General features: G+C 41.7%; 1 pseudogene; it reads right to left on the bottom strand.

The window, feature by feature from the left end:
• Positions 1-34,828: 34,828 nt before the first annotated feature.
• Positions 34,829-34,948, bottom strand: LOC145399578 (5S ribosomal RNA; annotated as a pseudogene).
• Positions 34,949-72,089: the final 37,141 nt, after the last annotated feature.

The raw sequence follows: 72,089 nt of genomic DNA, 5'->3' as shown, positions 1-72,089 counted from the left end.
TGCCCGCTTGTGTGGACGGGACTTATGTATATTTGTAAAGTAAACGGCCTAAACTCTTTAATGCCCGTTAACTGTGTGGTTATTATGCAACTTATGAATTCTCTATTTACTTGTGTAAGGCCTTGGCAATAATAGACTTCGTTAAGAACTGGACAGTTTCCAGGCAGGTACTATTTTGCTTTGGCTGTTTGTGTGATGACTTCTGTAGTTGTCCTAAGTTGTCACCATGGATTCCTCTTGTGCAGTAGTATCTAAAGACCATGGACGGTTCTTTAGTGGGTTATTTGAAGCAACCCATGTTATTTTACCGTGCATGTGCCGATTCTTACTTGCCAGTTTACCGGTTGTAAGTAGGTTATAATAAGTAACCACATCTTTAAGACGTGTTATTGTATTTATGGTTCATAGTTTGAGGTTTGTGACTAGGCTATATTCATCCCACCATCACTAATACTAAGCAAAACTACCGGTTCACATGAAATTGGGAATCACGACTACGATTTTGTTAAATTACTTTTCATGGTTTATGTAGTTTATTAGTAAGCATATCTGTTTCATGTATAGTGGTTTGTAGTATTTTTAGTTATATTTGGTATTAATAGACTTATGTACCTTTATTCTGCGGGATTATGGAGACTTCGGTAGTTATGTACACTTCATTACTATACAAAACATTTGTTTACAATAAATATTTCGAATTGTCTTAGATCAGGTTCGTTAGTAGTTTGTTTCTTTTCTTGCCTGACCTTCACGGCAAGAATCTGTCACGCAGGCTGCTGCTGCTGCTCTATTCGTTAATCCTTCCTCAGTTATCACTGCTCCATCTCTGTCTAGTTGCGGTTGTCGAGTAGTTCCTTGCTAATCCAGAGGCAACCCATTAGCCTACTCGTCAGCGCCGTTACTCCTATCCACACCTGAAAAAGATAAAGATTAGATATCTATTGGTCCCTTGCGGCCCAAATTTGTTTCCTCATGTCAGTAACTGACGAAAAAAAAAAAAAGAAGCAGGAAAATGATTATGGATTAAGTGTAAATACTCAAAAACAGTTTCATACTAAAACTTTTGCTTACGAGCAAGGGTTCTCCGTGTTCCACACATAACCAATCACCCCATCAACTTCAAGACATTACAAAATTACTAAAAACATACAAAAAATGTTAATTACCAAAAGAAAATACTTTACAATTGACAAACCTTAACACATAAATTATAACCAAAATACATTACCGCAGAAGTAAAGAAAGTTCTTATCGCTCTGAATGGTGAATGGTTAATGCGAAGCTGATTTTTTTTTTTTTTTTTTTTTTTTTTCCCCGGCCTATCAACCATCGGGGCCGAAGCCCCTGGTTATTAAGGCCATGGATATATATATATGTATATACATTTAAATATATATACATATATATACAAACATATATATATACATACACACACACACACACACACACACACACACACACACACACACACACACACACACACTTCCATGCATACATACAGACACATTTTCATGCAAACGTACATATATATATAATATTTTTAATCTTATTTATTTATTTTTTTGTATTTTTATTTGTTTAATTTTTTCTTGGTTTTATATGTTTTATACCTTATAATATAAAGACAAACTAATCTAAAGACCCTAAAACTAATCACCTAACAGACAAATCGCTAACCTATACTAAATCCTACAGAGACAAATAGCTAGACCTACACTAATGGTAAAAATACCTCGACTAACAGAACACCATCGACTGCAAATATGTAATGACTTTCTACATGACATACCTGCACTCATCACCTGGTGACTGTCAGTCGAGGCACAACCTAATATAGGGGACATCAATATATGAAAGGGAACCAGACGAGTCAGGAACATTTCCATATACGTCAGCTGTCGTCCCTAATTAGGACAACTTAAGCAAGATAATATAATGTATTTACATAATTTGTACAAAAAGTGAAGAACCTCGCCCAGCAGACCACCATCGACTACAAGTGCCCAATACCTTCCTATATTGCACACTTGCACTCATCAGCTGGTGACTGTCAGGCGAGGAACTTGGCTTAATGTAGGGGACATCTATTTTAGAAATAGATCGGTGGGAGGAGGAACTATTTAAAATATGTCAACTGTCAACCCTAATTAATATTACAATATATACGTATTTACTGTTCATAAAAACCATAACCACGCAGTAAAAAAGTCACATCACTCTGATCAGTCCGGTCTCTCTCAAGAAAGCCATCAATTTATCAGTCATAACAATGTCCCCATCACCCAGGATGGTGGAAAGGGTGAAGGGGACGTCTACTGCGCCGCAGTAATTTATAAGTGAAGCACGTTCACGAATAAATCGCCGACAGCGCAGGATGATATGACTAATAGATAACACCGCATTACAGATGTCACAGTGCGGTGGGAAGCGTCTTTCCATATATGGTTTTATGTGGGTTACAATGGTGGCATTCAGCCGTAGCCGTGCCAACACTTTTTCTTCTAGGCGACTGGGACGGTTGGCAGTGTCCCAGTCGCCCAGGTACGGCTTACAAGTTGGAATATTTAGTCTGGTCCACTGACCTTGCCACAGAAGATTTATTGATTTCTTTCCGAGAGAGAGACTCGACCGTAGATCACGAGGAACGTCCCAAGTCTCCTCGAGCTCTACAGCCGACTTTGCAAGTAAGTCAGCCTGCTCATTGCCGTAGATACGACAATGACCAGGCACCCAGATCAGCGTGAATGACTTGTTGCATGAATGCAACTTATTAACGATGCGGCCCTGGATCTCGTGAGAGTCCGTAGTGCAAGATGCAATTGCCCGAAGGGCTGATTTTGAATCTGAAAATATGACAAATGAGTCGTGTCTAGAATTGAGAGCATAGTCTATGGCTTTGTCAATAGCAAAAAGTTCTGAAGTAAACACAGATGTATGAGTCGGCAACCGATACCTGAGGGCACATTCAGTCGACCACACACTTGCACCCACACATTCACTCGTCTTGGAGCCGTCGGTGTACAATTGATGGGACCCCAAGTGACGAACAATGATGTTACGAAACAAGTGGTGGACCTCCGCCTCCGGCGCCTTGGCCTTTGGTGCTGGGAGCCATGTGACATCGACTGTAAAGCCGGGTGGCTCCCAAGGCGCTATATTTTTAAGCACCAACTTGTCACAGTCACTGGGGTCCACATCAAGCTCCTGAGTCAGTAAGTGGAGGCGAGTGGCAAGTGGCCGACGCACCCCGCAGAAGGTGGTGGTATTGACGCAGGGGGGTACAGGCCACATTGCCGATATTACTTTTTCTTAATGTCCTTATGCCGTAGGACAACGCCAGGTGGTCACGGCGAATACGGAGGGGAGGCACATTCGCCTCCACTTCCATACGAGCTACACGGGTACACCGGACAGCTCCAAGACACATTCGCAAACATTTATTCTGTAACACATCCAATCCTTTCAGAGTGGCATCGGATGCCGAGCCATACACCTGTGCGCCATAGTCTAGCTTCGATCGAATAAGGGACTTATACACCATTAATAAAGATTTTCTGTCGGCACCCCAGGTAGTACCCGCTAGGTACTTGAGGACATTTAACGGTTTATCACAACGAGCAAGCAAAGTATTAACGTGAAGTTTAAAATTCATTCTACGATCAAAATGTATTCCTAAAAATTTTACAGAATTTTGAAAAGGTACCGCCTGATTATCCAAAGTTAAGCACAAATTAGGTACGTTACGATTAGTGAAAACTATAGCGGCACACTTACGGACGGAAAACTTAAATCCCCACTGCAAGGCCCATTGGTGGACGGAGTCAAGGGCTGCTTGAATCCGCCCAGCCGAAAATTGTGCATTACGGGAAGAGTGCCATATTCCACAATCGTCAGCGTAGAGTGAGTATTTAAGATTCCTCGGGATGGGAGCTGATGACAGAATATCATTGATCATAATACTAAATAAGGTAGGACTAAGCACACTTCCCTGCGGCACCCCGTTTTCCTGGATAAATATATCCGATGTTACGTTACGGGGCAATTTGACAGAGAAAGTTCTGTCCCTTAAGAAATTTGAAATAAAAACAGGCAAATTTCCTCTTAAACCATAAGCATAGAGCTTCATTAGTATACCGTGTCGCCATGTCATGTCATAGGCTTTATGGATGTCCAAGAACACCCCTATCATGAATTCTTTATTGGCAAATGCCTCTGCAATACAATGCTCCAAATTCATTAAATGATCTAGTGAACTTCTGTATTTACGGAAGCCACATTGTTGATCATTTAACAAATTCTTCGACTCTAAAACAAAAAGAAGCCTATTGTTAACCATACGTTCCATGACCTTACATAGACAAGAAGTCAACACAATAGGACGAAATGAAGTGGGATTCATAAGACGACCAGCCTCTTTGGGTATCGGTATGACGTGCGCAAAGTGCCATGAGTTTGGGAACGTTCGAGACGCCCAAATCTCATTGTACAATGCTAACATCTTAATCAGGTTGTCCTGATTAAGATGCTGGATCATACCGTACGTGATGGTGTCTGGTCCAGGGCTGGTGTCTTTACAGGATTTAAGGGCAAGGAGCAGTTCATCTAGCGTAAACTCTTGGTTGTACGGGGAGTTTACGTCTTCTGTGGCAAAGTCTAATATCTGTAGCTCAGCCGTGCGTTTATGATGTTGGAAACGCGGGTCATAATTGGCTGAGCTACTTACATGAGAAAAACTCCTGGCGAGGATGTTAGCAACGTCCACGGGCTCGTCATAGATGTTATTATTTACTTGCAAGGTGGTAATGGGGAAATATGGGCCTTTATTATTCAATATTCTTATAGTGGACCAGACTTTACGTAATGGTGTTGTACGAGTCACCGTGGACACAAAGGACCGCCAGGAGTCACGTTTGGCCCTTCTTATTATTCTCCTTGCCTCAGCCCGTGCCTGTTTGTATGCAATAAAATTTTTCTCAGTGGGCTGACTATCAAAAATCCTGTATCTCCTATTGCGTTTTCTTAATGCTTGTCGGCAATCCGGCGTCCACCAATATGCTTCGCATGAACTGTAGAAGTCTTGGGAATAGCAGCCTCAGCTGCGTGTAATATGGAAGTAGTTATATTTTCGACCTTGACATCTATGGTCTCCCCAGATATATCTAAATTGGCGATCCTTGAGAAGGATCCCCAATCTGCTTTCTTATAGTTAAATTTTGGAGGTGGAGGGTCCGAAATGATGTCGCGTGTATAAGAAAGACAGATGGGTAAATGATCACTTCCCAAGGAGTCGTCGTAAGGGTCCCATGAGAGATCTGGATGTATACCAGGGGAGGCCAAAGATAAGTCAATGGCCGAAAAGTTACCAGTACGATCATCTACACGAGTCGCTCTACCATCGTTCAGAAGACAGAGGTTGGACTGTAGTATTAGGTCGGCTACTTGCTCCCCACGACCATCGATCCTCAAGCTACCCCATTGATAGTGATGGGCGTTAAAATCGCCCAACACTAACTTATTTCCAGGCAGATGTTCCACTAGTGAATATAAAGCATCACCATCAATGAGGCCATGTGGAGGACAGTACAGAGAGCAAATAGACAGATACGTGTTATTAAATTTTACTCTGCACGCGACAGCTTCCAGAGTAGAATTTAGAATCACTTCCGTTTGTGGGTGTGATTTGTGTGTGTATATGGCAACTCCGTGACCTTCATATCTTCTATACGAGTGGTAGTGTTTGAACTGTGGAGGATCAGGATGATCCTCCAGGCGCGTCTCCTGTAAACAAACAACGTCTGGCCTGTGTATTGACAGCAAGATTGCTATATCTTGTAACTTATTCCCAATACCTCTACAATTCCACTGTAATACAGTGAAAGCGACGGTTTAAGATTTTCGTTGGGGGCCAGTGTGCTTTGTCTTTTTCTGTCGCCCGCCGGCAGGCGAGCGACTACCGGGGGACCTATCCCGGTGCTTGTTAATGGAAACCTCCATATTGTCATCAATAACTAGGTTCCCAGCCTCCCCCGAGGAAGAGCTAACCTTTCTCTCCCTCGCTGGAGTAGGAACCGGAAGGACATGAGGACGTGACTGTTTCGTGAGGGTGGTCATGTTACTTTTACTAGACTTGTCAGGCTTCGTTTTAGGCCGTACTGATGGAGAGGCAGCAGCAGCCTGAGAATAAGTTGATGCCTTAGGGATATCAGTGAGAGAGTTGGAACGGACAGGAGGTCGAGATGGAGATATACTGTGAGTGGCAGGAGGGAGAAAGACAAGGTCAGTCTGTGTCTCAACGGTGCACATCACGGGACGGGACACAACCGCCGATGCATAGGAGACATTAGGCTTGGGAGTTGCATGCAACTCCTTCACCTTCTTCCTAGCATCGTAAAAGGATATGCCCTCAGTCGCTTTCACTGTGCAGACCTCTTTCTCCTCCTTCCACTTGGGACAAGCCCTAGAGGAAGTGGAGTGAGCATCTTTACAGTGAAAACAGCACTCAGTCTCGGATGTACAGTTGTCAGCAGAGTGACCTACAGCCGCACACTTGCCACACACGATGTTGGAAGCCCGACAAGCCTTTTCATGATGTCCATAGAGCTGACATTTTGAACAACGAAGGGGATTCGGGATGTACGGTCTTACATTTACAATTTCATATCCTACTTTGACATTTGTTGGTAGCAAAACTTTGCCAAAAGTGAGGATAACAGTGGCTGTCTTCGTCCTAACGCCATCCTGATAACGAGTGATGAATCTGGCATCAATTACATCCTGCTGAGCAAGTTCCTGTATGATTTCTTCCTCACTCATCACCATGAGATCCCTGCAAGTGATAACACCCTTGCAGGAATTCATGGATGTTGGGATCTTGGCCTCGATATCATGACAGTGAAACTTACGCAGCTTTAGCAAGTCTTTAACCTGAGCTGAGTTGAATGTCTTTACTAGGAGGTCTCCATTTCCAAGTTTTTTAACTTGTTCCACCTCTCCCGTACAGTGGTCAATCACCTTCTTGACAATGAAGGGATTGAGTCTGGACAGGGGAGTAGAACCTAGAGCATGAAGCGTTACGAAGGTCGCGTTATTTACAGGGATGTCAAGCGGGGAACGAGTCTGGCGTCCGTCAGTCTGGGGCCGGTCAGTCACGGTAGTGGTGTCGTCAGGACTACCTCCCCCCCTGAAGGGGGGGGGAGGCAGTAGGGGGGTCCATCATAGCTACCACTTCCCCCGTGAAGGGGAAGTGGGAAGAAATAGAAAACGACCAAGGGGCAAAGTACCTGGGGAAGACCCACCTAGGCTGAGATTACCCTCTCAAACCACTCTCGGGAGGACGCGCCCGTGTGTATCTCACACCCCAGAGCGATCAGTGGGGGGTACACTCCAGAGGTGAGTAAGCAAAGGCAATCTCAGAAATTAGATATAGACACCTACTATATCTACTAAGGCCAGGGAGGAAAATTAGTTCTAGCTAACCTAACTTTATTGAAAAACGCCCTAGTGGCGAAAAAAGAAAAAGCTAAAGCCGGTGAGGCAACCCTGCAGCTAGATGAGAGCTCAGAAACACGTCCTCACTCTTCGCAACCATCCATCAAAGTCCCCCAGCTAACGATTTTTTTTTTTTTTTTTTTTTTTCCCGGCCTATCAACCATTGGGGCCGAAGCCCCTGGTTATTAAGGCCGTGTATATACAGTATATATATATATATGTATATACATTTAAACATATATACATATATATACAAACATATATATATACATACATACACATACACACACACACACACACACACATGCTTCCATGCATACATACAGACACACTTTCATGCAAACGTACATATATATATAATAATTTTAATCTTATTTATTTATTTTTATTTTTTTGTATTTTTTTTTTTTTTTTTTCTTGGTTTTATATTTTTTATACCTTATATTATAAAGTAAAACTAATCTAAAGACCCTAAAACTAATCACCTAACAGACAAATCGCTAACCTATACTAAATCCTACAGAGACAAATAGCTAGACCTACACTAATGGTAAAAATACCTCGACTAACAGAACACCATCGACTGCAGATATGTAATGCCTTTCTACATTACATACCTGCACTCATCACCTGGTAACTGTCAGTCGAGGCACAACCTAATATAGGGGACATCAATATATGAAAGGGAACCAGACGAGTCAGGAACATTTCCATATACGTCAGCTGTCGTCCCTAATTAGAATAACTTAAGCAAGATAATATAATGTATTTACATAATTTGTACAGAGAGTGAAGAACCTCGCCCAGCAGACTACCATCGACTGCAAGTGCCCAATACCTTCCTATATTGCACACTTGCACTCATCAGCTGGTGACTGTCAGGCGAGGAACTTGGCTTAATGTAGGGGACATCAATATTAGAAATAGATCGGTGGGAGGAGGAACTATTTAAAATATGTCAACTGTCAACCCTAATTAATATTACAATATATACATATTTACTCTTCATAAAAACCATAACCACACAGTAAAAAAGTCACATCACTCTGATCAGTCCGGTCTCTCTCAAGAAAGCCATCAATTTATCAGTCATAACAATGTCCCCATCACCCAGGATGGTGGAAAGGGTGAAGGGGACGTCTACTGCGCCGCAGTAATTTATAAGTGAAGCACGTTCACGAATAAATCGCCGACAGCGCAGGATGATATGACTGATAGATAACACCGCATTACAGATGTTACAGTGCGGTGGGAAGCGTCTTTCCATATATGGTTTTATGTGGGTTAAAATGGTGGCATTAAGCCGCAGCCGTGCCAACACTTTTTCTTCTAGGCGACTGGGACGGTTGGCAGTGTCCCAGTCGCCCAGGTACGGCTTACAAGTTGGAATATTTAGTCTGGTCCACTGACCTTGCCACAGAAGATTTATTGATTTCTTTCCGAGAGAGAGACTCGACCGTAGATCACGAGGAACGTCCCAAGTCTCCTCGAGTTCTACAGCCGACTTTGCAAGTAAGTCAGCCTGCTCATTGCCGTAGATACGACAATGACCAGGCACCCAGATCAGCGTGAATGACTTGTTGCATGAATGCAACTTATTAACGATGCGGCCCTGGATCTCGTGAGAGTCCGTAGTACAAGATCCAATTGCCTGAAGGGCTGATTTTGAATCTGAAAATATGACAAATGAGTCATGTCTAGAATTGAGAGCATAGTCTATGGCTTTGTCAATAGCAAAGAGTTCTGAAGTAAACACAGATGTATGAGTCGGCAACCGATACCTGAGGGCACATTCAGTCGACCACACACTTGCACCCACACATTCACTCGACTTGGAGCCGTCGGTGTACAATTGATGGGACCCCAAGTGACGAACAATGATGTTACGAAACAAGTGGTGGACCTCCGCCTCCGGCGCCTTGGCCTTTGGTGCTGGGAGCCATGTAACATCGACTGTAAAGCCGGGTGGCTCCCAAGGCGCTATATTTTTAAGCACCAACTTGTCACAGTCACTGGGGTCCACATCAAGCTCCTGAGTCAGTAAGTGGAGGCGAGCGGCAAGTGGCCGACGCACCCCCCGCAGAAGGTGGTGGTATTGACGCAGGGGGGTACAGGCCACATTGCCGATATTACTTTTCCTTAATGTCCTTACACCATAGGACAAGGCCAGGTGGTCACGGCGAATACGGAGGGGAGGCACATTCGCCTCCACTTCCATACGAGCTACACGGGTACACCGGACAGCTCCAAGACACATTCGCAAACATTTATTCTGCAACACATCCAATCCTTTCAGAGTGGCATCGGATGCCGAGCCATACACCTGTGCGCCATAGTCTAGCTTCGATCGAATAAGGGACTTATACACCATTAATAAAGATTTTCTGTCGGCACCCCAGGTAGTACCCGCTAGGTACTTGAGGACATTTAACGGTTTATCACAACGAGCAAGCAAAGTATTAACGTGAAGTTTAAAATTCATTCTACGATCAAAATGTATTCCTAAAAATTTTACAGAATTTTGAAAAGGTACCGCCTGATTATCCAAAGTTAAGCACAAATTAGGTACGTTACGATTAGTGAAAACTATAGCGGCACACTTACGTACGGAAAACTTAAATCCCCACTGCAAGGCCCATTGGTGGACGGAGTCAAGGGCTGCTTGAATCCGCCCAGCCGAAAATTGTGCATTACGGGAAGAGTGCCATATTCCACAATCGTCAGCGTAGAGTGAGTATTTAAGATTCCTCGGGATGGGAGCTGATGACAGAATATCATTGATCATAATACTAAATAAAGTAGGACTAAGCACACTTCCCTGTGGCACCCCGTTTTCCTGGATAAATATATCCGATGTTACGTTACGGGGCAATTTGACAGAGAAAGTTCTGTCCCTTAAGAAATTTGAAATAAAAACAGGCAAATTTCCTCTTAAACCATAAGCATAGAGCTTCATTAGTACACCGTGTCGCCAGGTCATGTCATAGGCTTTATGGATGTCCAGGAACACCCCTATCATGAATTCTTTATTGGCAAATGCCTCTGCAATACAATGCTCCAAATTCATTAAATGATCTAGTGAACTTCTGTATTTACGGAAGCCACATTGTTGATCATTTAACAAATTCTTCGACTCTAAAACAAAAAGAAGCCTATTGTTAACCATTCGTTCCATGACCTTACATAGACAAGAAGTCAACACAATAGGACGAAATGAAGTGGGATTCATAAGACGACCAGCCTCTTTGGGTATCGGTATGACGTGCGCAAAGTGCCATGAGTTTGGGAACGTTCGAGACGCCCAAATCTCATTGTACAATGCTAACATCTTAATCAGGTTGTCCTGATTAAGATGCTGGATCATACCGTACGTGATGGTGTCTGGTCCAGGGCTGGTGTCTTTACAGGATTTAAGGGCAAGGAGCAGTTCATCTAGCGTAAACTCTTGGTTGTACGGGGAGTTTACGTCTTCTGTGGCAAAGTCTAATATCTGTAGCTCAGCCGTGCGTTTATGATGTTGGAAACGCGGGTCATAATTGGCTGAGCTACTTACATGAGAAAAACTCCTGGCGAGGATGTTAGCAACGTCCACGGGCTCGTCATAGATGATGTTATCCACCTTCAGGGTGGTTACAGGGATTTTTGGGCCTTTATTATTTAATATTCTTATAGTGGACCAGACTTTATTTAATGGTGATGTACGAGTCACCGTGGACACAAATGACCGCTAGGAGTCACGTTTGGCCCTTATAACTATTCTCCTTGCCGCAGCCCGTGCCTGTTTGTATGCAATAAAATTTTTCTCAGTCAGCTGACTATCAAAAATCCTGTATCTCCTATTGCGTTTTCTTAATGCTTGTCGGCAATCCGGCGTCCACCAAGGTGCTCTATGCTTCACATGAACTGTAGAAGTCTTGGGAATAGCAGCCTCAGCTGCGTGTAATATGGAAGTAGGTTATATTTTCGACCTTAACATCTATGGTCTCCCCAGATATATCTAAATTGGCGATCCTTGAGAAGGATCCCCAATCTGCTTTCTTATAGTTAAATTTTGGAGGTGGAGGGTCCGAAATGATGTCGCGTGTATAAGAAAGACAGATGGGTAAATGATCACTTCCCAAGGAGTCGTCGTAAGGGTCCCATGAGAGATCTTGATGTATACCAGGGAGGCCAAAGATAAGTCAATGGCCGAAAAGTTACCAGTACGATCATCTACACGAGTCGCTCTACCATCGTTCAGAAGACAGAGGCTGGACTGTAGTATTAGGTCGGCTACTTGCTCCCCACGACCATCGATCCTCAAGCTACCCCATTGATAGTGATGGGCGTTAAAATCGCCCAACACTAACTTATTCCCAGGGAGATGTTCAACTAGTGAATTTAAAGCATCACTATCAATGGGGCCATGTGGAGGACAGTACAGAGAGCAAATAGACAGATACGTGTTATTAAATTTTACTCTGCACGCGACAGCTTCCAGAGTAGAATTTAGAATCACTTCCGTTTGTGGGTGTGATTTATGTGTGTATATGGCAACTCCGTGACCTTCATATCTTCTATACGAGTGATAGTGTCTGAACTGTGGAGGATCAGGGTGATCCTCCAGGCGTGTCTCCTGTAAACAAACAACGTCTGGCCTGTGTATAGAAAGCAAGATTGCTATATTGTGTAACTTATTCCCAATACCTCTACAATTCCACTGTAACAGTGAAAGCGACGGTTTAAGATTTACGTTGGGGGCCAGTGTGTTTTGTCTTTTTTGCCGCCCGCCAGAAGGCGAGCGACTACCGGTGGACCTATCCCGGTGCTTGCTTACGGAAACCTCCATATTTTCATCAATTACGAGGTTCCCAGGTTCCACCGAGGAAGAGCTAACCTTCCTCTCCTCGCTGGGCCAGGAGTAGGAAGAACATGAGGACGTGACTGTTTCGTGAGGGTGGTCATATTACTCTTACAAGAGTTGTCAGGCTTCGTTTTAGGCTTGACTGACTGAAGAAGCAGCAGCAGCCTGAGAATAAGAAGTTGTAACAGGGGTATCAGGTTGAGAGGTGGATTGGACAGTAGGTTGAGATGGAGAGGTAGAATGTGTGGCAAGAGGAAACGGTTCAGGGTCAGTCTGTGTCGCAGGAGAGCACATCACAGGACGGGACATCACCGCTGAAGCATAGGACCTATTCGGCGTAGGAGTTGCGTGCAACTTCTTCTCCTTTTTCCCTGCTTCATAGTAGGAGACACCTTCAGTCGCCTTCACTGAGCAGACCTCTTTCTCCTCCTTCCACTTGGGACAATCCTTAGAGGAAGTGGAGTGAGCACCCTTACAGTGAAAGCAACAGATAGTCTCTGATGTGCATTGCTCATCATCGTGACCCTGTGTTGCACATTTGCCACACACTGACTGTGAAGCCCGACAACTCTTAGCAATGTGCCCATACAATTGACACTTCATGCAACGGGGTGGGTTGGGGATATAAGGTCTGACATTAACAATTTCATAACCAACTTTGACATGTGCTGGGAAGTGAAACTTTGCCAAAAGTCAAAACAATGGTGGCCGTCTTCGTCTTTATGCCTTCGGAAAATCTAGTTATAAACCGGGCATCGATGACATCTTGCTGAGCAAGTTCCTCTATGATGTCTTCCTCACTCATCACCATGAGATCCCTGCAAGTGATAACCCCCTTGCAGGAATTCATGGATGTTGGGATCTTGGCCTCGACATCATAGCAGTGGAATTTACGCAGCTTTAGCAAGTCCTTAACTTGGGAGGAATTAACATGTCTTAACAAGGAGGTCTCCATTCACAAGTTTTTTCACTTGTTCCACCTCCCCAGCACAGCCATCAATAACCTTCTTAATCATGAAGGGATTGAGACTGCTCAAGGGAGTGGAACCTAGAGCATGGATAATTACAAATTCAGCATTTTTAACATTTATGTCAAGAGGCAATCGAGTCTGGCGTCCGTTCTGTCTGGGGGCTGTCAGTCCGTTGATCGGTACAGGGGTCGGTCAGGACCACCTCCCCCCCTGAGGGGGGGAGAGGCAGTAGGGGCGTCCTCCATAGTACCACTCCCCCCTAGCGGGGGAAGTGGGAAGAAGGAGAGAAAACAAGCAAAGGACAAACAGCCGGGGACCACACACCTAAGTCTGAGGTTGCCCTCTCAAACCACTCCAGGGAGGCCCGACCGTGTTTCTTCACGCCCCAGAGCGATCAGTGGGGGGGACCCTCCGTGGGCGAAAAGCAAAGGTAAACACAGTTTATTTGATATAGACACTTACTATATCTCTAAAGGGCTGGGAGGAAAATGAGGTCTAGCTAACCTAACTTTATTGAAAAACGCCCTAGTGGCGGACAAAACAAAGCTAAGGCCGGTAAGGCAGCCCTGAAAACTAGAGAAGAGCGCAGAGAAAAACACGTCTACCCTCTTCACGACCATGCATCAAAGTCCCAAAGTCCCCCCGCCAAGCTGAACTTTCCTGTTTTTAACATCACCTCGCCTCAACGTCACCAGCCAATGATGGCTTGCCACCCAACCTACCAGCCAATCAGATCGTACCTTACAGCACTGACCAATCATTTAATACTTCTGGTATATTTAGCGGATCTGAATCGTACGTTTGGCAGTGTAAGAGTTTCACTAGAGATGAGGCGTTTTTTGTAGCACCTCGGAAAGTCGAAAGGGTTTGGGTTTCCGCTGTTGGAGTTTACAGAACGCTAAGCAATAGCACAGCCAGACGAACGAGCACTGTGAGCCCTGGAAGAACTGTCGTACATAGCCAGTCTGCAAGGAAATGAGATGACAACTTTTTCATAATGACATTTTATGCTCCTAAGATAAACGTAGGAGCATTACTTACAATTTTCGTTCCATTCCGAAGCAGAAATTAAGGCCAGTAGAAATCATTTACTCTCCAATTCTTTTCAAGTAAGCCCTACCTCGCGGTGGATTTGTAAACTTGTTTCAATGGCTGCAGTTCCTGCGGTAAGACGTATGATAAACTGGAAAATTTTGGGATCCAAGCACATTTCACGGTTTGGAAATGCATCTATATCCCTCAAAAAACACATAACATGAAAATATTTATGACTGACTGAGACGGTACGTAAGAATTTTGTAATTTTGTACTTTGGTTGGAACGAAGCCAAAACCACAGTCAATTCATTGGACGCGTCGGCCATTTTGAGGCTGGAGGTGCGAGCTGGTGCGAGACGGAACATTTAAATTGATTGATTTTCATAATAAAGTACATTGTTAGAATTCTTTATTGTCATATAGTCATTAACATGATTTTTGTTATGCATTATAATATAAAAAATGAATAGTTAGCTTCTGGCATTGCGAATTAAACACCATGCTAAACTCCCTAACTGGCTACACTCCGCTACACAACACGCTGATTGGTAGTTTGGATATGCATCACTGAAGAGGCAAACTCCTCGGTGAGGAGTTTGACTTTCCAAAGCGGAATCTCAAACCCCTTTGACTTTCCGAGGTGCTACAAAAAACGCCTATGATAAACAAATCTTCGTTACTTTCGTTTATACCTGTCATTGTTTGATAAATAATGTATTTTTCTGATAACTAGAATCCAAACATGGTAGCATAGAATAAGAATTAGTCATATTTAGCATATTTGAATCGTACGTTTGGCAGTTGGAAAAGTTTGAAGCGAGATTTTTTTTTTTTCGTTATTTTTATCTCGTTGTGACGATGCCTAATAAGTGATATATTATATAACTGGTTACTAGAATCCATAAATAGTAAAAGAAAAAGAACTGGGTATATTTAGCGGATTTTAATCATACGTTTGGCAGTTTGAAAGTTTCAAACGAAATAATATGCTTGTCCTCGTTGTCTTTATATATATCTCAATGCAGCTGTTTTTAATAAATCGGAAATTATTTATCAGTTAATTGAAATCCACAAATAGTATCGGAAACAACGCATTAGTTATATTAAGCGGATTTCAATCATATGTTTAGCAGTTGGTGGTGCCGGAGGGAGGGCCACGGCAGCCGGCAGCATCATTCCTTTCTCTGGTTCGGACGAGCGGAAGGGGAGAATTTTTGTTGGGTAAGGAAGCCCCTAAACTTTTTTTTTTTTATTAAAGTGGTTTAGATTGTTAATTATACCTTAATATCTACTGTGTTACATTAATCCTTCCAGTGTCGCCAAACACCTTTTCCCAAGCGGCTTATTGGGTTTGTTATACTAACTGTCCACTTGTTAAACATGGCCGTTCATTATCGCCTCTTCCATTTCCTAAGCGATATATTTTGCTTATTACACCTTACTGCCGTCTTCTGTGTTGAATAAATCCTTCCAATATCGCCATACACTGCAGAAATAACGTACAAAAAGATACTGACCAACCATATCCAAAAATCGCAAAGGAAGAGGTGTTAGGGGACTTTTTAACTGGCAAGAATCCAAGCCAAGAAGTTATGTATATAATTTCGTATTTATGTTTTAAGTAGTCCTGTAGATTTCGTAACACCTATTCCTAAGCGATTTATTTTGTTTGAGGCCTAATTGAACGATTGTTAGGGAATTTGGTGGTTTCTCCCCCATCCCCCTCTCATTGTGGTTTGTATGGCATTTATTTAGGTATTTTGTGGATTTGATTCCCTAACACTTATTCCTTAGCGATTTATTATGTCCGCCTGGTTAGCTACCCCTTAATAGTTAATGGAAAATGCAAGAAGGGCTGCACGGAAGTGGAAGGTAACCAACACATCTTCCTTACCGATTTATTCCTGGTTCTGCTTCGTTACCGGTAGTTTGAAAATAAATAGCTAAGGAAGAGGTGCTAGGGAGTTGTTCCGTTACTATATTCTTGTTATTCATGCAGTCATTAAAAAGATTAAGCAAAAAAAAAAGGGGGGGGTATTGTAGAAAAAATCGCTAAGGAAGAGGTGTTAGGGAATTTATTACCAGACGAGAATACGGGAATTGGCTTTCAGCGTTAGGGCCCGTATTTTCGGTTATGGGCTTCCTAACACCTTTTCCTAAGCGATTTGTTTAGCTTATTACCTTTCTGCCCTGGTTTATAAATCCTTCCAGTGTCGCCTATCACCTTTTCCTAAGTAATTTATTTTGCCAGTTATAATGTCCATCTTAAAACCCTTCTGATATCGCCATACTCTGCATAAATAACGTACAAAAGGATGGTAACCATGGAGCATATCCAAAATTAATCATTAAAGGAGAGGTGTTACCGAGCTTCCTTAACCCGCCCCATCCTGACCACTTTTCCACCACTGACTCCCCCCAATCCCGACCATTTTAGGAAAAAATTTTTTTTGGCTCAGACCTTCGCTTTTGGTGAGAAACATCGAAAATTCATAGAGGAATCGCTCACCTGAGGTTTAAAATACTCATTACAGGTAGGAGTACCTTCTTACCTTACTGGGTTTTCTATCAGGCTTGCACCAAAGAAAACGAGTTCTATGGGAGGATAACTATATCACACCACTCATAAACGGTATTTATTTATTTACTTGGTACGAATTTATATGTAGTATGAGGGTATATTGGTTTTTAAGCAGTAATATAGGCATTATAAGCATTGTTTCACTCACTAATACCTGACCTTTTTTTGCCACATTACCTGATCATCATTTCAAACTGTTTCTTCCTCTAATGCTATGTAAAGTTTGCCCTCCACATAGTCATTGATTGGGGAATCACTCTGGCCCTGAATTTCGTACCGTGGCATGACAGGCTATACTGGCCAGGTCACTGATAACAGGTGAGTTGCTGAGACAATGGCATGTGGGGGGGGGGAGGTCATGCTGGGTAAGGCATTGTCCCTGCCTGGCATCTTGTTGAGGAAGGTGTCACGTGTATACGTACCAAAAATAACTCGCGAAAATTGAAAATTGTGCAAATTAGGGACCTTGCAATTTTTTCGCGTTTATGTACGTCAACGGGATTGGCATTGACAAAACGTGTGGACGTTAAAGAACGTCGACGGGACACCGCGGGTTAACTGATGAGAATAGGGCTTACGGTACACCTATTATTGCTATTACTGTATTATTATTAATTGTTGTTATTGTTGGTGTTTACTATTACTACTAATATTACTATAATTATGCTACTGCTAGCACTAGTACTGGTAGTACTGTTACTACTAATACTACTACGACTGCTGCTGCTGTTACTATTACTAATTATTATTATTATTTTAGGAAATAACGTACGGGATGTTATATTGGAACTGTATTTTATTCCAGGCAAATGTTAGACTGAGAAGAAGAGGGTAGAGAAGGAAGACGAGGGATGAGGAAGAGGAGGAAAATAGAGGAAGAAAGCTTCACTGCGCGACTTTCCACTTACTTCATCTATCACTTTTTTAGCTTGTTCTACTGTAGATCCATACAGAATTTGATTACTTAATTTTACATGTAACCAGCCACTCTCTTGATGTATGTTTAAACTTGTTCTAATTGGATAAATATTGATTACTTATTTCTGATTTGTAACCATCCACTCACGATTCATCACAGTTTTTTAAAAGTTTAAATTGTTGCTAATTGATTGCTTGTTAATTGACTTGTAACCATCCCTTCATTTGATGTATTACCGTTCTGTACCTTGTTCTGATTGGGTACAAAATACTGATTACTCAATGCTTTGACCTCTAACCACCCACTCATTTGATGTCACTAAATCTAAGTTTTTTTCCAGGCAGATATTAAACAGAAGACGAAGGGGAAGGAAGATGATGGAGGAGAGAACACTTAGTTGGCTAAGTAACGTATAACCGTCTTGCTGTATCACCAGTGTAAACTACTGTACATTGAACTTTAGTTCATGTAAAAAATTTGATTACTTGTTAATTTCAGTAACTATCCAATCACTTTATATATATATATACATATATATATATATATAATATTTAGCTTGTTTGTTTGACTCATGATGTATCACTTTAAAGTTTTTAGATTGATGCAGAATTTGTTTGCTTCTTCATTCATCGACCTGTAACCATCCACTCATTTGATGTAACACTGTTTAGTTAAGGATTTGTATTCCAGGCAAATATTAGACTGAGAAGAGGAGGACGAGGAAGATAAGATGGAGGAAGAGGAAGAGAATGGGGAAGAGGGAGAGTAACATACCTGGTTGGGTAAGTGTTTGATCAGTAACAACCACTCACTTGTAGTGCTTGGGGGATGAATGGCAGACTTAACATTGGGGAAAAAAAAAACATGAATTTTAGTGACCTGTTACCATCCACTCGCTTGATGTATTTTGGAAATGAAGTCTAGGAGACTAAACATTGATTTATAGTTTTTGTATGCAAGGAAGAAGGAACCAAAGGCCAGGAGCCTGCATACTGTGTGTGTGTGTTCCTACCTAATTGTATCTTTACAGGAATGAGTCAAGCTCATACTGTCCCGTGTCTTAAACCATAAGTGTCATAGTTTATGTACTCATGTTTATTTTCTCCTTCCCTGAGATACATTTATATAGCATAATCATGTCTCCTCTTCTCTCCTGTAATGTTGCCGGATTCAGTTTTTATAGTCTTCGTAGCTTATATCCCTCAAGCTTGGTACCCATCTTGTAGCAGCTCTTTGGACTTTTTGTCTTATCAATGTGTTTCTTGAGATGAGGATTCCAGACTACTGATGCATACTCCAGGGTTGGTCTGATGAATGATGTTATCTGTCAGCATGCTTTCATTTATGTACAATATTTGAATGCTATTCTGCTATTTTCAAGCAGTGTATACATGTTCCGTACCTTCTCAAAGATATGGTCAGCCGGAGATAGTTTGTTATTGATAATCACACCTAGGTACTTCTCTTTCTGATGTGTAGGGGTTTACTTCCCAACTTATAATCCCAATTTTTTTTTTTTTCCACTTTTACTAAACTTAATTACAAGGTGCTTGTCCACATTGGATTCCACTTGCCATTATTACTTCATTCAGGAGGTTTATTTAATTCTTCTTGTAGCTGTCTACAAATATGTGTTAGTAATTCTCCTTTGTATTTTTGCATCAGCAAACATTTACATAGCTTTCATTTCCAGTGTTACTATCTGTCATTTATATACACTAAAAACATAATTGGTGCCAGCACTGAGCCCTGTGGAACTCCGATAGTCAGTTCCCTCCGTGATGAGTAATTTCCCCTTAATACTGTTCTCATTTCCCTTTTTCTGAGAAAATATTGCATCCAAGAGTACAGTTTGCCTTGGATTCCTCCTTGATGGTACAGTTTCCATAAAATCTTTGGTGTGGTACTCTCAAATGCATTCTTGAAATCTAGATACTGTCCACCCACCCTACTCTTTTCTGTAATGTTTCTGCAACTGTCGTAGTAGCTTAATAGACGATTTTCCCATTCTGAAACCAAACTGTCTTTATCATAGTGTTCTTCTAGTTGGTTTACCTAAACTTTTCTTATCAGCTTTTCCAGTATCTTACAACACTGGTTAGTGATACTGGTCGGTAGTTGTGTGTGTGAGAGAGAGAGAGAGACGTAACCATCCACTCATTTCATATTGTGCTTGGAAATGAAGAATGGCAACTACAGATTTTTATTATGAGCAAATCTTGGCTTTTCGTGATGTGCAACCATTCACTCACTGGATGTAGTACTTCCTTCAACTGACTGTGTGTTGATTTAAGGTTCTCTTGTGTTGCAGAGATGAAACTGACGGGGAAAATAAAAGAAAAAGAGGAAAAATGGAGACAAGAGGAGGAAGAGGAAGATGTGGGAAGAGAAAGTGGAAGGGGCTGAGGAGAAGAGGAAAAAGACATAGAAGAAAGAGGTAGAGAAGACAGAGGGAGAGGAAATTGAAGAGGGAAAGAAGTAGAGAAAGGTGGGTGAGGAAGACAGAAGAGGAAGAGGACATGACTGAGAAGCAAGAGAAGAGGGAAAAAAGATGAGGAAGAGGAAATTAAGAGGAAGAGGAAGATAAAGAAGGATGAGAAGTCACCTGGCTGGGTTAGTGTTCCTGTCTTATAACCATCCATTCATTTGATGTATCTCATATTCTGGACTGATGCAAGATATTTTGATTTGTAACCATCCAATCGTATAATGTATCACTTACGTTAGCTTGTATTTCAGATTGATGAAAGATATGGAAGAAGAGGGGGAAGAAGAGGAAGAGGAGAGTAAGAAGAGGAGAATGATGATGATGATAAGGGAGGAGGAGGAGGAAGAAAAGAGAGGAGGAAGGAGAGAAAGGAAGAGGAGGAAAAAACACCCAGAGAATCAGCATCATATATCTGCTGGGTAAGTGTTGATCTAGCTATCCACTCACTTGATGTAGTACTGAGAATGTGCTTGGAAAATGAATGCCATGCTACTGATAAATGGCAGCAAATCTTAGCTGTGTAGATGTTACGGACTTCCTCTCATGTAGCGAAATTGACTCCACTGAACGTTTTAGACAATGATTAGACTGCATTTCTCTCTCTCTCTCTCTCTCTATCAAAATCAGATTTCATATGCCCTCCATTATCCATCCATCCATACATCCATCATTATAAAAAAATAAATATACATTTTTTTTTTTTTTTCCAGGTGGTGGTTGCTCCATACACCTCTAAATTTCAACACTGGACTGCAGGCTGATGTTCCTATCCTCCTTTCATGGGATAGGGAGGAGAGCGAGGGCTGTATAACTGAGCAAGGTCTTGACAGTGATAAATGGGATGTCGAATAGGGAGGCTGCCAGAGATCATGCAGCATGGAGAGTGTGTGACCTCAGGGATAAGGCACTGAAGAGGGAGCTGCCAGAGACTGAGCAGTTTGGAGAGCCGTCATGAGGACCTCAAGGATAAGGAAGGTATAGAGGCCGAGGAGGAGTTCAGAGTTTGGAGTTCAAGGTCAGGGAGGAGTTCAAAGCCAAGGAAGAGTTCAGTCAGGGAGTTTAAAACAGGTTATTAACATTGAAAATATGGCCCTGTTCTGGAAGCGGATTTCAAGACGACCTACCAGCAAGGAAGAGCGACTTGTGCCAGGTTTCAAGAGCCAAGGACCACCCCACCTTCCTCCTTGGCGCCACCGCAGAGGAGGACTGAAGCTTGTCTCATATATTGCTGGCACAACCCTCGAGTACTGACAGGGTTTGTAAAGAAGAAACTGGAGCTTATTTGGAGAAGTAACTCCAGGGCCTGGCTGACATCTGCAGTGTGCCAATCATTTTTTTCATGCAAGGAAGAAGGAACCAGAGGCCAGGAGCCCGCACATTATTCCCTCCAAGAAAAAAAGAACTAAATAAGATCCATTCATTTCGAGATGCCTAACAGAAAGCCAAATTCAAGATCTGTTCATTTTGATATGCCTAACAGAGCCAAATTCAAGATCCATTCATTGAGATGCCTGTCCCCCCACCTAAGTGACTATGCCAACAGTAGCAACTTTGCCATCCGTTTTTCCTGGTGGTTGTCAGTGCCTGAAATCCTGAGGGCATGCAGGGAGCAAGTAAGAAAAAGGCAGCACAGCAGACCACCATCACCACCACCACCACCTCCGCCAGCAGCACCAAGGAAGAGCCACAGTCATTGAGTGGTGTGCAGAGTCAATGTTCTGCATCACCTGCCTCCATGATGTCTGTTTTTACCTTCATCACTGCCTGGCTTGCCGCCATGCCATACCGCCACACCCTCCCTCAGCCTTATCACTCCTCTTGGCGTCACCGCATCTCTCCTCACCCTCTCCTGAGGACATGCAGTGATTGTCCAGGCCCTCCAGTTGTCCTCCAGCCTCGAGGGGGACTCTTGGCTATCAGACCTGCCAAAGACATACTTCAAGTGGGTGGCACATACGTTTATAATAATAATAATAATATTGACTAGTGTGGTAGGTGGGGACGCTCACCATCCACTCACTCAATGTAGTGCTGCTCTCGGGTGTCTGCCCTGTCCTCTCCTCCATCCTTCTTTCCTTCCATCTTCTGTCTTTCTTTCCCTCATTCTTTCCTTGTCTTTCTGCCAACGGGTGACTTTGCACTCCCTCTTCTTTCATTCTTTCATTCTTTCCTCTTCCTTCTGCCTGTGGGTGACTCTACACTGAGTGACAAGCCAAATGGTTTCCTGTACACCATGAAACCATTTACTGCGCTGGGTGGTAACCATATAACCAAATTTTGGCACCTGTTGGTATTGTGGGTAATTATTGTGCTCCAATCGGATTGAGCCGGTGAAGGTTTATATCCAAAGGGTGGTTGGGGTTTATTGCTCACGTAATGCCACTCAGGGATGAGGGAGGCTGGTCACTCTCATCTTAAATGTCAGGACCAACTGCCTAACCCCGGGCTCCTACGCTCCTCATGGGGCAACGTAGGATTGGATGATGGATGGATGGATGGATTATTGACTATCGGATACATTTGTGTGAAGCTACAGAACGCGGTGAATGTTTCTGGCGTATCAGATAGAGCCAGGATTCCAGGGACTTGAATGGTGAGTGAATGGAAGGGAGACCCATTGGATTGGGCAAATTTGGGCTGTCAGGACGTTGCTACTCCTTACCCTGCCCTAGGGTGGGATAGGAGGTCCGGGTGATGATGATGATAATGATTACTAGTTATTATTATTGTATTATTATTATTATTATTATATTATTATTATTATTATTATTATTATTACTGAGATTTTATGAATAGGGATGGAGTACAGAGATGACACTAATTAGGAGAGTATGTGAGGGAGAGACCAAGGATGAGATGAAAGGATGGAGCAGAGAGGTATGAGACTAACTAGGAGAGTATGTGAGTAAGAGGGAGGGGGAGACCAAGGATGATATGGAGGAATGGAGTATAGAGGTATATGAGAGAGGGGATGCAAATTTGGGGGAGGGCAGTGAAATGGCAGGGGGCAGGGCGACATGAGGCAGTTTGTTTGTGGCCACCCCATATGGGATTAAGGCGTCTGCCCGTTGATACAGTTGCAACAATAGATTAACACGAGAATATGATGCTAGTCACGAAGAAATGCTATGGGGAAATTATATAGTTGGTGTCTTTATTGCCATCACTAACTTCAGTGCGGATATGTAACAACAGATTAACACTAGAATGTGATTCTAGTCATGAAGAGGTGCTATGGATAGGATGTAGAGCTGTAGTATTGTCTTTGTGCTAGTCAAGAAGTGCTGTGGAAAGGATGACAGGTTGCATTACCTTTTCACTCTAACTTGACCTAAAATTGCTATCTATCCATCCTCAGTACTGAGTTGTAATAATAGATAACACCAGAATGATGCTAGTCACAAAGAAGTTCTATGGAAAGGATATAGAGCCATAGTAGTTTTTCTATGCTAGACACAAAGAAGTTCTATGGAAAGGATGTAGAGTCATAGTGCTGTATATTGTTGTTCTGTGCTAGTCAAGTAGTGATGTAGAAAGGATGACAGATTTTATACTCTTTTCATTCTAACTTGGCCTAAAATTGCCGTCTGTACCTTGAATGCCAAGGTGAAACGAGATGACACCAGAATATGATGCTAGTCACGAGGAAGTGCTATGGAAAGGATGTAGAGCCACAGTACTGGGTTGTTCTGCCATTGGACGTGATGTTGTAAGTGAAGGAAGCTCCCTAACACCATTTGTCAAACGATGTATTTTGCTTATTACACCTACAGTCCTAGCGTTGCCTAAATCCTTCCAGTATCACCCAGCACCTTTTCCCAAATGACTTACTTTGCTAACATCTAACTGCCGTGTTCAGGTGCATAACTTCCAATATCGCGTAACAGTCCTTTCCTAAGCGATTTATTTTGCCTATTGCACATTACTGCCCTGTTACATAAACACTTTTAATATTGCCTAACACATTTCTTATATATCTTATTACATATTACTCTCCCGTTGTTACGTAAATCCTTCCAATATTACCATACCTTGCATAAATAATGTACAGAAGGGTATTAACCAGCCATATCCAAAAATACTCTTAAATCGCCAAGGAAGAGATGCTAGGGAGTTTCCTTACCCGACGAGAATACTTATATTTCTTTAATACAACATGGAATGCATGAATAACACACAAGAATATAGTAATGGAACAATAAGAAATAAATCGCCAAGGAAGAGATGCTAGTAACCTTCCTAACCGCACGAGAAGAACCGTCCAGTTTTACAAAATGCCTAACACAAGTACTTGTCGATATAGTCTATCCATCATTTACTTGCTTGTTAAATTCGCCTAGCTCTATATTTTTGCCATAACTGTATTGGCTGAAGGTGTGAGGCCAGACCCATCACCACATTTTGTTGTATTAGGACTATACCTTTTACAATGTTTAAATTTAAAACGTTTGTGTATCTTGAATACGGTACAGTTCGTGTTGTAGCACGTGGTAGTAATGTTAAAAGTTACGTAATTAAATACTTTTCGACGCGTGTAGATAAATTTTTTTTTTGCAGTTTTCATAGGGTTTGAACAAATAAAAGTCCTTCAGCGTAAGAGGAATTTTTTTTTTAAGTATTTGAAGACCCGACGCCTTGTTGTCGCGTCAGTTTCTTAGCGTAGTGCGTGTGTGTGTCGAGGGGCCGAGAAAATCGCAATTATTCGCGATGGTAAGTACGTTTGAATATTTTGCCTGTATTTTACGAATTCTGATGATTTGTGGATTTTCTGGAAGTGGAGAGTATAGTGGAGGAATGAGAGGAAACGAGGGAAATGGTGAATTGGGGTGGACGCTGGCGATGCTGGTATGACACCGAGACTTCGTTTGTAATTTTTGTTGCACACGTGTTTGACTTTTTTTTTTTTTTCTTTTTACGATTTTTAGCTTATCTTGATCGATTTTGGAACTTCATTTTATCGTAATTGACTCATACCACCTGTTGGTGTGTGAAGCTAGTTTCGCAATAAAATCACAATAGAAATAGGAATTCATGGCCTGAAGTAAGATCGAAATAAAAGATCTATCTATCTATTGCCAGACGCCTCAATCCCGCTTGGGGTGGCCACAAACAAATCGCCTCCACGTCGTCCTGTCCCCCGCCATTTCACTGCCCTGCTCCCAACTCTTACCCCCCTCTCTTTTACCTCTCCACCCCATCCCTCCGTCTCATCCTCGGCCTCCCCCTCCCTCTTCCCCCCTCCACCTCGCTCACATACACTCTCTTCGTCAGTCTTTCACCCTCCATCCTCTCCACATGGCCAAACCACCTCAGTGTGTTCCTCATAACACTTCCTATCACATCCACATCACAATGCTCCTTTATATCCTCATTCGTCAACCTGTCTCTCCATGTGACTCCACAGGATCGAAAAAGATCGGGGGGAAAAAAAAAAAAAAAGTTGCCTAGGGTCAGATAGGGAACAAAATGAAGTAAAAAGACTGAAAATAATTGCCTGAAGTACAATTGGGAATAGAAAGAAAAATAAATGAGGTAATAGGGAATAAAATCCAAAAAATAAAGTTGCTTGAAGTCAGATACAGAATAAATCCGTCATTGAAATATGCTAAGAACCTGCATGAGTTGAACCTAACCTAACAAATCAGTCATAACCAAACTAACCTTGTCATGATGGTGTTAATCGATTCTTAACCCCTACTTGCCGGGGTTCCGATGTCGCATGCTCCTTCCTAGGGGGGATTTCATGATTTTGGAAAAGTACGCTTACTTCAAACCCTAATTTCTGCCAAACTATAGTAGCACAATTTTGGGAAAGTATGCTTGCTTCAAATGCTAATTTATGCCAAACTATAATAGCTAGATAAAAATTGGTAAAATTATCATTTCAAACCCTGACAGAATTACAAGTTTTTGATCCATTCTTTTGGAATTTGACACTTCCAAGATGCTTCTGTGACATTTTTTTGGCAAATTTTTTTTATTTTTGAAGATAACCTAACCTAACCCTCAGGAGTAAAATAAAAATAATTTGTGATGAATATGTATTAGAAGAAAAGTGTTTTAGAATTGTCTAAAATACGAAAAAATGAATAAAAAACTCATAATTCAGTTAGGGGTTGAATCGATAATAGAACCGAAAAAATTAAAGATTCATAAGACTCACCAACTCTTCCTCTTTCAAATGAAAGTATCCCTGCATCTCCAGGTGGTCCCATCAGTGAGTGAGGATAAGTTAAAGTTCAAACGGTGGTGGAAAGAAGCTTGCGGATGTACACGTCAACCAGTGTTGCTCCCTGCCCAAAATTGTGACGGCTATACACGTCAACTAGTGCGTAGGGGTTAATCTTCATAGTACACTCAAAGCTCGATTTAAGGGACTAAATGGGGAATCAACTTGTCCCATACTTGAAAATGTCCATTATTTTACTACATATTACGGAGCTACAATTACTGATGACCATATGGGCGAAAATGGTTTTCATAATTTGCCCATAAAGTCATCAGTAAATGTAGCTCCATAACGGTTGGGATTTGGACACATGTTCATACAACATTTTTTCCTTAGAATTCTCTCCTCTATCATTTCCCAAAGTTTTTTACTTAACTCTCGGACACCTTGTATAAAGAAGCATATTAATGTGTGTAACCTAGACATTACGTATCATTTTTGAGTGGTCTTGTCCATTTGTCAGGTAAAATATGGAGTCCTTTAAATCTGAAGTCCCTTAAATTGAAGTTTGAATGTACTTAATTGTGACAAGCATCACACTCTAGTGTTGAGCCGTTCTGACGCCAGCATTCTAGATGAGGAGATGGCAATTTTAGGCCAGGTTAGAGTAAAAAGAGTATGGAACCCTTCCATCTCTCCATAGCACCTCAGTGTTACTATAGTTGGGGCTTGCGACTCTGAGGTTGTTATTATCGTGCTCTGGCAACATACCATTCAAATGTCTTATTTCGTGTGTAACATGAGACGCATGTGATTCGTGTATAATTATGTTCATGTATAGTAAAGTTCGTGTATAATATATTCATACATGATACAGTAAGACCTCACTATAACAGACTAATTAGGGCCCAAGCCATTCTGAAAAATGCGAAATTCCAATAAGAGCGACATCTGGACTTCCCCCTGCCAATCCGGACTTTTTCCGATAAATCAGACATTAGTCCAGATCGCACCTATGGTTTTTAAACTGTTTTGACTACAACTGTGGTACTGTACTGTGTTATAACTTCACCACATTAATCAGATGGTACATTATATATAATAATACTGTACTGTACACTGATTAACATGTCTTTCATTTACCTTATTGTGGTGAACATAGCTGAAGTGGTCAGGCAGTCTAGACTGCTTCTGGCTTTATCAGACTTTTTCTGATATATAGGAATTTAGTCCGGTAGTTCCTTGAGTCCAATAAAAGCGAATTCCGGTCTATTGAAATTTTACCGTAATATGATTCGTGTATATGATATGAAATCAGACGCACTTTTGAATGGTAGGTTGCCAGAATACGATAATGACAACTTCGGAGTCGTACGCCGTGACTATAGCATCATATTTATTGTGTTAGAAGGCATCTGTGACCTTGGCCAGTATTCTTGTTGGTTAAGGAAGCTCCCTAACATCTTTCCCCAAGCGATTTATTTCGTTTATTACACCTTACTGCCCTCCTCAGTTACATAAATCCTTGCAGGATCTATTAACCAGCACAGTGTAACCTACAGTATCTACCAACCAACCAATACAGTGTAACCATGGAAGCTAGTCAAACCTCAAAAAGCAGTATATTTAAGGGGGAAGGTATAGTTTAGGCTTCTTCATCCAACACTATGTAACCTTGAAAGCCACATGAACCTTGAGAAGCAATTTATTTTAAGGAGGTGGTGTACTTCCTTGGTTTACGTGTGTTGTTCAGAGGTCGTTGCCTCAGTCATGGTGGTCCACAGCTGCTTCCGGTCCTGTTGTCCCTACTTTTTAGGTCCACTTGGTCTGGTATGGAATTGGAGGCTTCCTGGCAGTTGGCTGTGTAACTTGGTACTGGGGGTTCATCTGGCAATGTTTTCCGGAACTTGTTGAGTCCAACTTTGAACTTCTTCACTGGGCACCTTGTTGTTTTGGGAGTTTATTGAAAATTTTGGTTAATTTCAGAAAAATTTCTCAATGCAGGAAATCTGACCTATCCACATTGTAGACAATGTTATTCTGAATCTTCCACAATACATTTGTTTTCGGAAATGTTTATTTAACGTAAAAATCCTATATGGTATTACCTCTGATCTCCCCTTCAGTTTCAAACTTTCACGTTGGTCTTTCTCCGTCATGGGAGCTCCCAGGCTTGACGTCAGGCCACTACAGAGCATGCTCAGACGTCACGGCCAGTGAAACCAAAATCAGCCAAAAGGCAGGCCAATCAAATCACTGATAGTGTTAGATTTTCAAATTTCAAATATTCCTTACAGTACTTTAGTCATTTCCATAATGACTTCCACGTGTAGTGGGTGTGCTGTGACTGAATACAAGACCATCACTTTTTTTTTTTTTTTTATTTTTTTTAATAAGAAAAATCAGGAAAGTGTGAATTTTCTATGCAGTCAAGGTGCTCTGCCTTCCTCCCCAAAGTGTAAGAAGTGTGGAAATGACCAACATTATTGACAGGACCTTCATCTGTTGTGCTGTAAGAATTTTAAGCCCTTCGCTCACAGTGACTGAAAATGAGTCAAAAAGGTGTTAGTCTGAAGAGGCACTGATGACATACTTACAGTGCTGGTCTGAAGGCATGCCGATTAGGCAGTTCTGGACAAAAATATTCACCCAAAATTATGTTTTAGCATGAAATGCATCAATATTTGACACATCATAGGGGAGAGTGCATATTTCCAGGCCAGCACTCTCAAATAGTTGGTATGCTCTCCATTGTTAGTTCAGGGGGAAGGGGGCACACTTGATTTTTGGCGCTTTACTTGAACTCGATTGGTTGTATCTGAATGCCGACAGCACCACGTGAAAGCTTGTGATTTTCTGCACCTAGACATATGTTTAGCTTTTGCATCATGCAGGCAAAGTTTTGTGCTACAGTGTATGGCAGTTATTTTCATTGTTGAACAACGATAATCTCACCTCATTTTGGTACTTTCACAGTACTTTTACTTATTAGTGTGTGTTTATTAGCTTATCTTATAGTATGAACCTCGAAGGAGATGATGGTATACAATTTATACTAATATAACCAATTTCTGGGGCAAATAAAATGCGTGGGAATGCTTTCCTTTGTGTGCGAGTCCAGCCTGCTCTTGGGGCATTTTCTCTGATCACGTTACACACACTTACAGAAAACTTACAGTGCGTGAGGGGTTAAGAGTTATGCAAATTCAAAGAAGCTGAGGGCATGTGGGTTTAGTGTATCAGATTATTCAGGAACTTTTCTTGAAAATTGCCATTTTAGGTTGGCCCCCCCCAGGTAGGTATACTGTATGTACTGTTGAATCCATATCCTCGATTTCGAAACCAAAAATTTTTTCCCTGGTCAATTTTAGTGTGATTTGTATGAATTTGACCTTCATTTTTGTCAAAACTCTCATTTTGGAGATAGACTTGGGCAGGCCTATCTCCAAAATGAGTGATTTCCGACAAAAATGAAGGTCAAATTCAAATCACACTAAAATTGACCAGAAAAAATTATTTTGGTTTCAAAATGGAGAAATGCAGTTTTCCAAAAATTAACCTAAATTTTTGGGCCTTAATGGCCCATGGATGAGAGTAAGGTCTTGATGTGCTCCAGAGCTCTTGACGGGAGGGCTCTTCTAGTGCACTTGCGTCTGGCCCGTTCATTGTTGTAGGGCTGCATTGTAGAGGATGTAGGGTCTGGGACCAGGTCTAGGACTTTCCACATGCTGATGGCCTGGTAACAATCCCTTCTTCATTGCTGGGAGTACAGACCCAGCTCTTCAAGGCAGTACCAGTAGTTAAGGACCTCATCCCTCTGATCTTTTTGGTGAACGCCCTTTGCACTGTTTCACGTCTCTGGATGTTGATTTTCCTGTGTGGTGACCACAGCTGGCTGCAGTAGTCCGGTGTGGGTTGTACCAGGGCTCTCCAGAGGGTCAGTATTACTCTGGGCTCCCTGGAAGTGAATGTTTGCATCACCCAGCCCACCATCCCTTTTGCTTTCTTCACAGTTTCCATGATGTGGTGCTAGAAAGTGGCGTCGTTGCTTAGGTGTACTCCGAGGCATGTAACGTGTTACTGTGGGCTGATTTTATGTCCCCTTTCAGTATGCAGAGTGGTTGCCTCCTTGATCTTGTGATTTGGGCCACATCTCAATGTTAAGAAATTGTCCTTGTTGAGATGCATGTTGTTTACTAGCCCAAGTGTAGACTGCGTAAAGGTCTTCCTGCCGGTAGTTCACTTCCTCTTCAGTGGTGACAGTACAACTGATGTTGGTGTCATTGGCAAATGAGGAGAGGAAGGATGAGCCCACTTAATTGTCAATATTGCCCAGGTGTGTCAGGAAGAGGAGGGGACCCAAGTCCGACCCCTGTGGCACTCCACTAACTATGGTGGCTTTTTAAGACTTGTGACCATCTGCTGCGACTGACTGGGAACTTCTTGTGAGGAAGGGAGATTGTCATATTCCCAGCTTGCCACATACTCCAAGGGACTTGATTTTATGAAGTAGGATACTATGGTCAACTTTGGCGAAGTCTAAGAACACAACATGCACTTTCTTTACCTCTGCCAGGTTCTGTAGCAGCCAGTCATAGTGAGCCATGAGTTTAGACAGGCAGGACTTTCCTTTACTATATCCACATTGAGTTTTATTGAGGAGGTTCTTTCTTTTGTGGGCAATAGTGAGGACATTATTACTACTACTGCTGCTACTACTACTGCTACTACCACTACTACTGCTACTACCACTACTGCTACTACTACTACTACTACTACTACTGTTCCATACATTCACCACACACACAGTAAAATAATAGTCAAATTTTGATATTGCTCCTTATTTTCTCTATCTTGTATGAATGTCCTCTTGTAATTCCATCCGCTATAATATGTACTTTCGGTGATGCTGTGTGGTCATAAATACCTTTGATGATTTTGAATACTTAAACTGTATCTCCCCTAAGTCTCTATATACTAATGTAGGAAGTTCAAGGTTTTGCAGGCGTTCCTTGTATGACAAATTTATCCCGTTAACTGCGCATGGTGGTTTTTTGGAGGTGTTGGTGGTGTGCAGACATAGGGGTAAAAATGAAATTTGCCAAAGACCAAATTTTGTCATAGGAATTGAGAGAACACATGCCAGAGTATATAGTAACGAAATATTAGCTTAATATTTACCTTGGTAAAGGCAGGGATGAACATCAGTGTCTGATTCCCTAGTGGAATGTATGTTTTTTTAGGTTTTGGTTTTGAAGGCTCAAACATCCTTGCATGGGTCGGCCTTGGTCACCATGGCACTATATTCGTAATTCACCTGTGCAGCCAGGGCTGTACTGAGCAGCCGCACTTGGAACAGCCCAGGCTGTATACAGCAGTTACCAGGATAATCCAGGTAGCATTTTGGTTGCCTTCCTCTAAATGTTTTCCACTGAAGTAATATCTTTCTGTGTGGTGACCAAACTGAATTGCCACATTCTAGGTGGCTTGTGACTAGAGCTGGGTGCAAGTACTTGAAGGACGCGTGATCCAACTTTACAAAGGTCCTTGTATTTATACCCATCATATAAAGGAGCGTTGTGATGTGGATGTGGAGGTAAAGTGGAGAGACAGACTGACAAATGAAGTGAAGGAGCGTTGTGATGTGGATGTGGAGTTACGTGAAGAGACAGACTGACAAATGAGGAAGTGAAGGAGCATTGTGATGTGGATGTGGATGTGGAGTTACGTGGAGAGACAGACTGACAAATGAGGAAGTGAAGGAGCGTAGTGATGTTGATGTGGAGTTACTTGGAGAGACAGACTGACAAATGAGGAAGTGAAGGAGCATTGTGGTGTGGATGTGGATGTGGAGTTACGTGTAGAGACAGACTGACAAATGAGGAAGTGAAGGAGCATTGTGGTGTGGATGTGGAGTTACGTGGAGAGAGAGACTGACAAATGACGATGTGAAGGAGTGTTGTGGTGTGGATGTGGAGTTACCTGGAGAGACAGACTGACAAATGAGGAAGTGAAGGAGTGTTGTGTGGATGTGATAGGAAGCGTTAGGAGAAACACACTGAGGTGGTTTGGCCATGTGGAGAGGATGGAGAGTGAGAGACTGATGAGGAGAGTGTATGTGAGTGAGGGGGAGAGGGAGGGGGAGGCCGAGGATGAGATGGAGGGGTGGAGTGGAGAGGTATATGAGAGAGGGGGGTGTGAGTTGGGAGCAGGCCAGTGAAATGGCAGGGAACAGGGCGACATGGAGGCGATTTGTTTGTGGCCACCCCATGCGGTATTGAGGCGTCTAGCAATAGATAGATAGATTTTACACACAACTGTCATGAAACTAATGGGGCTATAATTACTTGGGTCTTGTTGATTGCGTTTTTTTTTTGCATATTGCTGTTACATTAGCCTGTTGCCAAATGTTCGGTATCTTACTACTGTTGAGTGAATTGTTCAATAATATAGCCAAGGGCACACTCAGCTCTCTGCTTAACACTCTCAGGCGCAGGTGGTTTGAGTTGTTAGATTGCTTAACAACCTGTAAAGCGCATCATGACACAAATCGGGTAAAAAAACATACCAAAATATGACACACATCGGCGGGAAACTTGCGTTCTCCTTTGTTTGACACGATGTGCATCATGGTGCGTTGTACAGCATGGTGTTTAATGACGCGATTGGAGTCCATGTATGAAAGGCTTAATTCATTCAACAACCTTGGATGTATGTTGTCCGGTCCCTGTGATTTATCTGGTCTGCATATTCTCCAGTTTCCTCTTGATTACCTCTGGAGTGATTTTTATGTTCTCACATGATTTGTGCCACACCTTGCCTCCAAACTCTCGTATTGTCCCCTCTGGTTCAGTGGTGTAAACACTACCAAAATAGCCAAAACCTGAGCATTCCTTATCTGAATTTGTTATATCCCCATCCTGTCCTGCTCTTTTCCGATCTGCTACTCCTCTTGTTACCTTAATTCGTTCTCTGACAAACCTCCAACGATGTCTTGCTGTCTGTTTCTCATGCTTCCTCTCTTTGGTGCGTGCCCTTTTTCTTACCTGGTTTCTTAGTTTGGTATATTCCTTGTACTTTCCCGGCTCTCTGCTTTTGATAAACCTTTGCCATGCTCTGTGTTTTTTCTTAACCATGCGATACATTTCATCATCCAGTTTCTCCTTCTACCGTCCTTTCTTTCCTGTCCTTGCCATTCGTCTAGGCTCATACGGTTCCTGTGCATCCTTCAGTAAATTCTCAGGTTTCTCCCATTGTGCTTCTATCTATCTATCTATTGCCAGACATCTTAATCCCGTACGGTGTGGCCACAAACAATTCTCCTCCACATCACCTTGTCCCCCACCATTTCACTGCCCTGCTTCCACATCACACCCCCCTCTCATATACCTCTCCACTCCATCCCTCCATCTCATCCTTGGCCTCCCCCTCCCTCTCTCCCCCCCTCCACCTCACTCACACTCTCCTCATCAGTCTCTCACCCTCCATCCTCTCCACATGGCCAAACCACCTCAGTGTGTTCCTCCTAACACTTCCTATCACATCCACACCACAATTTTTTGCTCCAATCCCTGTCAAATAAGGCCAGAATTTCCCCATAATTTCCTGTGTCGTAAAGATATCTCCTCCTATTCTTTATTATTTTCTCTGCCTTGCAATGTAGGTTAAACATTAGCAAGCAATGATCACTTACCCAGCGGAGTGACATGCTCAACATCAGCAACCACGTGCTGTTTACTAGTGGTTATCAAGTCTAGCATGTGCTGTACACCCACCAAAAAAATGATCGTTACCTCTGGGTGCAATGAACTCTGAAATGATTTGTAAAAGTGAAACTGTGTTCATTTGGTACTGGTAGTAGTTCAGAACCCTTGGTCCTTATGTCATATTGTACCACACCACAAGGGTAACAAATATTTTTTGTGTGGGTGTATACCCTATAAAAAAAGAATCGGGACCCCACGAGCTGATGCATCTCGCAATGACCACTGATACGCACCAGAACTCAGTTGGGGCTTCAAATTCCTTCATGCGGTGTGGCATATTGTATCGTGCAGTAAGGGTCCCGATTCTTTTTTTATAGGGTTTACATCTGATCCCCTACCACAAGTTTCCTGCCTCACATGCTGGTATAAGTATGCATCGCGTAATGCCTCAACAAACTTAAAATCCTCTGAATCCGTGCTACTTTTGACTGTCCAATTTGTCCAGTTAATCCATCCATCCATTGCCAGATGCCATGTATCCCAAATGGGGTGGCCAAGGGCTTAGAGTTAATTGTTTTACAGGGAGGGGCACTAATCCTCCACCAACCCCACTTGACACGTAGGGATGCCAACAGCATCTGGTGTTCCCAGGCGGTCACCCATCCAAGTACTAACCAGACCCAACGTTGCTTAACTTCGCTGATCGGATGGGAAGCGGTGTACTTAACGTGGCATGTCCAGTTAATGCCAGGATAATTATAATCCCCTGCTGTCAGAATAGATGCAGTCCAATTTTCCCCAATTTCGGTCAGTAGCTTCCTCAGTTTCCTATTGTCAAGGGTACTGTTTGGACTTCTGTACACACAGCTTATAATACTGTTCTCATTATTTTGCATGTTCAGTGTAATCCACAGCATTTCCTCAAAGTCTGTGCTGACTTTTCTCTCACTTGCCAATAGGGGAACCTCCCCACCCCTGTTTTTGAGCTACTGCATTTTGACATATAACTCATACCCCGGAATTTTATATTCTGCAGGAGTTGGGACATATCTATAGTCTGTTTGATTGACCTGTGCAGCTGAGATGCACAAGCCGAGTATGATGTGTTTGAATTGCGGCTGCTGATTGGCCACTGGTGATTTAAATCTACACCTCTTCTTATTTTAACACACACATATTTTTAACCGCCTTCAATACAAGCTACTAGATTAAATATGGAATAATTTCCAAAGCTGAAGAGGTCAAAATTAGCTTTAACCCCTACACTGTGCGATTGTTTTTGCGCTCCTTGCGCGTCCTGCGAGGATATTTGCGCTCCGACTGACTTTTTAAAAATATTTACCAAAAATCAGTTATTAGTCCTAGAATATTAAAATTATATTTTCATATGGCACATACCTTCAGCTTTCCCCTGGGATGTTTGTTGAGCTTTCATCGTCTGCCGTACGACTTGTGGAGACCTCTGAAGTTGGGTAACAAAGTCTCCACATTACACTTCCCGACACCTCGTAATATGGTTACCACTGCCTGGTATTATAACTACAAACACTATTCTATTAATTTCAGGTAGTTTGGAATCCATATTAAAAAAAACAAACATTGAAAGCAGTGTAAATTACGAGCGCATACAAGCTTTCCTCCCGTGCTGGTTCCCCGATGGTATTCTGAGGCGGAGCTGTCATTTATTATTTATAAACACACCCACACTTTATATTCCTAGTACTTCATTACACCTATTTATATATACAATATTTATCTATAAGTTTCTTTCAGTACTAGTAGTTTATTTTCACTCCAGGCATTCACTTTCTCATCCTGTATACTAGTGTTGAGAGCGAATCTGTCACTTTCACTTTCATTACTCCCAGTACTCATACATGGTAGAATGAAACTTTCACTTTCATTACTCCTAGTATATATACTCGTATTCTTATATTACTACTCATTTACATTTCTATTTACATTCTCTATTTTATTTACATTATTTACATTTCTATTTTATTTACACTTGTGCAATGTCACTTGCAGTAACTTATAAAACTATTTTCCACTGTTCTCTTATATTTACATTCATTGCTTTCACTTGCTGTTTACACATTATTTACGTTTCCACTTGCACTGTTTTAGTCGTCAGAAAGATCGTAGTCACTGTCCATCATTATCATTGATAAATTAGCCAGTTCACATTCCACAGCAGTCACTTAACCCTTTACCCCTTTCCACACGAGGTTTAGTAGGGGGTAGAGGTCACAGGGCCCTTTGCATGGGGCTACAAAGCGGTGGAATTGGACAGGCGCAAATCCGACGTGGTTTCACCTTGAAAGATGACAGTAAACTGAACAGTGTGGTGGCCTAGGGGGAGTGCAATGCTGCCAATGTCAGCATGGTGACAGCTGCTAAATACAGTATATACGCAATGAAATGATTGGCAGGAAATCTAGACAAAACATAATAAATTAGGTAGTTCCAGGTGAATGTAAATATCACTTAGGCTTCTCCATTCCTTTCTTATATATACTTTTATTGAGAACAGGTCATACGGCATATTTCAAGGGTAAATAAACAGCGAAAATTAGCGAACGAGTGCACGTGAGGTGTTGCCAGGGGATAATTAGCCCATTCCAGATGTATGGCAGTATCAATTACCTTTTCTCTTTCTTTTATATATTATTTTGTATAAGAATAGGGCAAGGGGCACATTTCAATGGATAAAATGAGTGGAAAAATCCGTCCAGCATTTGTGTAGCGCAGTGCAGCTGGTCAGGCGGGAGGAGAGGGAAAGGAGGGGGGGAGTCAAGGACAGGAGAAAAATGGCTAAATTGTCAACAATGGATGGGAGTACAGGTGACATTAGCAGCCCTGACTATTGTTGGACACTGGCAGTACTGATAGATGATACAAGCCACCACTTGAAAGCCAAGGCGAATTCAAAATAACACAGAATCACAAAAGTGACGCCCCGTGGTTAAGGAGTTAAAAGTTTACTGTCAAAGAAAAGTAAAGTTGATTAAAATTTCATAAAATGATGAGTGACGTTTGAAATAAATTATCCACCCACGGTGTACATCCACGTCCGCATGTTGCACTACATCCACGCACGGTGTACCTCTATGTCCACACCTTTTCCTAAGTGATTTATTACACCTTACTGTCCTCTTCTGTGTTACATAAATCCTTCCAGTATCACAAAACACCTTTTCCTAAGTGATTTATTTTGTTTATTACACCTTACTGTCCTCTTCTGTTTTACATAAATCCTTCCAATATCGCCTAACACCTTTTCCTAAGTGATTTATTTTGTTTATTACACCTTACTGTCCTCTTCTGTTACATAAATCCTTCCAGTATCACGAAACACCTTTTCCTAAGTGATTTATTTTGTTTATTACACCTACGGTAACTGTCCTCTTCTGTGTTACATAAATCCTTCCAATATTGCCTAACACCTTTTCCTAAGTGATTTATTTTGTTTATAACATTACTGTTCTCCTCTGTGTTACATAAATGCTTCCAATATCCCTAACACCTTTTCTTAATCGATTTATTTTGCTTATTACACTTTAGTGTCCACATATATAAATCCTCCCAATATTGCCTGACACATTTCCTTAAGTGATTTATATTGCCTATTGCAATGTACTGTAATGTTCTGTCAATAAATCCTTCCACTATTGTCTAACACTGTTTCCTAAGTGATTTATTTTGCTTATTACATTTTACTGTTTTGTTCTGTTACATAAATCCTTCTAGTATCTCCTAACACCTTTTCCTTAATGATTTATTTGGTTATTACCCATTACTGTTACATAAATCCTTCTGATATCACGTAACACCTTATCCTAAACGATTTATTTTGCCTATTACACTTTACTGTCATGTTCTTTGATACATAAATCCTCATTGATTAACATCTTTCCCTAAGCGATTTATTTTGCTTTTTACACCTTCTGTTGCATAAATACTTCCAATATCGCCATACTCTGCATAAATAAAATACAAAGGATATTAATCAGCCATATCCAAAAATGAATCACTTACGAAGAGGTGTGAGGGAGCTTTCTTACCCTACGACAAGAATATGGTAACAGAGCATAATCGGAAATAAATCGGTAAGGAAGAGGTGTTAATAAGCTTCCTAAGCACACAAGAATATATTAACAGCAGAATCGGAAATAAATCGCTATGGAACAGGTGTTAGTAAGCTTCCTAACCGCACAAAAATAAAGTAGCAGCAGAATCGACAATAAATCGCTTAGGAAAAGATGTTAGGGTTCATATTGACACTAGAAATCCGTCCAGTTTTATAAGATGCTTGGCAGTCAAAATAAATCGCTTAGGAAGAGGTGTTAAGTCGGGAATATAGTAACGGAGCATAATCGGAAATAAATCGGTAAGGAAGAGGTGTTAGTATGCTTCCTAACCACGCAAGAACCTAATAACAGCAGAATCTGAAATAAATCGCTAAGGAAGAGGTGTTAGGGTTCATATTGACACTAGAATTCAGTCCAGTTTTATAAGATGCTTGGAACTATCAAAATAAATGGCTTAGGAAGAGATGTTACTCAACAATATAGTAACGGAGCAGAATGGGAAATAAATCGGTAAGGATGAGGTGTTAGTAAGCTTCCTAATTGCACAAGTATAATAAAAGCAGTATCTGAAATAACTCGCTAAGGAAAAGGTGTTAAAGGTACATATTGACGCTAGAATTCAGTCCCGTTTAAGATGTTTGGAATAGAATAAAAATAAATCGGTAAGGAAGTGGTGTTTAGAGTAACGGAACAGACTCGGAAATAAATCGGTAAGGGAGACGTGTTAGTAAGCTTCCTAACCTCACAAGAATACGGTCTAGTTTTATTAAATGCTTCTTAACGTGGATCCATCAGTGATTTATTTTTTCCCTATTATAAGTGATGTTGGAAAGATTTACGGAACGGGAGTAAGTTGACAAGCCAAATAAATTGCTTACGGAGTGGTCTTAGCCAATAAGGATTACATAACACGACAGTAAGGTGTAATGAGCAAAATAAATCGCTTAGGAAAAGTGGTTAGACAGTATTAGAAGGATTAATTTGAAGGCGGGGAGGGGGATGGAGAATATACTTCTGTTCACCCTTAAATAACAAGCAAAGTCGTTTTCTCTTATGGCGGAAATTAATAATAATATAAATAGAACGTCAATTATTAATCCCCCTGTGTAGATACAGTTTGGGAATTAAAATAATATTGGGAAATGATGTAATTTAGAAGATACCAAAGAATTTTCCAGAATTCTGAAAACGTTTGTGTTTGGGTTGTTGGAACCATTGGCAATCGTATGAAAATAGGTACATAATGAACTTAATTCTTCCTGACGCCCATAGATAAATTATTTTCTGTAATTTTCATACGGTATATACAGTTTGAAGTAATAATATAATTCCTAGAACGTAAAAGGAAATAATTTAGTACGTTTTAGAAGACCCGGATATACGACGCCAACTTGTCGCGTCAGTATTCTTAGACAGTGAGTGGGTTAAAAGACGGGCGGAGAAAATCACAAATAATCGCGATGGTAAGTATTTTTCCGATATTTTAGGTATATATGGCAAATTTGGGGGGTTTCAAGAGTTTTTGGAGATAGAGAGGAGGAGGGGAAAATGAGAGGGAGAGGAGGGATGAATGGGGGAAAGAGAGGGTTGGGGGTGGACGGAGTGGGTCAGGGTAGGGGTGGAGGAAAATTGCAAATATTCACGATAGAAAGTTTGTTTAGGATATTTTACGTATATATAGGGAATTTCTATGATTTGTAGATTATATCGAGATGGAGGGAAGAGAGAGAGGAGGGAAGATGGAGGAATGAGAGAGAGAGGGGGGAAGTGGTAGGTAATGTTTGTATGGTGACAGCGACGGGGCCTAATTTTCCGTTATTTATAAATATTACTCCGTGTACCATTTTATTTCCTTTTAACGATTTTTTTTTACGTATTGTGTTTTTTTGGAACTTAATATTTTTGCATCTGACCCCTGCCACCTATGGGGGTGTGAAATCAATTTGGAAATGAAATCAAAATTGAAAAAAAATCGCCAGTCAGACACAGAATAAAGGAAATAGTTATTAATACCTCCCTTGAGATCATATATGGAATTAAGGAAAGGTAATTGATTGGAAGAAGGTTGCTTGAAGTCAGATAGGGAATAAAGTCAATAAAATACATTAAAATAAATTGCCTGAAGTCATATAGGTATTAAAATTAATAAAATACATCAGAATAAATTACCTGAAGAGATATGGAAAAAAGTCAAGGAAATAGAAAAGAAATCCATGGAGTTTGATAAGGAAGAAAATCAAATCAAAATAAAAAAGATTGCCTGAGGATAGAAAATAAAATTAGTAAAATGCATCAAAAATTGCTTGGAGATATAGAATGAAAACAAGAAAATGAAAAAAAAAAATCCATGAAGTTAGATAAGGAAGAAAATCCAAATCTCTTGAATTATAGTGTAAACCTAACCTCAGTCGACTTACTTTGACCTCACCTAGCGTAACGACGTAACAATTTGACCTTTGTCTCTGCCGCACTGTTGCATCTTTATCTCTTTTCTGTCGCTACTTCAATGGTCACTGCACCTCTGATATGTCTGCCTGCATCCCTTCAACCTCTGTCTCTTCGCCGCACTGTTGCTTCTTTATCTCTCTTCTATCGCTGCTTCAATGGTCACTGCTCCTCTGAACTGTCTGCCTGCATCCCTGCACCTCTGTCTCTTCGCTGCACTGTTGCATCTTTATCTCTTTTCTGTCGCAACTTCAATGGTCACTGCTCCTCTGAACTGTCTGCTTGCATTCCTTCAACCTCTGTCTCTTTGCCGCACTGTTGCATCTTTATCTCGTTTCTGTTGCTACTTCAATGGTCACTGCTCCTCTGAACTGTCTGCATGCATCCCTCCACCTCTATGACGGGCGCTAGCACCCGTCTAGCAACAAACTCTCATCCCTTTTCTGTCCAGTTCTCTAATGCAAGAGTTAACTGTTACTCCCAGTCCTTCATGTATGCAACAGGTCAGCTGTGGAGCTGTCTCCCTCTGTCTGTATTTCCTACTGCCTGTGACCTCCAGTCTTTCAAAAGCAGCGTGTCCAGGCATCTGGAGATGATCGGATCTTGAATTTGGCTCGCTTTTGTATTGTTTTTGTTTCTTTCTTGGAATGGTTTGTGGGCTCTTGGCCTTTGCGTCGTTCTTCCTAGCGTGAAAAATAATATATATGACCTTGACTTTGGAAGTAAATAAAATTGACCATTGAGGATGTGGATGTGATGGGAAGCATTAGGAGGAACACACTGAGGTGGTTTGGCCATGTGGAGAGGATGGAGGGTGAGAGACTGATGAGGAGAGTGTATGTGAGTGAGGTGGAGGGGAGGAGAGGGAGGGGGAGGCCGAGGATAAGATGGAGGGATGGGGTGGAGAGGTGTATGAGAGAGGGGGGTGTGAGTTGGGAGCAGGGCAGTGAAATGGCGGGGGACGGCAACGTAGAGGTGATTTGTTTGTGGCCACCCCGTACGGGACTGAGGCATCTGGCAATAGATAGATAGGATAGACCTTTGAGGATGTTTTAAGTTTCTATCATTACGACGGAAAACAAACTATGAATTAAATCAGCAGAAGTCCTCTTAACCCCTAGGCTGCGTCGACCCCAAACCTTTGTCGGCAGTGAGGGGAAAGTGGCTAAAATTATCGTGTTTTCATGCTACATTTTGAGAGACAGGGCAGTGATATGGCGGAGGACAGCGACATGGAGGCGATTTGTTTGTGGCCACCCTGTATGGGATTAAGGCGTCTGGCAATAGATAATTTTGAGATTTGTATACCTAACCTATCTATCTCTAGTGATATGGTGGGGGACTGAGTGACATGGAGGCGATTTGTTTGTGGCCACCCCGTACGGGATTAAGGCGTCTGGCGATAGATAATTTTGAGATGTGTATACCTAATCTATCTATAGCCCAATGCCTTAATCCTGCAAAGGGTGGCCGCAGACAAAATGTCTCCAAGTCGCTCTGTCACCCGCCATTTGACTGCCCTCCTCCCAACTCACTCCCCCTCGCTCATTTACCTTTCAACTTCAACCCTTCATCTCATCCTCAGCCTCCCCCTCCCTCTCCCTGCCTCCACCTCTCACATACACTCTCCTTGTCAGTCTCTCGCTCTCCATCCCCTCATGAGAAGCGTATTCGTAACCAAACAAAACATTTTAGTCAAAGTTTACACTCAATGCTGACGATTCGCGACCCACTCAGACATAAACATTGGCAGGATCTTTTGTCGTAACCGTAGGCTGCATTGACCCTAATGCCATGTCATTAGTACGGAAAAACTGGCTATAAAGACGTATATCCATCCTGTGTTTTGTGCTGCGTATATCTAACTAAACACGATAACGTTTTAGTGGAAGGTTACACTCCTCACTTCTTTGTGACTAGCATAATATTCTAGTGTTAACCTCTTCATCTTCATAGCACTTCTTTGTGATTAGCATAATATTCTGGTGCTAATTCTTCATCTCCATAGCACTTCTTTGTGACTAGCATAATATTCTGGTGTTAATTCTTCATCCTCGTAGCACTTCTTTGTGACTAGCATAATATTCTAGTGTTAATCTGTTCTTCATCTTCATGGCACTTCTTTGTGACTAGCATAATATTCTAGTGTTAATCTATTCTTCATCTTCATGGCACTTCTTTGTGACTAGCATAATGTTCTAGTGTTAATCTATTCTTCATCTTTATAGCACTTCTTTGTGACTAGCATAATATTCTAGTGTTAACCTCTTCATAGCACTTCTTTGTGACTAGCATAATATTCCAGTGTTAATTACTAGCATAAAATTCTAATGTTAATTCTCAGTCTTCATAGCACTTCTTTTGTGACTAGCATAATATTTGTGTTAATCTGTTCTCCATGTATGTAGCACTTCTTTGTGACAAGCATAAAATTCTAGGGTTAATTCTCCATCTTCATAGCACTTCTTTGTGACTAGCATGATATTCTAGTGTTAATCTGTTCTTCATTTTCATGGCACTTCTTTGTGACTAGCATAATATTCTAGTGTTAATCTATTCTTCATCTTCATGGCACTTCTTTGTGACTAGCATAATATTCTAGTGTTAATCTTTTCTTCATCTTCATGGCACTTCTTTGTGACTAGCATAATATCCTAGTGTAAATCTATTATCACAGTGTAACATTCAAGTTGAAGAGATGACATTTTTAGGCCAAGTAAGAGTGAATATTTTTCCTATAAGATTGTTAAGAAATAGGGGGAGTGGAGAGGTATACGAGAGACTGATGAGGAGAGTGTATGTGAGTGAGGTGGAGAGGGAGGGGGAGGGCAAGGATGCGATGGAGGGATGGAGTGGAGAGGTATATGAGAGGGGAGTGTGAGTTAGGAGCAGGGCGATATGGAGGTGATTTGATTGTGGTCACCCCTTACGGAATGAAGGCGTCTGGCAATAGATAGATAGGTAAGTTCCTGACCACCTTCGTAACTCAAAAAATATTTAATAACAATGGAAAAAATGCCGGTTAAAATGAAAGAAAGTGACACAGGGATTTGAGCTGTTTTTTTTATAGGCTTATGTAGTTAAGGGAAATTATTATAGTAGTACACATTCAAACCTCGATTTAAGGGACTAAATGTGGAATCAACTTGTCCCTTACATGAAAATGTCCCTTGTTTTGCCATATATAAAGACAATCTTATGAAATGCAGTGACCGTGTCACTTGTTATTTATATGATTCTGAATATTATTTTATGGGTACTGTATAAAGAAATATATTAATGTGTATAACCCAGACATTACGTATCATTTTGTAATGGTCTTGTCCATTTGTCAGGTAGAATATGGAGTCCCTTAAGTCCAAAATCCCTTAAATGGACGTCCCTTAAATTGAGGTTTGAGCGTATTAACCCCTTTGTGGACCGTGACTCAATGTGAGTCAAAACTGGGCTAGTCTGAAGAGGAGCTGATGATGTACTTGCAGTGGCGGTCTGAAGGGGTGCAAGTTAGGTTTTTCTGGACCAAAATATTCACCAAACCTTATGTTTTAGCATGAAATGTGTCAATGTTTGGTGTGTCATAGGGGAGGGTGTGTATTGCCAGGCCAACACTCAAATAGTCAGCAATTTCTCCCTTTTTATTTCAGGGGGGAGGGGGTGTGCATGATTTTTGGTGATTTACCGAAAAACTATTGGCCATATCAGAATTCCAACACCACCTCGTGAAAGCGCGTGAAGTTCTGCATCTAGACACATGCTTAGCTCTTGCATCTTGTGGGCAAAGTTTTGTGCCACTGTGTAGGGCAGTTATTTTCAGTATTCTCACCTCATTTTGGTACATTCACAGTATTCCTAGTCATCAATTTTGTGTTTTTATTAGCTTATCGTCTAGTACAAACATCAGGGAAGATGATGGTATACAATTTACACCATTATAGCCAATTTCTGGGGCAGATAAAATACGTGGGAATGTTTTCCTTTGTGCAAGAGTCCAGCCTGCCCTCGTGGCATTCTCTGATCGTCACACACACTTCTGTAAATCTTTTGGTGCGTTAGGGCCTAGTGCAAGCAAAGCAGTAGGCCAGCATGCGTTAGGAGCATTCGTTAATCGTTGGTGCAGTCATCACCCAACCATGCGACATCAAAACACTCACTCTGGTTGCACTGTGATTGACGGGGTTAGTAGTAGGGGTGTTGGGTGGAGCCATGTGCTATAGTATTCCACGTGGCCAAAAAGAGATACAGACCGATGAAGAGGCAACCAATCAGCAGGGCAGAGTGCAGGAAGACTAGCTCATCTGGTGCGTCTGGCGACATGAGGTTTGAATCGTCAAAATGGCGGGGTTAACAATGAATGAAGGGCATAGACATGTCAAAACAGTGAATTGTCAAATAACGATTGGTCAGAAGATGAGGGCTTGGTGCATAGCACTAACCTAATCTAACCTTGGCAATTTTAGGTCAATGTAGAGTGAAGAGAGTATAGCAAAATGATAAGGAAATTACATACAATACAGTACCTTCACGTCCAAGACGGTAATATTGTCGCCTGAGGGTCTCGTCTAGGACCAAAAACGTCTTGGACCAACACAAGACCTTAGGGAAAAAATTATTATTGTCACAAAATCTTGGAAAAGTGTCTCTAACATCAGCCTGGACCTATTTTGGCACCAAAACAAATTTCCTCACCTTGAAAGTGTGCTTTTCTGAGCTTGTTATCTCCAGCCTAGTAGCCTGAGGTCGATGGTGGCGCTTCAGGGGGTTAGCAGATGGTTTCCTAGGCATGTTTAGGTAAGCAGAGGCAATAACCCAGAAGAAAATGCTGAGGCAATAACCCAGCAGCAAACGCTGAGGCAATAACCCAGCAGCAAACGCTGAGGCAATAACCCAGAAGAAAATGCTGAGGCAATAACCCAGCAGCAAACGCTGAGGCAATAACCCAGCAGCAAACGCTGAGGCAATAACCCAGCAGCAAATGCTGAGTGCAAGATGTGGTGAGTGTGTCCAGGATGCTCTGGTAAGAGAGAAAAGCAGCACCACCTGCCCATCATGGTACCAGATGTCAATATTGTACTGGACAGCATCACAGCCACGTCATTGTCCCAGGCGTGGGAACCTTGCTGCGCCTGGTGAGGCCGTCACAGCTGTGTTCTGCTGGGGTTTGGTCCGTTATGATCCGTTAGTGGCGTAAGGGACGTATGCAGCCGTATTACAGCAGTATATTGCAGTATTATTTATGGTGTCATCCTTCGACATAAGAGTACTGTAGTTATTGTACCAGATTAAAGTGAACGGACCGTGGAATAGCTTGAGTGACTTTGATGACTGATTTTATGATAACTTTCCTCATTATTTTACCAGGTCAGAGGCAACAGAGTATTGTTGAATTAAGTATATTGAACAGAGTTTAAATTGAATTATTATATATTGCAGTATTATTTATGATGTCATCCTTGGACATGAGGGTACTGTAGTTATTGTACCAAGTTAAAGTGAACGGACCATGGAATACATTGAGTGACTTTGATGATTGATTTTGTGATAACTTTACTCATTATTTTACCAGGGCAGAGGAAACAGTACTGTATATATTATGTGACTGATTTTTATTATTGATTTTGGTGTTTATTTTGTTTTATTATTGAGTTTGGTGTTTGATTATTTTATGTATTTATTTTACCAGGTTTGGGGGAACAGAGTATTGTATATATTATGTGACTGATTTTTATTATTGTTTGGTGTTTGATTTTTTTGTATTCATTTTACCATTTTAGAGGGAACAGACTAAATTTTGAGACTAGCCCTGGCCCCCTACTAATCAAAAATTTATTCTAGATGGAGGTTATCAAAGGCCCCCCCCACCCCCCACCCCAAGCCAAGCCACGCCACAGGGGTCAAGCTGGTATGGGGTCACGAATAGTAGTGATGGATTTTCGTCAACAGATAGCGGAAAATTATAAAGGTTAGTTTTGTGTGTGTGTGTGTGTGTGAGAGGGAGAGGGAGTCTACATGGATGTGAATTTGTGAAAGTTCGTGTGTGTGTGTGTGTGTGTGTGGATAAAAACTCACACAGGATACAATATTCTCTCACTATAAACAATCTCTGAGTTGATTTCACTATTTACATTATCCACAACCAAACGCGACACGAAATATTTCCCAATTCTGAGCGTAAGTCCATTGTCGCTTTACGATACACTTACGACACCTGTATACCTCACGTGTATACCCCAGAGCACTTGTATACCCAGCCTAACACGTCCATAACTCTCCCTCACCCTCCGGTACCTCTTGTGAACTCTGCTAAGCCCATTGTATTCATCCCTGTCTTATCGATGCTAAAATTTGATAACCAGATCTCATTATTGGTATCCATCTCCTCTAATGGATCAAAAATATTAAACCAAGCCGTTTGTTCTATTCGTCTCTCACCTATTGATGTTAAAATTTGCTGACAAGACCTCATTATTGGTATCTATCTCTAATGGATAAAAATTATTAAACCCTGTAGCCCTTTGTTCTATTCCTGACTTATCGAAGCTAATATTTGCTAACTAGATCTCATTATTGATGTCTGTCTCATCTAACCAGTAATATTAATGGAGAGACAGGCTGACGAATGAGGATATAAAGGAGCGTTGTGGTGTGGATGTGGATGTGATAGGAAGCGTTATGAGGAACACACTGAGGTGGTTCGGTCATGTGGAGAGGATGGAGGGTGAAAGACTGACGAAGAGAGTGAGGTGGAAGGAGGGAGAGGCCGAGGATGAGATGGAGGGATGGGGTGGAGAGGTATATGAGAGAGGGGGGTGTGAGTTGGGAGCAGGGCAGTGAAATGGCGGGGGACAGGGCGACTTGGAGGCGATTTGTTTGTGGCCACCCCAAACGGGATTGAGGCGTCTGGCAATAGATAGATAGATAATCCATGAACGATAACTATTCTGTCTATATATTGCCAGACGCCTTAATTCCATAAGGGGTGACCACAAACAAATTGCCTCCATGTCACCCTGTCCCCCACCATTTCACTGCCCTGCTCCCAGCTCACACCCCCCTCTCTCATTATACCTCTCCACTCCATCCCTCCATTTCATCCTTGGCCTCCCTCTTCCCCACTCCACCTCACTCACACTCCCATCAGTCTCATATACCTCTCCACTCCATCTCACCCTTGGCCTCCCTCTTCCCCACTCCACCTCACTTACACTCTCCTCGTCAGTCTCTTCCATCCGATGCTTACGCCAGGGAGTTTCATACGCTCCATTTTTATGCTTCTTTTGTATATGCTTCGTTTATACTGTTAAGCTTCTTTTTCTTACGCTCTCTTTACACGGCCACAGCATTCTCTTCTCCATTCCCTCCTCCTCCTCCTCCTTCTGCACTTCTTCCTTGTTCATCTTCTGTACTTCCTCCTTCACCTTCATCCTCTATATTAGAACCCCGGAATTCGTACACATTTCATTCCTGGACGCTGTACCAGTTGTGATTTGTTCGAAAATCGAATCATCTTTTTTTCCCATAAACAATATCTATCTATCACCAGACTCCTCAGTCCCGTACGGGGTGGCCACAAACTAATCTCCTCCACATCGCCCTGTCCCCCGCCATTTCACTCCCCTGCTCCCAACTCACCCCCCCCCCCTCTCTCATATACCTCTCCACCCCATCCCTCCATCTCATCCTCGGCCTCCCCCTCACTCTCCCCCCCTCCACCTCTCATACACACTCCTCGTCAGTCTCTCACCCTCCATCCTTTCCACATGGCCAAACCACCTCAGTGTGTTCCTGTTAATGCTTCCCATCACATCCACACCACAACGCTCCCTTATATCCTCATGTGTCAGCCTGACTCTCCATGTAACTCCACATCAACATCCACACCACAACACTCCTTCACTTCCTCATTTGTCAGTCTCTCTCTCCATGTAACTCCACATCCACACCACAATGCTCCTTCGCTTCCTCATTTGTCAGCCTGTCTCTCCATGTGACTCCATTTCATCAGTAAGTGGTGGCCTGTTCACAGCAGGTGTACTCATTCCTTTCACCACACTGGCCCCTTTCATTGCTTCTTTGTTCCATAGTGTGGATGAAACGGTAGATTTCACCATACCATAATGAAGGCAAGATGGAAGGCACGTATTCCACTTCTCAAACTTTGCAGTGAGTTCTTTTTCCAGCTCAGTTGTTGTTCTCACTGCATTCCTTTTAACTCCAGCTGTCTCACTAATATTATTCGGGCCCAGGATTATGTACAATTTAGTAACGAAAATACATAATTAATCACAAAGTTTAACGGAGCTTGTATGACTGATGCGTACTTCCAGACTTTGCAGTGAGTTCTTTTCCTAGCTCAATTGTTGTTCTCACTGCTTTTAACTCCAGCTGACTCACTAATCTTCTCTGGGCCCAGGATTATGTACAGTTTAGTAACAATCTATCTATGTATCTATTGCCAGATGCCTCAATCCCGTCAGTTTAGTAACGAAAATACATAATTTATCACAAAGTTTAACGGAGCCTGTATGACTGATGCGTAGCTGGCGGAAGACAAAGCAGGTCTGACACATGGCGCCTACGATGCTGCGTCTCTCAGTGCGAATAGCGGGTTGCTGTACGAAAACTGGAGCTATTTTTGGACAAAAAAGCTGTACGAAATCCGAGTTGTACGAGTAGAGAGGCGTACGAATTCCGGGGTTCCACTGTACTTCCTCCTTCACCTTCTTCCGTATTTCCTCCCTGCTCAGGTGTGTGTGTGTGTGTGTGTGTCTGTCTGTCTGTCTGTCTATTATTTCACTCAAACCTCTATTTAAGGGACTAAATGGGGAATCAACTTGTCCCTTACTTGAAAATGTCCCTTACTTGATAAATGTCCCTTACTTGAAAATGTCCATTGTTTTGCCACTTATAAAGACAAACCTATTATGAAATGCAATGACTTTCACTTATTTATAACATTATGGATATTATTTTACGGCTACCGTATAAACAAACCTATTAATGGGTATAACCCAAACATTACGTATCATTTTTGAATGGTCCTGTCCGTTTGTCAGAATATGGAGTCCCTTAAATGGAGCTCCCTTAAGTCGAGGTTTGAGTGTGTTCGCTTTTTTAAAACCTTGAATTATTTATTTATTTATTTTTTAACTGTGATGTGTAAATATTATTTTTAAAAAACTGGATATTCCTATGCATTTAATATCAAAGTATTTTGTGTATAATATTTAAAATCTGTGCCTATTTTTCCGGTGTTTATTATTATTATTGGTGTTTATTGATTTATATTTGAGGATATGCACGTCCATAGGGGTTCTGGCACCACTGGGCAGAGGAACGGTTTATATTGGATATGACTGTTTCAACCCTTCTCCTATCCGATGTGAGTGTACAAGAACCCCTTCAGTAATAAAGAATTGAGGGTTCTAGCGTAACAGATAACGATGATATGGTCGCGCGAAGATTGGTGAACTTTAAACGCGACAATTAACAAAGCTACGGCCACGCGATGATTGGTGAACTTTGAATGCGACAAATAACAAAGGTACGGCCATGCGAAGATTGCTGAACTTTGAACGCGACAAATAATAATGCTATGGCCACGCGAAGATTGATGAACTTTAAACGCCTTTTCTGGCACTTTGTAATTTGGCACAAGAACCCCATTGGAGGTGCATACCCTTACATTGTACACTTGTCTTTATTACTGTATATTGATTGTGATATTGATGTATGTTATTGCTATATGTGTATTAGACGTAATATTGATACAGTGGTCCTTTGTGTTTAGCAGTTTAACCCTTACACGCCAGGGGTTTTCCGATGTTGCACGCTCCTCCCTACGGTGGATATTCGAGACAGAAAACAATACCTTCTTCAAACCCTAATATCAACCAGACTATAACAGCTGGAGAAAAAATTAGATACTTAAGACTCAACAATTCTTCCACTTCCAAATGAGAGTATCCCCATGTCTCTAGGTGGAAAAAATACCCTTACTTCCAACCCTAATATCAGCCAAACTATAACATGTAGAGAAAAAATTAAAGATACATAAGAATCATCAACTCTTCCTCCTTCAAATGAGAGCATCCCCACGTCTCTAGGTGGAAAAAATACCCTTACTTCCAACCCTAAAATCTGCCAAAGTATAATATGTAGAGAAAAAATTAATGATACATAAGAATCAACAAATCTTCCTCTTTCAAATGAAGGCATCCCCACGTCTCCAGGTGGTCCCATCGATGAGTAAGGTTAAGTTAAAGTTAAAAGGGTGATGGAAGGACGCTTGTGGCTATACACATCAACCGGCATTGCTCCGCGCCCAGAATTGTGATGGCTATACACGTCATCTGGCGGTTAGGGATTAATTAGCCTGGCAAAACCATCACTGAATGCGAAATTTTGAAGTGTGAAGTGTACTTTATATGGCATTAAAGAAAAAGAAGAAAGAGGTGGTATGGTGGTGGATGGGTTTGGCATTACACGCCCCACATCACATAAGACAGTCACTGTATGCACAGGATTCGTACCTCTTATAACCTGTCACAAAATGCACAGGATTGGTACCTATTCTAACATATCACCAAATGCGTAAGACAGTCACTAAACGAACAGGATTGGTACCTCTTATAACCCATCACTAAATGCGTAAAACAATCACTAAATGTCTGTGTGAGAGACTAACGAGGAGAGTGTATGTGAGTGAGGTGGAGGGGGGGGGGAGGCCAAGGATGAGATGGAAGGATGGAGTGGAGAGGTATATGAGAGAGGGGGATGTGAACTGGGAGCAGGGCAGAGAATTGGCAGGGGACAGGGTGACGTGGAGGCTATTTGTTTGTGGCCACCCCGTATAAGGGATTAAGGCATTTGGCAATGGATAGATAGATAGACTAAACACGTAAGACAATCGCAAAATGATCGGAAGTGGTATGTGTTATAAAATATCACTAAACGCAAAAATCGCCAACTGAAACACACTAAACGTAAGGGACCACTGTAGTAGATATTGCATGTTCAGTGATGCTACTCCTCACCCTGCCCTAGGGTAGGAAAGGAGGTCCAGATGATGATGATGATGATTTTTATTTGTGATCATTATCCATATTGATATTGTTAGTATTATTATTATTATTATTATTACTATTATTGTCACTTATTATTACTATCATTATTTTTACTATTATTATTGCTATTGTTATTGTTATTACTATTATTGTTATTGTGTGTGGTAGGGAAGGTATATGAAAGAATTATTATAAAGTAGAGAGATATCAGAAGTCCTAGTGAGTTATGAACAGGGTGGCGTTAGGAGTGGCAGAGGATGTGTGGATCAAATATTTGCAGTGAGACAGATAGCAGAGAAGGCTTGTGAGAAGGACCATAAGGTGTTTATGGCATTCATGGATCTGGAAAAGGGATATGACAAAGTAGACAGAAGGATTGCGGAAAGTTTTGCGCTTGTACGGTGTAGATGGTAAGCTGCTAGGTGCCGTTAAGAGTTTTTATGATGGTAGTGAAGCATGTGTATAGGTTAATGGGCATCTAAGCGAATGGTTCACGATCGGTGTGGGCGTGCGACAAGGTTGTGTGATGTCCCCGTGGTTGTTCAATATATATATGGATGGGGTGATGAGAGAAGTAAAAACATGAGTAATGGAGAAAGGGATGGTGTTGGTAAAGAATGGTGATCGGTGGAATATCTCAAATTTGTTGTATGCTGATGATGCAGCATTGCTTGCAAGTACCGGACAAGAACTTGGTAGGCTAGTGCAGAGTTTTGCTGATGTCTGTGAGCGTCATGCCTTGAGAGTAAATGTAGAAAAGAGTAAAGTTATGATTATTGAGAGAGAAGGTGTCTCCCGGTGTGATGTTCGAGTGAATGGAGAAAGACTGGAATTGGTGAGAGAGTTCAAATACCTGGGTACAGTGATAGAAAAGAAAGGAAAATGTGCAAAACAAGTGGAAAGTAGAGTGACAAAGAAGGAAAGTAGCTGGTACTCTGAAGGCCTTGATAAGAAACAGTGGCTTGAATGTTGCAGCTGCATGAGGCTTACACGAAGGAGTGTTTGTGCTAACTTTAATATATGGATTTGAGACCATGGTGTGGCATGAAAATGAAAAGTCAAGAGTAAGAGCATAGGAGATGAGACTGCTGAGGAATGTATGTGGAGTACAGAGGGTGGATAGGATATATATGGAATGTATGTGGAGTACAGAGGGTGGATAGGATATATAAGGAATGTATGTGGAGTACAGGGGGTGGATAGGATATAAGATAATGTGATTTGTCAAAGATGTGGAGTGAGGAAGTTGGTGGACACCAGAATCGAAGAGACTGTACTGAGATGGTATGGTCATGTGGAGAGAATGGATAACAATGGGGTGGTGAGAAAGGTATATCTGAGCTAATTTGAAGGAGGGAGGAGGCAAGGCAGGCCAAGGAGATGGTGGAGGGATATGGTGGATGAGTGTGAGAGGAAGAGAGGTTTGGAAGTCAGTGAGGATAGGGAACTGACAAGAGATCAAGCTGGCTGGATGAATGTTGTGAAAATTTATTATAATATTTTTACTCTATGCATAGAATTTAAACCATAAGAACTTCCTTAATACAGTGAACTTTCAATTATCGTCCCTAATACAGCGAACCCCAATCCCGGATATTACCTATTACCCCCCCATCGGCTCAGCATCAGGAATTGAATTGGATATTGTGTTAATATCCCTCTCTACCCTCTATCCGAAAAATTTACCCATGAGTAAAAGATGAGAAGTAAGCATAATGATACAATACAGCAGTGATAGAATACAGTAATGATACAGTACAGTAATGGTAAAATACAGTAGTGTTATAGTACAGTAATACAATAATACAGTAAGGCTTTGAACTGGATGTTGCATTACTATCCATCTCTACCCTCTGTCCTAAAAGTTTCCCATGAGTAAAAGATGGAAAGTAAACTTTAAGTACAATAAATATACAGTACAGCAATACAGTAACAAGCATAAAATACAATACAGTAATGATACAGTACAGTAATACAATAATACAGTAAGGCTTTGAACCGGATATTGTTACTATCCATCTCAACCCTCTATCCTAAAAACTTTCCCATGAGTAAAAGATGAAAATTAAACATAATATACAATAATTATACAGTACAGTAATACAGTAACAAGCATAAAATACAACACAGTAATGATACAGTACAGTAATACAGTAAGGCGTCAAACCGGATATTGTATTACTATCCATCTCAAGCCTCTGTCCTAAAAATACCCATGAGTAAAAGATGAGAACTAATTATAAGATAATACAGTAATGATACAGTATAGTAATACAGTAAGGCGTTGAATTGGATATTGTATTACTATCCATATCAATCCTCTATCCAAAAAAAATCCCATGAGTAAAAGATAGATAAAGATGAAATATGCAACCAGCTCCACTAACATTTTTTTTGAAAGATGGGAAAAATATGGTGCATAATGCAGTAATTAAAAAGAAAATATAACTGTATAATTCAGTACATTAAATGAAGGAATATAATAGTGTATAATTCAAAATATTAACCCTTCGTTAGTGCTGGGGGTTATTTAAACGTGGCTAATCCGGTGGGGTATTGCAACACCTCAATAAAAAAATACATGTAGTGTTCTATCTATCTATCTATCTCAATCTATTGCCAGATGCCATAATCCCGTAAGGGGTGACCATTTGACTTTGAGTTATTTGTTTTACAGGGAGTGGCACTAACCCTCCACCAACCCACTTTTTGACACGTAGGGAGCACGTATGGTTTGGTTATATGGTTACCACCCAGCGTTGTAAATGGTTTCTTGGCTTACAAGAAATAGCTAACATGTAAAATATATGGATACTGCCACTTCAGCATATCTCTGCAATCACTAATGAAAAGATTGAATGCCTTGTAGGTGGTGTTTATTAATTTATGATAGAATACAATAAATTATAATATCAGTAAAAAATAACAAATGGACTCGTATCTCATGTCAGGTAAACACGCACAGGAAAATAAATGTTGTGATGTTTAAAATACAGTATAATGATGATATGCAAAAATAAGATTTAAAAAAAAAATCTGTCAATATGATCTTAACGGTTAGTTTGATGGGGTGACTGGACACCCCAGGGGGGAGGGGGAGTGTCCCTCCCTCTCACTACAGCAGAGGCAGGACTAAACCAATCCACATGCTGCCTCCCCCTCGCTGAATCAGGAGAGTACTGGAACGGAGAGAAATATTCGAATTACCGGCAAGGAAATATGAGCTTTAAAAAAAATTTGGGGTGGCAAAACACCTCACCTGACTAACGAAGGGTTAAAGGAAAGAATATAACTGTATAATTCGGTATATAAAATTAAAGAATAGTGTATAATTGAATCTAATATAATCAAACATATTCAATGAAGGAATATAATGGTATATAAATGTAAAATAATTCCCTATATATTAAACCAAAATATATAATGGTGTATAATTCAGTATAATAAATCCATATATATTAAACCAAAATATATAATGGTGTATAATTCAGTATAATAAATCCATATATATTAAACCAAAATATATAATGATGTATACAGTAATTGAAGAAAATAAATCCATATATATTTCATGAGGGAATGTATAAATCAGTAATAAATTCATATATATTTAATGAAGGAATATAATGGTGTATAATTCAGCATAATAAACCCATATATATTATCCATCCATCCATCATCCAATCCTACATTGCCCCATGAGGAGTGTAGGGTAAACCAAAATATATAATGGTGTATAATTCAGTAAAATAAATCCATATATATTAAACCAAAGAATATAATGTATAAATCAGTACTAAATCCATATATATAATAAACCAAAGTATATAATGGTGTATAACTAAGTATACTAAATCTATACATATTAAGCCAAAATTTATAATGGTGTATAATTCAGTAAAATAAACCCATATATAATAAACCAAAATATATAATGTATAATTCAATATAATAAATCATATATATTAAACCAAAATATATGGTGTATAATTCAGTAAAATAAACCCATATATAAACCAAAATATATAATGGTGTATAATTCAGTATAATAAACCCATATATATTAAACCCAAAGAATATAATGTATAAATAAGTAAAATAAACCCATATATATTAAACCAAAATATATAATGGTGTATAATTGAAGAAAATAAATCCATATACATTAAACCTAAATATATAATGGTGAATAATTCAGTATAAGAGAACAAGGAATATAATGATGTATAAATGAATATAATTAATATATATATAAAACAAATATTGCATGTTTTATTTTCTTGGTTCATAAAAATCGGCAGAAAATTTGAAAGTGGAATATAGTAAATATGTGATGTAATAAACGAAAGGGAGGAGATAGGAGGAAAGGTAAACATGAAAGTGATTGAGAAAGATGAGGAAATATTTATAATATGATTTTTATGTTCGTCCCTCCCCAGTCTTTCCATCCCTACCGTAATCAAACCCAACCTAGCCAAAGCACACCCCACCCCACCACACCCCACCCCACCACACCCCACCACACCACACCCCACCACACCACACCCAACTCAAGCAAACCTAACCATATACAGCAAACCTTGGTCTTTCTCGGATAATACCACATGTACATCTGTGAGAAGCAAATGTTAGTGGATTTGGAATAGTGTAAACCTTCAATATAACGAACTAATTGGGGAGGGAGGTGGGTGGGTATATCCGAAAGTTGGGTTTATCCAATGGTTGTTTTCCACTGAGGGATTACCGACCCTAGGCTGCTATATCTGTGGAGAGGTTCGGTCCTACGTTCACTCGCACAACTTACTCTATGAAGTTTCAGATGGAGAATTCTGTGGTTTATGCAGTTGTGTACAGTAAATACCATCCTGTATGAAGAGGGAGGGGGAGATCAAGGATGAGATGGAGGGATGGAGTGGAGAGGTATATGAGAGACTGACGAGGAGAGTATGAGTGAGGTGGAGGGGGGAGAGGGAAGGGGAGGCCAAGGATGAGATGGAGGGTTGGAGAGGTATATGAGAGAGGGGGGGTATGAATTGGGAGAAGGGCAGTGAAATGGCGGGGGACAGGGTGACGTGGAGGCGATTTGTTTGTGGCCACCCCATACGAGATTGAGGCGTCCGGCAATAGATACAGATAGATGAAGTATATATAAATACAATGCCTGTAATGTAATGTAATGTACCATTACAGTCCACTTACCATGCCAGGAAGTGCTCAGGGAATTACGCGTCGTGTAACATCTACCGCATACACCAAACAAATGTCACTATCAGGGGGAAGGTCACTCTGCAAATGGTTGATCATTTTATCCGAAGTTCGCTATAAAAGGGTTCGTTATATCCAGAGTTTAGTGTATTTCGAAAAACCCAAGTCTATCGTTGTTGGCAGTCATCTCCGATTTTTTTTTTTTTTTTTTTTTTTTTTTTTTTTTTTTTTCAGAAAAAAGTATGGTTTATAAATTCAACATATATTAACAGCAAATTAAAAAAATATAATTGAAAAGTAAAATCTGATACATAAATTGAATACAGTAAATTAAATCCAGTGTATGTGAATGAGGTGGAGGGAGGGGAAGGCCAAGGATGAGATGGAGTGGAGAGGCATATGAGAGACTGATGAGAGTGTGTGAGTGAGTGAGGTGGAGGGGGGTAGAGGGAGGAGGAGCCCAAGGATGAGGTGGAGGGATGGAGTGGATAGGTATATGAGAGACTGACAAGGAGAGAGTATGTGAGTGAGGTGGAGGGGGGTAGAGGGAGGGGGAGGCCAAGGATGAGATGGAGGAATGGAGTGGAGAGGAGAGGTATATGAGAGAGGGGTGTGTGAACTGGGAGCAGGGCAGTGAAATGGTGGGGAACTGGGCGACATGGAGGCAACTTGTTTGTGGCCACCCCTTACGAGATTAAGGCATCTGGCAATAGATAGATAGATAGATATACCATATATATGTATATATATATACTGTATATATAATGGAATTTTGCTTGGGGGGGGGCAGAAAAATTGGAAGAAAATATTGATAGTAAATATAAATAAAAAAGAGTACTTGGAGAAATATGATAAAAAATCAGTGTAATAATAATAATAATGGGAAGAAAACTGAAATAGTGTATTGGAGAAAATAATGGGAAGAAAACAGGAGAAATTGTATTGGTGAAAAAATAATGTAAAGAAAAATTGAAAATATTGTATTGAAAAAAATAGGAAGAAATATGGAAATAATAAAGAAAATGAGAAGAAAAATTGAAAGTGTAGGAAAAAAAGGGAAATAATAATAATGGGAAGAAAATTTGAAAGTGTAAAAAAAAGAACAAAATAATAATAAATAATAACAATGATAATAATAATAATAATAATGGGAAGAAAATTTGACATAGTGAATTGGAAAAGAAAAAAGAGAATGGTAAGAAAAATTCATTTAGTATATTGAAAAAGAAAAAAAAAATGAAAATACTTATTTAAAAAAAATGGAAGGAAAATGGAAATAATTATAACAAGAAAAAAACTGGGCTGAAAATTTGAAATATATAGTGTTATAAAAAAATAATAATAGGAAGAGAAATTGAAAAAGTATATGGAAAAAATAAAGAAAAATGGAAATAATTATTGAAAGAAATGAAGGGTAAAATGAAAGTGTAAAAGAAAAATAATAATAATAATATGGAACTGGTGTATTGGAAAAGAGGTATGGAAAGAAAATTGGAAATAATTATTGAAAAAAAAGAATGGGAAGAAATATTTATATATTGATATTGTATTAAAAAAAAATATGATAGATATTGTATGAAAATTTTGAGTAATTTTATATGCTTACAAAATGCAATAATACATCAATTTTAATAATACATAAAAATACAGGAGATACGTACATGAAAATACAATAATACAATACTATGTACGTTAATAATACATACACTAAAATACAGCAGAGATAAGTACATTAGAAATACAATAATACATATGAATACATCAAGATACGTTGATCATATGTACGTTAAAATACAATAACAATATAATTGTTTTCGTTTTCATTTCGTTTTCGTTTTTGAAGGCTCCAAACATGCATGCGTCGACCTTGGTTACCTAATGGCGGCTCTCCATGCTGCTTGATGTCTGGCAGCTTCCCTATTCAGCCCCTTATCCCTTAGGTCACATTATATTACCTCGCGCTAGGTCATTTTCGGTCTACCTCTCACTACCCTACCCCGAACATTAACACTTCTCACCTTCTGCACCCAATTATCATCCCTCATCCTCTCCACATGCCCAAATCATCTCAGTCTACCCCTCCTCATCACAAACCATCTCCCAACCACTTCTCACCATAGCCACAGAGCTGCTCCAGCCCCACCTCCAGCACATAACATGTCTCCCAATTAAAACTCTTCCACACACTCAAGAAACTCACCAGCAAGATCAATCCTTTCTCGCCTGACAATCTCCACCTGCTCTCCTCGACACACCAACCACATGAAATAAGTGCAAACACTGCAACTTTCCTTCATCTCTTCACTTCCTAAAACTTTCCTCCATCTCTTAACTTCCTAAATCTTTCCTCTGCCTCCCTTTCATTCTCTGCAATCAACACCAAATCATCAGCATACATCATCTCCCACGGGAGTCCATTTCTGAAGTCGCGTGAGAGGACTTCAAGTACCATGATAAACAACATGGGACTCAAAACTGACCCCTGATGAACACCAACGTTCACGGAAAACTCATTATTCAAATCACCATTCACTCTTATCTGGTTGCGAACATGCATATATACAAACGTACTTACCTACCCACACAGACACATACTTATCTGCCCACATACATAGCTATAACCACCCTAACCAGCCACTCCTCCATCCCAAGCTTTCTCATTGGCCTCTTCACCACCTCTCTAGGGACTCTGTCAAAGGCCTTCTCCAAATCAACAAAAACAAAGTACGGTTCCCATTTCTTTCCTATATGTTTTCCTGTCGAACAATGAATATGGCATCAGTGGTCCTCCTGCCTGGCATAAACCCTAACTGCATCTCAATATTCACTCTTTCTCTAATCATACCTTCTACAACTCTCTCCATTACCTTCATTATCTGGTCTAAAAGTTTTGGTTATAATTTCCTTTTTCCAGGGCATCACCCTTCCCTTTATACACATATACACACTTCATCCTCTCATCCGCGACAACACACTCACATATAATCGTATTTATCAGGTAAGTGACTAACCTCACCCCTATATCTTCTGAGGCCTTCAACATTTCAGCAGTCAGCCCAGACACACCTGCATCTTATCTCATCTTCATCCTGCCTATTGCCTCACTCACAGTAGCTGCGTTAATGAAAGGCAGTAGACAAAACACTAATCTGCCGGTTCCAAACCCTCCATATCCCAGTCAGATTCCTCATTCAAGAACCAGCTATAATGCTTTCTCCATGCGTCATTAACCCTCTCATTACTGGATGACTCAGGCTGCATCCAACCACGGGCATGTACTCAGGATGTGGGTCAGCTGGGCCTTGGCTGAGCACTGGAAGAACCTGCTGTGTTTCCCTGCTGGCAGTACTTCTTGAACATTTAATCCTCACACCCTTAGTTTTGCTTCTGTGTCCGTGATTTTTTATTCCTCGTAATCTCAGATAGTTGTACATGCTTATGGTGTTGATAAAAACGTTTGGCGAACAAATTATTTGCTAATTCATTAGCTACATTTTGATGTATGTACTGTTCATTTACTGTAGGACAAATTTGGGTTGTTTTTACGTAGTGCAAGAGGAAATTATCTAATGATTGTGCTGCAATGGGGGACAGTGTTTCACAGAAATATTTTTTCCCCTGTCTTTATTTATTACTGTATCTGCCTGATTTTTTATTCATGTAATCTCGAACAGTTGTACTTGCCTATGGTGTTGATACAAACATTCGCCGAGTATAAATTATGCGCTAATGTACAATGTTTTTTCATTCTATCAAGGGGCGATTTTGTTGTACGTAGCTTGTGTTGTCCAGTAATGAGCGGGTGAGATTAGGTTCCACACAGCCTGCATTGTCCAGTACCAAGTGAGTGACTTTTGTGCCGCTACCCTAAGTATCAAAAGGATTAATTTCCCCGCTTCACTACCCTTCCCTCATCATTTTTCTCACACTGCTTACCTATATCCCGATTCTCTCTCTTCACTTGATTTGCCGCCTTAAAATATGTTCTTCCTTTCCACACGATTTAGGTTGTCAAGTAGTAATCTCCCTGGATCAGATTTCTCCCTGGATCAGATTTCTCCCTTTATACCTCTCTTCTAGCCCTATGCATGTTAGACAAGTATTCCTCTGCTATCACCCTTCGTCTATTTCCGGAAGGCCTTTGTTTCTTCCGTCCTGCAGTTCCTACACCCTCGTCCCACCATCAAGTTACTTTACGTCTTGGTTGACCTCTTGTCCATCCACTCACTGAATTAGTGAACTTGAGAGGTTGTTCTTAAGGGCTCTGTGCTGATCATTAACCCTTCCATCCATGTCTCCCTGTTCAGTCACCACTCTCCTCATGTTGCTGTAGAAGGCATCCCCTACCGCTTGGTTTTTTAGCTTTTATATTTTCCTCCTGGGTGCATAGTTCCTCTTATATTTTCCTTCTAGGTACATAGTTCCTCTTATATTTTCCTCGTAGGTGCATAGTTTCTCTTATATTTTTCTTGCATAGTTCCTTTTATATTTTCCTCCTGGGTGTATAGTTCCTCTTATGTTTTCCTCCTGGGTGCAGTGTTTCTCTTATATTTTCCACCTAGGTACATAGTTCCTCATATATTTTCCTCCTAGGTGCATAGTTCCTCTTATATTTTCCTCCTGGGTGCATAGTTCCTCTTATATTTTCCTCCTGGGTGCATAGTTCCTCTTATATTTTCCTCCTTGGTGCATAGTTCCTGTTTTTCATCACCTGCACCTTAAGCACCATTTCACATATCAGTAATTTGTGTTGCTGTATTCGCTCCTCACTCTCTATAACTTTAACATCCCTCACTAACCTTCTATCAGCCCTTCTGACCAGGAAATACTCTATCTGATTGTTATTTTCCACAGACTCGTACGTAATCAACCTACTCTGTCGTCCTAAAATGTTCATTGCCTCATTTGAGTATCCTTTCCCATTCCTCATTTCTTGTACAGTTGCCCCGAGAAGTGATGGCAGGGTTCGGATTGCCTTGGTCACTCTGCGTTTGTGCGTTCGATGAAAACCTAGTGAACGTATGGTAAAATATTATAGTGTCCAGTACATTACATAAAATATATATATCACGCTAAGAAGTTATGCTAAATGAATAACATGAGGTAGTGATATGTTAGAGGTTAATACCCAGATACGTCTCCCGATTTGAATGAATGTGTATTACTTCGTGTGCGGTGCGGTTCCTGATGTATTTGCTGCCCATGATTTCCAAAACAGATCTCCTAGTTTGTCCATGAAGAGAACAAAAATGGAAATAAATGACAAGATTATTCCTTAGTATTGTAATGGAAAATATTGTATAAATAATAATGATTTATATTGATTATTAAAGCGCTTTTATTTTTAATCTTACGCAACCGTACAAAAAAAATTATTTGTTACCATACGGAAATATTTTGTAAATAATAATGACTGGTTTTTATTGATTATTACAGCGCTTTTCTTTTTAATCTTACGCAACCATACTAAAAAATTATTGTGTCACCATATTAGATTGATTATTAAAGCACATTTCTTTTTAATCTTTATGCTGCTAAAAAATTATTGCATGTTACCACATTGGATAGGAACTCCGCAAATTAATCCTGACTGTCCCTGAGTGGTAGTTCTGAAATTTCAGTTATCATAACTAACAAACTGATTCCTACAGTTGTGAAAAATACCGGAACTTTTGCATTTATTTATTGTTTTATGTAAGTTTCACGTAATAAGTTTCAAGTTGTAAAGATATAAAGAAGAATATGTACACCCTCCCAGAAAAGCATGGGCACTGTTACAGCACATAATTTTGAAACATGGATGAAGCCGTGTGATCTATGCGGCATCCTGTAATTATATGTGCAAATATTATCTTTGGTAATTATTAGAACTCAACATTGGGAAAACAAATCACTTACTGTCTGGTATATGTTTTGACGCACCACATTTATAGGGCATCCTGAAATTATAAGTGTATCTTTGGTAATTATTACTCAAAAATGGAAAAAATAAATCACTTACTGTCTGGTATATGTTTTGAGGCACCACATTTATAGACTCGTGTGTGTCTGCAGAGTTGGTCATTTTCACAACCATTGTACCCAAAGGGGCTGATACTTTTTTGGGAGAGTGTACATTATCGCTGACCGAAAACTTGTGGATACTGTGCCGTCACTTCTTAGGCTGAGAGTACCATATGCACATCCCACATGACTATCTATCTATCTATCTATAGCCCGACGCCCTAATCCCGCAAAGGGTGGCCGCAGACAAAACGCCTCCAAGTCACTCTGTCACCCACCATTTGACTCCCCTCCCCCCAACTCACCCCCCCCTCCCTCATATACCTCTCAACTCCATCCCTCCACCTCATCCTCGGTCTACCTCTCCCTCTCCCTCCCTCCACCTCACCTACATACACCCTCTTAGTCAGTCTTTCATTCTCCATTCTCTCCACATGTCCAAACCACTTCAGTGTATTTCTCCTAATCTTTTCAACCACATCCACATCTACCCCACAACGTTCCTTCACTTCTTCATTCGTCAACCTGTCCCTCCACGTCACTCCACATGCTCCTCTCAAGTAACTCATTTCCACTGCTCTCACTCTTGACTTGTTCCCCTCTTGCAAGGTCCACGCCTCGCTTCCATACGTCAGGGTAGGGATCACAATACCATCATGCAGTGACTTCTTAACTTCCATACTCACCTCCCTATTTCTCATCACTGCTTTCAGTGTACCAACAACCTTTCTTCCCTGCTGTACCCTTTCATGTACTTCATCCCCCAAAGTTCCATCCTTACTCATCACACTACCCAAGTGCTTGAATGCACTCACATTCTCCATATCCTCACCATCCAATCTCACTGCACACTCTGTGACTTCATTCCTCTCAAACACCATAACTTTACTTTTGTTTACATTAACTTTCAGCTTCCTCCTCCTACACACTGTCCCAAATTCATTCACCAAACCTTGCAACTCCCATTCATCTTCACTCAACAATACTGTATCATCAGCAAACAGCAACACCGGAATCTTCCAAATCTCACCCTCATTCATTAGGGCCACCCCCACATCCACTGCCCTACCCTGCACCTCCTTTACAACCCCATCCATATATATATTAAACAGCCATGGAGACATCACACACCCCTGTTTCAGTCCCACCTTGAGATCAAAGAACTCACTCAGCTCACCATCCACTCGCACCGTAGCCCTAGCTCCCTCGTACATACTCTTCACAGCACTCAACAATTTCCCCTCCACTCCATATATTCTCAATACCTTCCACATACCTTGCCTATCTATTCTGTCATAAGCTTTCTCCAAGTCCATGAAGGCAGCATACACTTTCCTTCCCTTCTCTAGATACTTCTCCACTAAACATCTTAGAACAAATATCTGATCTACACACCCTTTTCCCTTCCTAAATCCCCCTTGTTCTTCTCCAACTAGCTCCTCTGTCATATGCCTAACCCTATCAATGAGTATTCTACCATATATTTTACCAGTCACACTAAGAAGGCAAATACCCCTATGGCTACCACATACTTCTCTCTCCCCTTTTCCTTTGTACAGAGGAACAATTATACCTGATTTCCAGTCTTCTGGAACCCTTCCCTCTTCCCAAGCCAATCTACACAACTTCCATATCCACTCCACAACAATCTCACCCCCATACCTAAGCATTTCACCACACACTCCATCAATTCCTGGGGCCTTTCCCAGCTTAATCTTCTTCATCGCTTCCACTACTTCCGCCCTACTGATCTCTTCCTCCCTCCTCTCATCTCTTCTTCTCCCAGCCATTCCCCAACCACTTATACTCACACTGTTCTCACTCTCTACATTCAACAAATCCTCAAAGTGCTCCTTCCATCTCCTCAATTTCTCTCTCTTCTCCACCAACAATCTATTATTCCTATCTTTCACTCCCCTACTATTTCCCCTTTCACACTGCCTTACTTTCTTTACCTCCTTCCAAAACAATTTCTTACTCTCCCTCCATTTCACACTCAGATTCCTCCCAAACTCTTCATCCACTTTCTTCTTACTCTCCTTCACCAGTCTCTTAACCTCCCTTCTCCTGCTCACATATACCTCTCTCTTCTCTCTCTCATCTTCTCCCCTACCTCTACTCGCCAACCATTCACCATATGCCTTCTTCTTTTGTTCCACAGCTCGTTTCACCTCATCATTCCACCATGCTGTCCCTTGCACACCCTTGCATCTCCTCCTCACTCCACAAACCGCCTCACACGCTGCGCTTATCTCTTCCATGAATATCTTACATACGTCTTCCACCCCTTCCATCTGCTCTAGCTCATACCTTCCCAATCTTTCTTCCACTATGCTCTTATACTCTGTCCTTTTCTCACTATCTTGCAATTTCTCCACTCTTCTCACAGGAGCTGCTTCCTCCTGTCTTCCCCTTCGTCTCCTCAACCACTTTCTTTGCAGCTCTACCTTGGCCATCACTAAGTGATGGTCCGAGACTCCATTCCCCCACCCTCTCCACACCCTTGCATCCAACACTTGTCTTCTCATTCGCTCATCCACACACACGTAGTCTATCATTGCCTTTCGTTCAACAAGTTCACCATCCATCCTCCTCATTACTCTCCATGTATACCGGTGGATCATCTTATGACGAAAGTAGGTGTTGGCTATTGCCAACCCCTTACCAGCACAGATGTCCACCAAAGCACTACCATTCCCATCTACTTCAGCTGGCACACCCCACTGACCAACCGCTCCATCCACTCGTACATTCCCAACTTTGCCATTCATGTCTCCAATCAACAGCACTCTCTCGCTCCTCTCAAACTTGTCCATACATGCTTCTACTCTCGCCCATACATGCTTCTACTCTCGCCCAAAACTCATCTTTCACTCTTGCCACTCGATCCTCTGTTGGAGCATACACACATACAATCGCCCATGCTTGTATACCTACTTTCATCCTCATCCATACAATCCTTGCACCCACTGTTCCATACTCTCTTATATTCTCCTTCCACTTCTTGCTTATCATCAGACATACTCCCTCTCTTGCCCTCTCATTCTCACTGACTCCCGCACATATACCTATACCGTGTTCCCATTCTCTCATCCTTTCACCTTTCCATTTAGTCTCAGTCAATCCACATATATCCACTTTTGCATCTTCAAGCACCTGGACAATCTCTCTCTCTTTCACTTCATCATTCACTCCTCTCACATTCCACGTTCCTACCCTCAGAATGTCCTTTGTCCGTTCCTTAGTCGTCAACGTATGGTCCATCCGGGTCCGAGGCGCTTTATTTGCTTTTTTAGTTAGTTCTTTTTACGGGGTGGGGCACTAACCCACCACCAACCCTTTTAGTCGCCTCGTACGACAAGCAGGGATACTGGGGGAGTATTCTTGAAACCCCCCTACCCCCAGGGGGGACCCTACCCCCACATGTACCCCTTCATATCACTGAGCTGGTTCAGTTTTGTTTCGTTTTCATTTTAAAGGCTCCAACATGCTTGTATGCATTGGCCTTGGTCATCTAATGGCAGCTCTCCATGCTGCACGATCTATTGCAGCCTCCCTGTTCAGTCCCTTAACTCTGAGGTCACACTTAATGACGTCCCATGTCTTTCTCGGTCTATCCCTCGTAACCCCACCCTCAATATTAACACTTCTCACCTTCCTCACCCAATTATCATCCCCCATCCTCTCCACATGCCCAAACCATCTCAGTCTACCTCTCCTCACCACAACACCAATACACTCCAGTCGCATCCTTCCTCCCAAACCATCTCAGTCTACCCCTCCTCATGACATCACCAATACACTCCAGTCCCATCCTTCCTCGTAAACTATCTCAGTCTACCCCTCCTCATGACAACACCAATACACTCCAGTCCCATCCTACCTCCTAAACCATCTCAGTCTAACCCTCCTCATCACAACACCAATACACTCCAGTCCCATCCTACCTCCTAAACCATCTCAATCCACCCCTCCTCATCACAACACCAATACACTCCAGTCCCATCCTTCCTCCCAAACCATCTCAGTCTACCGCTCCTTATCACAAACCATCTCAATCTACCCCTTCTCATCATAAACCATCTCAATCTAGCCCTCCTCATCACAAACCATCTCAATCTACCCCTCCTCATCACAGACCATCTCAGTCTACCCCTCCTCATCACAACACCAATACATTCCAGTCCCATTCTTCCTCTCAACTCTTCCATTTAAGTCCCCTCCCAGAACCACTCTCTCATCATCCCCATACCACCTACAGCCAAAGGGATACCACAGCAGGCATCCCTTACTGCTTGGTTTTTCAGCATCCATATTTTCCTCATAGGTGCATAGGTCCTCGTTTTCATCACCCACTCATTCAGTACCATGTCTCGTATCACTAAATTGCGTTGCTACACACACTTCGCGTTCTGTATATTAAAGTACATTAACTGCGTGTACATTACAGTATAGTAACCTTAAATACATTGATATACAATAAGAATACAGTAGCAGTACATGAAATTAGGTACAATAATAATACAATAGCAGACAGTAATGCACACACTTCTCGCTCTGTATATTAAAATACATAAACTGCATGTACATTACAATATAGTAACCATAAATACATTGATATACAATAAGAATACAGTAGCAGTACATGAAATTAGGTACAATAATAATACAATAGAAGACTTGCTGCACACACTTCTCGCTCTGTATATTTAAATACATTAACTGCGTGTACATTACGATATAGTAAGCGTATATACGTTAAAATAGAATAAGATTACTATAACAGTATATGAAATTACAATATTAGCAAATACAACAGAATACAGAATTGCCGCACACAGCCCTCGCTTCCCCTATGAAAATACACTAAGCGTATGTACATTGAAATATTGTACAGTAACCATAAATACATTAAAATACCATAATAAACACAGTAAAAATACAGTAACAGTATGTGGAAGTACAGTAATAGTAAATACAATAGAATACAGTAATAGATTAAAAAAAAACACAAACAGCAGTTACATGAAAATACAATACCAGTAAATACATGATACAGTACCCGTAACCTATTGAAAATACAAAAATACATATAGATACAATAACTACATAAAAATACAATAACGATAACTAAGAATACAATAATAATAGACATGAAAATACAATAATATACACCAACAGTAAATACAATACTAATAAATCACTGAAAGGGTGTAGATGAAAATTTAGGAAGACAGTTGAAGAAAATTTGTCATATTGTTCAAAATTCAGTTGGTACTGTATCTATATTTTATTTGTATAGGCCTACTGTATTATTTTATCTATTCATTTGTGCAATTTATACATGCAAATTTATCTACTGTATGATGTATGAATTTATAAAACCCTATAATTAAAGAAAAAGAAAGTTACAGGTAATATTTTATCTTACAAAAAAGTATGGGTAGAAAAATTTGAAATATAAAATCATAGTCTTGCTAACTGCTGATGGTTGGGAGGCATTTGGGTCCTGAGGTTTGAGATTTACGAGCCAAAAATATTGGTAGTAGGCAAACGGACTACGAGGCGAAATATTTTACCAGCAGTGAAATGAATATATGTATTTATTTTACACATTGTGGTGATTAGAATGATATATTGAGGTTCTAAACATTGACAGTAGTGACAAGGAAAGACTTAATCGACCACAACGTGCTTTTTTGTACATTTACGTGAGATGTACTGATTCTCTAGTGTACTGGGTTTTGAAGTGGGTGTATTTTATCCTCGAGAAAAGGCGACTTGCATGTAAAATTTATTCGCCGAAGGGAAAAGGTGACTTGCATGTGAAATTTATTTGCCGAAGGGAAAAAGATACTCGCATTTCCAGGTGTGGCTTGCCAAACAAGAGCTCTGAGAATATCTCAAATATCATTAGGCATAGAACGGGAAAAATATATTACTACAATTTTTCTCCATATATAATTAGAAATACGATTTTTTATGATGGTTTTTTCTTGAGTTTGTGTATTGGGTTTATATATTATTCTGTAGATATATGTGTACTGTTTATTTTTTGTGTTTATACCATTTGTGCCTACCCTACCCCACTCCTTCCTTCCCACCATTCCTTCCTTCCTTCCCTCCATTCCTTCCTTCCTTCCCTCCATTCCTTCCTTCCTTCCCTCCATTCCTTCCTTCCTTCCCTCCATTCCTTCCTTCCTTCCCTTCCGTTCCTTCCTCCCTTCCCTTCCGTTCCTTCCTTCCCTCCCTCCCTCCCTCCCTCCCTCCGTTCGTTCCTTCCTGCCATTCCTTTCATGCGTCCTTCCTTCCTCCCATTCCTTCCATCCTTCCTTCCTTGGTTTCTTTCCATGCTTCTTTCCTTCCTTCCTTCCTTGGTTTCTTTCCATGCTTCTTTCCTTCCTTTCCTTCCATGCTTCCTTCCCTTCCTTCCTTCCCTCCTTCCATTCCTTCCTTCTTTCCTTTCCATTCTTTCCTTACTTCCATTCCTTCTTTTCTTTCCTTTTCATTGTTTCCTTCCTATCCTTCCATTCCATTCTTTCCTTCCATTCCCCCCTTTCTTCCATCCATTCCCTCCTTCCTTCCATCCATTCCTTCCCCTCCATCCTTCCTTCCATTCCTTCCCCTCCATCCTTCCTTCCATTCCTTCCCCTCCATCCTTCCTTCCATTCCTTCCTCCCTTCCATTCCTTCCTTTCCTTCCATTCCTTCCTTTCCTTCCATTCCTTCCTCCCTTCCATTCCTTCCTTTCCTTCCATTCCTTCCTTCCTTCCATTCCTTCCTTCCTTTCCTTCCATGCTTCCTTCCTTCCTTCCGTCCTTCCTTCCTTCCTTCTGTTCCTTCCTTCCTCATCCCTCCTACATTCCTTCCATTCTTTCCTTCCTCCCTTCCATGCCTTCCTTCCTCCCTTCCATGCCTTCCTTCCTCCCTTCCATGCCTTCCTTCCTCCCTTCCATGCCTTCCTTCCTCCATTCCATGCTTCCCCCCCCCTACCTACCCACCCACTTCACATACTCAGCCACCCACCCACCCACCCACTGACACACCTACCCACCCACTTCACATACTCAGCCACCCACCTACCCACCCACTGACACACAAAACCACCCACCTACCCACCCACTGACACACAAAACCACCCACCTACCCACCCACTGACACACAAAACCACCCACCTACCCACCCACTGACACACAAAACCACCCACCTACCCACCCACTGACACACAAAACCACCCACCTACCCACCCACTGACACGCAACCACCCACCAACCCACCCACCCACTGACACACCCAACCACCAACCCACCCAACCACCAACCCACCCAACCACCAACCCACCCAACCACCAACCCACCCAACCACCAACCCACCCAACCACCAACCCACCCAACCACCGACCCACCCAACCACCAACCCACCCAACCACCAACCCACCCACCCACTGACACACCCAACCACCAACCCACCCACCGACACACCCAACCACCAACCCACCCACCCACCCACTGACACCCAACCACCTACCTGCCCACTGCCACACCCACCCACCCACCTACCTGCTCACTGCCACACCCACCCAACCACCCACCCACCCACTGACACCCAACCACCTACCTGCTCACTGCCACACCCACCCACCCACCTACCTGCCCACTGCCACACCCTCCCACCCACCTACCTGCCCACTGCCACACCCTCCCACCTGCCCACTGCCACACCCTCCCACCTGCCCACTGCCACACCCTCCCACCTGCCCACTGCCACACCCACCCACCTGCCCACTGCCACACCCACCCACCTGCCCACTGCCACACCCACCCACCTGGCCACTGCCACACCCACCCACCTGCCCACTGCCACACCCATCCACCTGCCCACTGCCACACCCATCCACCTAACACCCAACCCACTGACACACCCAATCACCTACCCACTGACACACCCACCCACCCACCTACCTGCCCACTACCACACCGACCCACCCACCTACCTGCCCACTACCACACCGACCCACCCACCTACCTGCCCACTACCACACTGACCCACCCACCTACCTGCCCACTACCACACCGACCCACCCACCTACCTGCCCACTACCACACCGACCCACCCACCCACCAACCTACCTGCCCACTGACATCCACCCACCCACCCACTGACACACCCATGCACTCAACCACCCACTGACACACCCATGCACTCAACCACCCACTGACACACCCACCAACCCACCCAGACACCCAACGACCCACCCAGACACCCAACGACCCACCCAGACACACCTAACGACCCACCCATGCACCCAACCACGCACCCACCCACCCACTGACACACCCAACCACACACCCACCCACTGACACCCAACCACACACCCAACCACAGACCCACCCACTGACACCCAACCACACACCCACCCACTGACACCCAACCACACACCCACCCACTGACACCCAACCACACACCCACCCACTGACAGCTGACCGCCCACCCAGACACACCCACCCACTGACAGCTGACCGCCCACCCAGACACACCCACCCACTGACAGCTGACCGCCCACCGAGACACACCCACCCACTGACAGCTGACCGCCCACCCAGACACACCAAACCACCCGCTGACACCCATCTGCCCACCCAGCCACCCACCTGCCCACCCAGACACACCCAGCCACCCACCCACTGACACCCACACACCCATCGAGACACACACACCCTCCCACTGACACTCACATGCCCACCCACACGCCCACCGAGACACCCCCACCCACTGACACCCCCACCCACTGACACCCCCACCCACTGACACCCCCACCCACTGACACCCCCACCCCCACACGCCCACCGAGACACCCCCACCCCCACACGCCCACCGAGACACCCCCACCCAATGACACCCCCACCCCCACCCAATGACACACCCCTAGAGACACCCAGTGACACCCACTGACACCCACCCAGACACACCCAACCACCCACCCACTCAGACACACCCACCGACCCAGACACACACACTGACACCCACCCAGACACACTCAACCACCCACTGACACCCACATGCCCACCTGTCCACCCAGAC

This window comes from Coenobita brevimanus, chromosome 49 (assembly GCF_032717465.1).
Source record: "Coenobita brevimanus isolate Jiangsu-jjx chromosome 49, ASM3271746v2, whole genome shotgun sequence".
Taxonomy (NCBI): domain Eukaryota; kingdom Metazoa; phylum Arthropoda; class Malacostraca; order Decapoda; family Coenobitidae; genus Coenobita; species Coenobita brevimanus.
The sequence above is the reverse complement of the archived record's forward strand: the minus strand, read 5'-3'. Positions and strand labels throughout refer to the sequence as shown.